Source organism: Apium graveolens, chromosome 6 (assembly GCF_009905375.1).
Source record: "Apium graveolens cultivar Ventura chromosome 6, ASM990537v1, whole genome shotgun sequence".
In the NCBI taxonomy this organism is placed as follows: domain Eukaryota; kingdom Viridiplantae; phylum Streptophyta; class Magnoliopsida; order Apiales; family Apiaceae; genus Apium; species Apium graveolens.
Window position 1 is genome coordinate 157,524,946 of NC_133652.1, and position 72,089 is coordinate 157,597,034.

A 72,089-nucleotide genomic window follows, 5' to 3' on the forward strand; every position below is an offset into this window, starting at 1 on the left:
TAGAGAGGTTTGGAAATCTTTTCAATCTTTTCGATCACGCTCCGGCTTCTGTTGAATCAATGAATTCTTCGAACTCTGATAGTCCTAGTAATTGAATGTATAGTTACTCCGTACGCTGATTATGCTATAAATTTTATCAAATAATACTTGCACCTTACTGTTAGGAATAATCAACTTCTTCATAATCGCAAGTTACTTCGTTCTTGGAATTAGCAATACTAGGTCTGAAACAGCATATTTCCAGGTAATCCAGGCTTTCTAACAAACAAGAAACTCAAGTAGTAACTCGACAACCAATGTTTAAAAATTATTTTATTCAAAAAGGCTTTTAGAAATTTGTAAAGGAAAATCTTTTTCGAATTTTTTTCTAAAAAGTTTGAAAAATCACAAACCTGGTTGTCCTTACTATATGAGTTGGTTGTTGTCCTTCCGACCTATAAGGAGGTACCATATTAAAGAAACAATCACATAAAAGTTCGTTCACTCCAATCTACCTTTTCTCCTTCATCGTGTCCACTTACCTTCCTTAATCGACGAAACTTCAATTGTTGTCGCACATTATCTTATTCGTAGTTTCACATCAAAGCTCCCATACTGGTGATACTCCCGACATTATCGTTACAGTAGTTAAATAGAACAGACTATCCAATAGTCCACAAGTCTATTTCATAGAACAAAGTTTACCCGTATCACATCACATCACTACTTTACATATCACAGTTATCATATCATCATCATTTAATTTCATAAAAATCCCAGGTTTATACTTTTCTCTCTTACTCCTTCAAAATTTATCTAGTTCATCCCATACTTATTCACGGGTGGCTTAGTTACTAAGGGCTTCTTTTAACCCGATAACAGCTATCCTCTGAAACACTTAAATCTCCTTTCTAAACTTCGTCTCACCTCTAATTATAACTCAAGCGCTCACCATTTACTGTAGCTCTCGAATCCATCCTTGTAGGTACAATTACCTCATAGGACAAGTTCTAAGCTGGGGGTATAGAACAGGATGTAGGGTAGATTAAAGAGATACGCTCACAGCCGAATGTCCAGTGAAACAAGAATAAACATATGGAGGTTCTTGGACACTGGCTTTATTTCAAGTGCTAAATCAGTCACGAACTCAATTTCTATATCCGAAGAAATGTTGATAACTCATCCAAAAACATATCTTAAAACTCCTTAATTATTATAAAATCTTCAAACTTTGTTTGCTTCCGACTTGTATTCCATAATCACCATAATGCTCATATCTTGATCACCGTAATTATCATTAACAAATTCGTTACCTTCTTTCATCTTCTGAACCTCCTCACTTTCTCATTTAGCATTCCCAGAATTATCTTTTCGTCACGACGGTCTGTCTGGACATCACGCTTTAGCAGTCAGTCCATTCCTTAAAAAAAAACAAATCCTCTTACCTTCCAGGATATCAATTCTACACAACTTATTGCCAGGAATCTCAATTTCACCATTGGTACTCACTTATTTAATAATTACACGTTCTTGACTTGCTAGTCCTTTAATCACAATCTTATCAATTCAACAGGATAATTCATCTTATCAACAAAACTTTGAAAGATAAACAATTAAGTTTCTACCACATCTTTTAATACTTTAACGCATAAGGTATTCATCTTGATCATCCATATCATCACGTCCGTATTCTGAATAACATATTTTACAGGAAAATAGCATATTCTCGTTCTCGAAAACGTATTCCTTATTGGAGTAGATTCCCTTGATTCTTAGTGGATTCTTCACTGGGACTAGTGATTTGCAATCCTCGCCAGGTGCCCCTATTTCCTTCCCATACATAAAATATAGATGGAACTTCGTCCACTTCATTCATGATACGTTAATTTCTGTTTGAAAACTTCTTACAAAGAACGACAATACAACGAAACGACTAGAAGGATTCAAAATTCAACAAAAATTAGAGTTGAAAAGAAAGAAGAAGTAAGGATTTGAATATGAATGAGACAACCACACTGGTACTTAAGATGGCCAGTCTTTCGTACCATATGGCATACAGCATATGATTAGGTGGCGTCCCACCCGACTCTTCGTCATTCTGACAAAGCGTCTCACCATAACACTGTTTGTCCCAATCAGAAAGCAAAAATTGGGGGAAACAATTAAATTTTAAAGGAATGCAATATCCTTCTTTTCTATATCATAGCAAGGAGTTTATTTAAGAAAAGAAATTCATATATTTTTAGAAATTGAGAAGGAATATACGCTGTAATATTAAAACTAGAACGATACCATTGGTCACCATCCATATTTCACTTGTATTCATCTCCCGAGCTTGTTCAATCATATCCCAATTGTGTCATATAACAACTTTAGAGAGTATGCTGAAATGCCTTCGTAAATTAAGCATTATGGTAGATTCCTACTTGTCACATCTTGCGTCTTTAATATCGCACCCACACGAATAATACTTTAACAATTCGATCATAATGGCGTTCCTACTAAGTAACTTCGAGATTCCTCTTTTAATTTAGAATAACCACGTGCCATTCGACATAACGATCCTTTTGTTATTAATATTCTATTTTTAGAGAGGTCTGGAAATCTTTCCAATCTTCTGCGATCACGCTCTGGCTTCTGTTAAATCAATGAATTTTTCGAACTCTGATAGTCCTAGTAATTGAATGTTTATAAGAAAGATGGAAGTATGTGATGATGCGTCAACTAGCGAAAGCTCAACAGGCTTACTATCAAGAGCAAGTATTTGTTATTTCGAACCAATGATTTGTTTGATCAAACGAAAGAAGCAAAGTACTTTTATAGGATTGATTTAAGGCTTGGTATTTCACCAATTGAAGATTAAATCTATGGACAAAATCTTTAAGGAATATCCGAGTAAGCTATAGTTGTGATACTTAAAGTTAACGGAGGACCAGGCAAAGCATTTAATGATAACTGGGAAGTTGGAGAAGAAAGAAGTTGTATGAAAAGTGTACAAGGTGAAAGTTTTGAGGGTAGAAAGCATAAATAGTTAATGAAAAGAAATTCAGCAGAAGTTAAAAATTACTATGAATGGAAAGAGACCAGAAACACCAACAAAAGTAAGAAGTTTTATCATGGATCGGTTACTATTGAAAACTTGTGCAAGTATTTCTGAACTTTGCTTCAAGATATATATTACCAATGTTTTCGAACAGTTTCATAACATGTCGCTATTATTCAAAATAACTCATATTTTATTTTGCAAGTGCTTTAAACTATTAAACCTTGAACCCTGATTTTCTTGATCTTGAGCCGTAAGCCTTGTTCTTTATAAACCATCCTTTGTTGAACCTCAGATACCAAATCACACAAATATGATACTACTCCCCAAATGTATAGCCACCAAACATCAAACACTGGAACAAAATTGTGTAAAAAAATACAGAAATTTCTATATCTCAACCATTCTTTATAACATCAAAGAACTATACCTTAAAAAATCAGTATTCATCCAATACCTGATCATTTTACAGACTGAAAACTGTTTCTTGTACATACCTTGGTATATCCTTGTGACATCCATGAGTTTCCTTATGTTTTATTCAAATGTTTATTCATCATTGATTATGATCTCGTGTTATCGAATTATATTGTTTATCGTATTGAACTACTTTAGAATTGGATAGTTTTTATATATGTGGACCAGATTCGTGGTCAGACCATACTAATGGTCAAGTTAGGCCAATGTGTGCCTTGGATCCAGTAAATAGAGCAGTGCTGTGTGCTTGCTCGGGGTTAGTGCGTGACTGATCAGCAGCCTAACCTTGGTTTTTAAAACTTAAAATAAATATCCAATTCTAATGATTAGTTAAGAAGAAACTTGATTCCATTGAATCATCTCATTTGATCATTGTTTAACCTCAGTTATCACTATTATGACTTGCTGAGCTAGTTAGCTCACCCTTGCGACTCTTTTATATGTTTTACAGTTGAAAAGAATATGGATAATAGTGAAGTTCCTCAGTCCAAAGTGCGGGCTAAGGTTCCAGTCGAGTTGGATCGAGCTAGCAGAAGTTTCACGCGGTAAAGAGATATTTAGATTGTAAGAATGATTTTATTATCAATTGTAAGTTAAATTAGTTGGGATTTGGTACGATGTAATAATTAAGGTTGTGGCTTGTTCTCATACTTTAACCTGTTGCGATCCGTGGTTATGTGAAACAGGGTCATTACAATTAATATTTTATGTACAGGTTTATATATTGTGAATGTGTTGTGGACCCCAAACTTCTGACCTGGGTTTGGAGGGCGCCACAGGTGGCTTAGTCACTAAGGGCTTCTTTTAACCCGATAACAGCTATCCTCTGAAACACTTAAATCTCCTTTCTAAACTTCGTCTCACCTCTAATTATAACTCAAGCGCTCACCATTTACTGTAGCTCTCGAATCCATCCTTGTAGGTACAATTACTTCATAGGACAAGTTCTAAGCTGGGGGTATAGAACAGGATGTAGGGTAGATTAAAGAGATACGCTCACAGCCGAATGTCCAGTGAAACAAAAATAAACATATGGAGGTTCTTTAATAGGTAGTCTCATATAAAGAGGTAGAAAAGTAGCGTAGAATAGCTTGAAGAAGTGCAATCGTTATAACGGAAGGTAATACCATTAATGCTGGTGGAGGAACAAGGTGCAAATCCAATCTGAGAGAAGATGACGATCCTCGAACGGGAAGCTCCAAACGATCAAATGACACCGGGAAATCAAGATCCGCCATTGCCGTTGTCTGGAAATTACATCGCAAGCTAAGAATCCCGAATCGCAACATGAACCGTGCCAGAGACCTACTATATAGTCGCACTCATCCTCACGACATCTTATCTTTCTATTTCCTATTCCTAATCCTAACCCTCTACCCAATCCTGACAATCCAGGCTTGTTTCAGTGACTTATAACCTGTAGCTCTGATACCAACCTGTGACGCCCTCCAAACCCGGGTCAGAAGTTTGGGGTCCACAACACAAACACAATATATCAACCTGTATAGGAAATATTATTTATAATGACCCTGCTTCACAAAACCACGGATCGCAATAGGTTAAAGTATGAAAACAAGCCACAACCTTAACTTTTATTACAACGTACCAAATCCCAACTAATTTAACTTACAATTGATAATAAAATCATTCTTACAATCTAACTATCTCTTTACCACATGAAACTTCTGCTAGCTCGATCCACTCACTGGAACCTTAGCCCGCACTTTGGACTGAGGAACTTCACTATCATCCATATTCTCTTCAACTGAAAATATATAAAAGAATCGCAAGGGTGAGCTAACTAGCTCAGCAAGTCACGATAACGATAACTGAAGTTAAACAATGATCAAATGAGAGGATTCAAAGGAATCAAGTTTCTTTTCAACTAATCATTAGAATTGGATATTCATTTTAAGTTTTAAAAACCAAGGTTAGGCTGCTGATCAGTCACGCACTAACCCCGAGCAAGCACACAGCACTGCTCTAATTACCGGATCCAAGGCACACATTGGCCTAACTTGACCATTGGTATGGTCTGACCATGAATCTGGTCCACATATACAAAAACTATCCAATCCTAAAGCAGTTCAATATGATAAGCGATATAATTCAATAAAACAAGTTCATACTCAACGATAGTTAAACACTTGAATAAAAGCATAAGGAGGCTTATGGATATCTCAAGGGAATTTCAGGGTATGTATAAGAAATGGTTTTCAATTTATACCAGCATCCGGTATTAGGTCAGAAATGATTTCTCAAAGTATAGTTCTTTGATGTTATAAAGAATGGTTGCAGTATAAAAGTTTCTGTGTTTTCAAACAATTTTGTTTCAGTGTTTGGTGTTTGGTAGTTATACCTTTAGGGAGTAGTATCATATTGGTGTGAATTAATATCTGGGGATCAACAAAGGATGGTTTACAAAGAATAAGGCTTACGGCTCAAGATCAAGAAATATTCAGGGTTTAAGGTAAGCAGTTTAAAACACTTGCATTACAAAACAGGAATTATGTTTAATAATAGCAACATGTTATGAAATAGTTCGAAAACATTGGTAATATATCTTGAAGAAAAGTTCAGAAATACTTGCCTTACAAGGTTTTACAACTATTACTGATCAATTCTGGACCAATTTTACCGCTTAGGCTTTTACGTCCAACCACTATATCATTCTGGATTCGACCTCAACAGTTAAGTCCTTTGATTGAGACCTTAATGAGCTTTTCGACTCACCACCAACTATCCTTCGTCCAATTCCAATTCTCAGGAATTCTGACTAGGACCTACAATGTCGAAATATCCTAACTTAGACATTCGATTATGTTTGACATATCCTCGCTAACAATCTACCCAAACGTTAACAAAATCTGACTCGTAACATATTTCATATAATAATACACGTATCACTTAGGGCTCACATTCTCGAAAATCAGTTTAGTGTTCGTTTTCGGAAAATACCCATACTCTTTATTTTATGAAATCAGGGTTATCGATTTAGAAAAATATTCCATCACATCGTACAATCAAGTTTCGTATAAAACACACGCACATATATATATAGTCATTCAACATCTCGATAATCGTCGAATACGTTCTCGTATTTACGTAGTTCAGTTTCCCGGAAATTGAGCAGCACTTCCTTTATTTATCGGACTAACCCGTCGAACAATTCGACGTCACTTCACCACAATAATTCACAACAACCAATATTCACAATTCCCCAAATCGTCAATTCAATACTATAATTATTCGCATTTTACATTAATTTGTTAAATTAGGACTCAGAATATAATCATCATAGTCCACCGTCCACTCGTAAAAGTCATCGCGGACGGCGACAAAATTTCGCGGGTACCCGATAAATTCTCGGATTTCCAACGCAAAATTCTATCGATTAGTTATAAAAAATAACTTTTGATACGAACAATTTAATATCACGAATGTAATCAATAAATTCCTGCGAGAAAAAGGGAATTTAAGTTAATAACAATTCTGCAAAAATCCAATCCAATGCACAATCGACCCAACAGGACAGGGCTCAACAGGAACAAAATGTAACCGCACAACAGACCAGAGAATCAACCACCAAAAAGCAAAGCAACAGGCCGAAAGTAAAAGAACAGGCCAAAAAAACAAGGCCAACCGGAGATAGATACAAGGACACAATCACAGAACACAATAATCAACAACAACCATACCCTCCACTACGATATACACACACGTGTGTGTATATATAACGGAACCACTAACCAGGCCGATACCAAGGCGGCAGAACCCACTGGACTACCGCCGGCAACGAGACCAAGAAACAGAGATGAAGGTCGCCGGAAAAGAAAGTACAACGCCGCCAGGACAAGAAAGAGAGAGGGAGAATTAAAAAAGGAATAAGAAGAGAGATTGATGTTTATTAGAAAACACAGGAGTCACCCCCTGGCTTTGTTTGTGTTGCCGCGTGTCTTTTAATAAGACACGTGTCAGTTTTTTTTTTATCCGGACCGCATAGAGTTTCTGATCAGTTTTAATCTTACAACGGGTACTTGCGGTAACTAATCACTTATCGAAATAGACCCATTATGATTTTAAAATTTATATAGATACCCCGAGAGTAATAGAATATAAATTTCAAAATTTTTAACACATTTTTAAAACACGCAACATATCCGCATTTCATAATTAACGAACCGAGTTGCACTTAGAACAAATTCAGAAAATCGCAAAAATAATCTTATAATATTATAAATATCCCGAAGTAAATAAAAATGAAATTTTCAGAATTTTAACATAATTTTTGAAATGTCACTTATACCCGCTTTTATCAATAAAACGAAACAACGAGCGCGTGAAACTAATCCTGAAAATTTTCAAAATAATTTTAAAATTCTCGGAATATTCCAAACTTAAATAAATATGAGTTTCATAATTTTTGAAGAATTTTAGAATTAAATATGGATTTTACAAATAAAAGTGATTAGAAAATCATTTAAAAATAAATAAATAATAAAATATTGATTTCTCAATTTTATAAAATCCTAAAAATAATTATTATAATTATAAAATCATAAAAACAATTTTAGAAACACTTCAAATATTTATACAAATAAATTTGCATTAAATCCACTTTTAAAATTGAAACAATTCCATATGATCGCATAATTAATCGCACGGACAATCCGATACACTATAAATCACATATGAATAATAATCAAATAACACATAGTGGTCAAAACCAACACACATATTTTATTTATTTAATAATTTCCATAGTTGCATAATTAAATAATTCAAAAAGGTTACACGAGTCGTTATACCTAGCTCTCGCACTTGATTGGGGATCCTCGCTACCAACTGGTTCCTTCTTAACTGGAAAAGAACATAAACAACATCGCACAAATGAGCTAACTAGCTCAGCAAGTCACAATGACAAGACTGAGAATAACGATCATCAAGTGAAAAGGATTAAGGTATCAAGTGAACAATGATTAATGATTTAGAATTGGATATTATATTTTTATTTAAAAAAAAACAAGGTTAGGCTGTTGATCAGTCACGCACTAACCCCGAGCAAGACGCACAGCTCTGCTCTAATTACTGGATCCAAGGCACACATTGGCCTAACTTGACCACCAATCTGGTCTGACCACGAATCTGGTCCACAATTTTATAAAACAATCCAATTCTAACATAATAACAGAATAAACAATTTAAAGCAATAAACAAAATCATAAGCAACATTGAATATTCAACAATGAAATGGTTTCAGTCTTCACAAAGGATCAGTATGTCAATTTCAAAGAATGGCTATTAGGTAATGAAAGAATTGGATAACAAAGGAGTCAAAGTTTCAAGGTTGCAAGGATTTGGTCTTTCAAAGCAAAAGGTACAATAGTTTGAGTATGTAAGCAATTTGAGTCAGTGTTTGGCATTTAGTTTGTATGTATTTGTGGAGTAGTAACGTATATCTGTGATTCGTATTCGGGTATACAACAATCAATGGTTCAGAAAGAATAAGGTTTACGGCTCAAAGATCAACAACTGGAATCAGGGTTTAGGGTCCAGTGCTTCAAAGCACTTACAATATAAAACAGGGCTATCAACCAACTACAATATATCTCGAGAAAGTTCAGAACACTTTCCTGGTACTAGCTTGCTATACTTCACTAAATTCCAATTACAATTGTCTTACTCCTCGACTATCTGTTTTCCTTTCCTAAGCCTTGCCTCTTCTGCTCACATATCATAAGCATCTATCAATACTCAACTCATACGATTCTATTTGATATACACTTCTATCTACCCTTCATTTTACCCAAATCCGACTAACGGATTGAAAGTTATGCTATAAACAAGTAAACACCGAACATATAGACCGACAGTCAAACAACAAGTTACATATAACATGTAACACGTCAAACAATCAATGATATATCATTTATAAAGGAGTCTCGGGTCATAAACAGGCTTTCAGGTATTTAATATGATTTTTAAAACATTTTTCGGAATTAAAACGGGTCGTTGGATCAATTTCAAAGCAATAAACAAGGTTCGGTTGGCCAAATATGGTTTCAAAATAATTTTCTAATAATTATCGAGCCTTGAAAACAATTTAAAATAATATTTTAAAGCTCAAAATAATTTTTCGGAATTTTAAAATCATTTTTAAATAATTAAATCTAATTAAATAATTAATTAAAATCAATTAATAATTAAATAAATCAATTAATCAATTAATTTCTGAATTAATTGACTAATTAATCAATTAATTATTAACTAAAATTAATTAACTAATTAATTCAGATTTATTTTTGAATTAAAAATAATTTTTGGAGTTAAAGTAATAATTTTTTGGGATTTTCAGAAATTAAAAAATAAATTTTTATAATTAAAATAAATAGAAAATATGATTTTTAAACATTTTTAAAATATGAATCCTATTTCTGCAATTTCCAGAAACTTCAGGGACTAAACTTCACCATCTTCAAAAGTATAGGGACTAAACTGCAATTATGCAGTTTAGTCGCCGGAAAATTACGGGGATGGTCGGAGAACACGTTCCCGCCATCCTCACACCACCAACTCCTCCAGATATGATCTATACATCACCAGGAATCTATTCATGCAATCAAAACACATCAATAACCCCTGAGTTGGCCGGAATTTGGACGGAAAGTTCACCGGTTTCCGGCGAGCTCGACGTAACTTTAAAAACACAACTCCCTTCAAACCATGAATCGTCTGTTAACGAGCTATACACCAGTCGATTGCAAATTTCATAGGGAATTAAACCCACTATATTTCAACAGCTAATAACTCCTAGAACAAAAAGCCCTAAATTTCAATTAAGAACATTCATACGGGTTATAAACCATAATTTTAAAATTCGAAGATTAAACTCAATTTTGAACATGTTATTGAACTTCAAATCAGTCATATGACATATGAAAATCATCAGGAAAACAAGCTCTACAACATGCAATCATCAAATCATTCAAACAATCATCCGAACAAAAATTCATATTTTTAATCAAAATAATTTGAAAATAAATAAAAATATAGAAAATAAACTTTTGATTCTGCAGTTCTGGAACTTGTATAATCTGATAGTACTCTTCAAACCCTTCATTTTGGTTACTCAAGCTTTCCAAACGGATTTTAATAACACCTCGAATTGTTGTTTGATTCTTGAAAGTTTATATGAATATTTAGATTTTCTCTGTAAAATTATATAATTACTGTTTGCAAATGATTTTCGGTACGAAATAAAGTACGGTAAAGGCTATTTATAATTATGGAAAATTAGTATCCCGTTGGATCATTTCCGGATATAAAATGGTACGTTTATTTATAAAAACAGATCCAAACGGTACCGATTTTCGGGATAATTATCCAAATCAGTACAATTTGTACTGCGGTCTTGGTCTCAGCGTCTGGTTACACGTATTACAAGGTGATAATTGTTATAGTTTAATAAAAAGATCCCGTTTATCGAAACTACGAGTTTTATTGATTTACCGAAACGAATAATGTATCGAAAATATTGCGCCGGGACCCGCGCAGGACAAACCGTACGCCGGATCGAAAAAAGTCAAAACATGGAAAATTCTCGGAATATTGCAATTAGGTTAGGAAAGAGTTCTCGGAAGAGTTTCGGGTTATAAAAACGTAAAAACGGGTGACGTCGGTTGGTTCCCGATTATATAAAATAGTTTATAGATACTCGGAAAAAGATTTTATAAGTTCCATAAATTTCCTATAAAATCATAAATCAACATAAAAATAAATAGGAAGATATGACAATTATCTATATTTTATTTTGGACATATAAAAATTAAAATACTCAATTGATATTATTTTTAAACATCCAAACACATATACCACTTAACAAATAATTTACAGAATAAATACTAGACATGCATAATATTTATTTATTAGCAAAAATAATTACACGATGTATCCCGGATATTACATTATTACCATGTAAACTTGGTGATATATAAACCAAGTGTAGCTAGTGAAACAAATAACTAAGCAAACACTTTTAGAAGAGAAATAGAAAAGGCTGTAACTGTTAAGAATTTCTCTGTAGTTTGTTTGTTCACTTGTAAAAGAAGCTGTGAGACAACTTGTTCTTCACAGAGTTCTTAAACTGATATATATATATATATATATATATATATATATATATCTGGTGGATACTTTCAAATCCACCAGAAAGTTTTAAAAGCTTGTATTTTTATTACTTTGTATTTTTGATTCACTTAACTTGTTATTCCGTACCTTGCAAATCAAAACATATACATATACATAGTTTGAGTTAGAACATTTTATAGTTCAAGAAAAAATTTACTATAATTACATTCAACCCCCCCCCCCATTCTGTAATTCTTGTTGCATTGTTAGGGACTAACAATTGGTATCAGAGCGAGCTCTTGAAGCACAAAGAGTTTAAAGATCACAACAAACAGCAAGATGAACAAGAAGGATGTTGGAGTCAAGATTCCTTTTCTGGACAAAGATAATTACCATCACTGGAAGGTAAAGATGCATCTTCATTTACTTTCTCAAGATGAGGCCTATGTGGATTGTATAGAGAGAGGTCCTCATGTACCAATGAGAGTTGCAACTGGAAATGAGCCATCAGTTCCCAAGCCAAGGCATGAATGGTCAGATCCTGATATTGAACAAGTCAGAAAAGACAAGAAGGCCATGAATATTTTATTCAATGGAGTTGATGGTGACATGTTTGACAACATCATCAATTGCAAGATAGCCAAGGAGGTTTGGGATACCATTCAAATAATTTGTGATGGCACTGAACAAGTCAGAGAAAAAAGATGCAGTTACTAATTTAGCAATATGAGCATTTCCACTGTGAAGAAGGTAATACTCTCACTGATATCTTTAGTATATTTCAAAAGCTACTAAATGCTCTGAAGCTGCATGGAAGAGTCTACCAAACCAAAGATTCTAACCTCAAATTCCTGAGATCCCTTCCAAAAGAATGGAAACCAATGACAGTCTCCTTGAGAAATTCACAAGAATACAAGGAGTTTATACTAGAGAGACTGTATGACATTCTAAAGACCTATGAGCTTGAGATGGAGCAAGATGAAAGAATGGAGAAAGGGAGAAAGAAAGGAGGGTCCATTGCACTAGTTGCAGAGTTAGAGAAAGAGAAGGAGATGAAGATAGAAGCTGTTGAGTCTACTTCAAAGGTCTGTGAAAATAAGGGCAAGGGGCTGGTAGCAGAAAATGAAGATTCTTTGAGCCAAGATGATATGGATGATATTGATGAACATCTTGCATTTCTTTCCAGAAGATTTGCCAAGCTCAAGTTCAAGAAGAACTTTGGAGCAGCTAAGCCAAATAGAAACATGGTGGATAAATCAAAATTCAAGTGTTTCAAATGTGGCTTGGCAGGGCACTTTGCCAGTGAGTGTAGAAAGTCAGATTCCAGAAAGAAGAAGTTTGAGCCTGTGGATTATAAACAGAAGTATATTGTCTGGATGAGGATGAAGATGTCAGCTATGTCAATCCAGCCCTAATGGCCAAGTCTGATGAAACAGAGACAAGTTCTTCAAGTAATCAGGTAATCACCATTAACCTTGCACATTTATCTAAAGCTGAGTGTAATGATGCAATAAATGACATGTCTACAGAATTATATCATTTGCATGTTACACTTAAGTCCCTTACTAAGGAAAATGCTAAAATCAAAGAAAATAATCAGCTTTTAAGTGAGAGGAATAATGTGCTAGAGTCTCCGTTTATTGAATTTGAAAAATTGAGAACAGAATGTAAGATTTCTAAGGAGGAATTAACTGAGTCCTTGAAAAAGAAGAAATTTTGAAGAAGCAGCTTGATTGTGAACAGTAGGTGATTAAGGCATGGAAATCATCTAGAGATGTCCATACTCAAATCACCAAAGTTCAAGGTATTGAGTCCTTCTGTGATGCATCCTGGAAAAAGAGTAAAGGGAAGCTGGAATCCAATTTGGTTGAAGGATTGCTAACAGATGTAGACTCGACGGATGATGAGAGTCATCCGTCGGATAATAAAAAAAGGTTATCCGTTGAGTGACATAAATCCTCATCCGTCGGCTGTGAGCAAACCTGTGAGTAAAGCCAAACTTGCCAAGTTAAATGAAAAATATGGATCAGTTTCCAAAAACTTTATTTCAGGAGAATCTAGTCAAGTGAAGAAGGAGAAGAAAGTGAATGTTGGTCATTTATCCATCAAGCAATTGAATGACAAACTAGAAAAGATTGAGGTTAAAACAGAGGCTAAAAAGAAAAACAATAAATTTGGGAAAGTAGGGATTAACAAACATAACAACTACACACCTGATAAGTATGCTCCAAGAAAAATCTGTGTTAAGTGTGGAAGTGTTAATCATCTATCTGTTAATTGCAAAATTGCCATGCCTACTTCCATGACTGTACCACTTTCTTTTCCCAACATGAGTGATATGCCTTCTATGCCTATGAATGTTATGTCTGCACACAATATGAATGCACAATTTTCTAACATGCCATCTGCACCTAATTATTATTATGCTACATTTAGTATGCCTCAAATGCCACTTAGCATGCCCTACTGGAATAACATGTTTGCAAATAGCATGCCATTTCCTGTTAATCAAAATGTGCATAATAATTCTATTTTAATGAATGGTTTCAAAGGTCCAACTCAGATTACTAAGGATGAATCTGATATCCCCAAGTTAAATGAGATCAAACCTAAGAAACAAAAGAAGAAAGCTAACAAGGCTGGACCCAAGGAAACTTGGGTACCAAAATTAACTTGATTTGATTTTAATGTGTGCAGGGAAATAGAAAGAATCTGTGGTACTTATATAGTGGATGTTCAAGACACATGACTGGAGATTCTACCCTGCTCACATAGTTCAAGGAAAGAGCTGGCCCAAGTATCACTTTTGGAGATGACAGCAAGGGTTATACTGTGGGATATGGCTTGATTTCAAAAGACAATGTCATCATTGAGGAGGTTGACTTAGTGGATGGTCTTCAGCATAATTTGTTGAGTATCAGCCAGCTTTGTGATAAAGGAAATTCAGTAACCTTCAATACAGAAGCATGTGTTGTAACAAACAAGAGGAGCAACAAAGTGGTTCTCACTGGAGTGAGAAAAGGAAATGTGTACTTAGCTGACTTCAACTCATCAAATGCAGAATATGTTACTTGTCTTCTCAGTAAAGCAAGTCAAGATGAAAGTTGGTTATGGCACAAGAAGCTATCCCATCTGAACTTCAAGACCATGAATGAGCTTGTAAAGAAAGAACTGGTTAGAGGTATTCCTCAAGTGGAGTTTTCTAAGTATGGACTGTGTGATGCTTGCCAAAAGGGAAAGCAAATCAAAGCATCATTCAGAAAGAAGCTTGATTCAACAATTGAAGAACCTTTGCAACTGCTACACATGGATTTGTTTGGACCAGTCAATGTGTTGTCCATCCCAAGGAAAAGATTTTGCCTAGTAATTGTATATGATTTCTCAAAGTTCTCTTGGACATATTTCCTAAAGTCTAAAGATGAGGCTAGTGAAATCATCATCAATCACATAAGGCAAGTCAACAATCATCCTGATTTCAAAGTTACAAGAATCAGGAGTGACAATGGAACTGAGTTCAAGAATTCTGTCATGAGAGCATTTTGTGAAGAGAATAGGATTATGTATGAGTTTTCAGCAGCAAGAACTCCACAAGAAAATGAAGTAGTGGAAAGAAAGAACAGATCACTTATTGAAGTTGCAAGGACAATGCTTGAAGAATCAAAGTTACCGACATACTTCTGGGCTGAAGCTGTAAATACTGCATGCTACACTCAGAATATTTCTTTGGTTAATCAAGCAAAATGCATGACTCCCTACCAATTGTTCAAGAACAAGAAGCCAACTCTAAATTTTCTTCATGTCTTTGGCTGCAAATGTTATATCCTGAGAAATCAAGACACATATATATACATAGTTTGAGTTAGAACATTTTATAGTTCAAGAAAAAGTTTACTAGAATTACATTCAACCCCCCCCCCTTCTGTAATTCTTGTTGCATTGTTAAGGACTAACACCAAATGATCCAATCCCCCATATGTAACCCTTTAGATTTTAATCTAACCACGCATTCATAGGAATCCCATACGATTGCAGCCAAACTATCCTTGGAACATTTAGATCATTTTCAATAAAATTTCTTAAAACACTAAACCATCTGTTGAATGTCTTACTTCCAAAATCCTCCGAACTCTTCTCACTCATATTTGCAAGAAAAAATTTCCTGAAGGTTAGACAGATCACATTGACCTTTAAAACTCCTTATGCCCTTATTTTACTCTGCAAAGATCTAGCCATTTCTTTAACTTTAGAATAAGCAACCTTAGTATCAAATAAGCCTTCCTCAACATCTTTGTCAATTACAGCTTCAATGTACTCAAACATCTTTGTCCCCAAGTCCTTACTTATATTCTCACTCTCTCTACCCTTCTTAGTTCTATAATCTTGCCTTTCCTTAACAACATTATGGTTTTCCAAAGTCACTTTGAGATTTTCCATCTACTATCTCCTGCATTTGGACTCTCGACACCTTGTCTTCCATTAAGACTCATTTTAATCTTTAATCCCAAACCCCTCTTCTCTTTTGCGTTTAAGATTATTGTCCCAGCCTCTAATTCTGAAGATGTCTTAACAAAACCAAATCTTCTTCCTTTCTTGTCTCTCTTCCTAGGTAAAATAATGTCTAGAATCTTTCCCGTGTTCTTAAAATATACCCAGATCTCCCAAGCTTATTCCTTATCTGGAATATTATATAAGAAGATCGTAAAACTTGAAGAGGGGCTAACCTTTTTCTTATTCTTCTTATGCTGAACCACTTGTCGCTCCCCTTCTTCACTCACAACCTTATCATTTTTTACACTGCTACCCCCATCCTTCAGAACCTGAGCATATGTTTTCGAAATCCCTAAACACTCACTTTCAACTTTTCCCTTCTCTCTCCAATTCAAACCACCCCTAGCCTTCAAACTTCGCCAATGAATCTGATTAAGAGCTTCAGTCACCGCTTATTTTTTACCTCTGAAGAAGCTGACACTTATCTCTTTGTCCAACAAATCCTTGTAAGCCCAAACAAAATATTTGAGAATCTGCTATCCAACCTCACCTCTATTCTTCCCAACTATATTTGCCTGAAAAACCTTACTTCCCAACTTAGATCCATTTTCCTTGGCTTGATCATTTTGAATCTTCTTCCCGTTGCTAGCACTCAAAGAGCCGTTACCTTGGGAGAGAGAAACCGTTGCCATAACCGTGTTTGTGTATAAGAAGATCATTTAATAAGAATTGGAAATTATGTATTTGAAGGAAGGACTATAAAGTTTCGTATTTAAATAATAATATAGATAGATAAAAAATTCGACTTCAAAAATCAAATATTTTTTATTTTGTTTATATAATTGAATTGTAAGATAATTCTTTCTTAAGTATTTTTGTCTTTACATTAATAGTAAAAATTATATAAAAAAATACTTTTTACCATGGACCCGTACAAAACATATCCGCGACAGGTACTGGTTAGAGATGCGGATGGTTTTGAATTTTGCATTGATTTAAGAATATTGGGTTTTGCATTGTCTTGAACGATAAGATCTACGATGAGATGAGATCATTGTTGTTGTCGAGAAACAAGGATGATGATGCTAAGTTATTTTTATAAAGAAGTTAAGAATTTATGGGTTGCTAAAGTCAAGGATCTTAACAAAGTCTTTAAATAAAACAATAATTAAAAAAAAATTAAGTAGCTGAAAAAGGTAATTCATTTGTTATTAGTGCTTAATATTATTATTTTATTTTATTAAATAAACTTGTATGTGATATTTAGAGAAGTTATTTTAATTGAAATAAATAAAAAAAGATACCGTGTTATAGTTAAAAATGATTTTTATTTCTTTTTTCTATTATAATTCGACTACTAAGGTTAATAAATTTTTTTAGTAAAATAAACGTAATTGAGTAAATTCAGCGTGTACCAAAAAATAGATACCATACCAAAACTTTCAATATTTCATTTTTTATATATTAGTAATGGATTCTTCTACAACTAGTGTATTGCACAAATTTTTAATAATATTAAATTATTTTCAATTTAATTTGAATTACAAATTTAATATAATTTAACATCAATTGATGATGTATTTTAACTAAAAATGATAATTAGTTGATTATTAATAATTATAAATTATAATATTATATAATTACATATTTTTGGGAAAAAGGTTTTGTTAGAAAAAATGGAAAAAATAATATACTTTAGCTGAAAAAGTTAATTTGTTAAGTACTAATAAATATAATATTGTCAAACTATCTTATCAAATAAAATTGCTCATGTAATATTTGGAGTTTGGTAAAATTGAAAAGATAATATCTTTTGGTAAAAAAAGTAATTTGTATTTTAGTTGAAAAAGATAATTGGTTACTTATTAGTAATAATAAAATTTTGAGGTTGTTTGAATAGTACTTTTTTAATTTGTTTTTGCAAAAATACATCTTTTTTTAGTTTTTATTTGCAAAAATGCACTTTTCATTTTTTTTTACAAAAAGAGGTTTTTACAACCCAATTCAACACCCTGTGAATCCTCAAATGAAACAAAAAAATTGTCATTTTGCATGAAACATAATATTTTTCAAAAAATGATAAAAAATTATGGTGACACGAGTATTTTTCAAACCGTATTTTTGGAAAAAAATTAAATATAGTAAAATTGTAAACAAAAATAGAAAATGTAGTATGTCTGGTAAATTCTTTATTATTTTTAAATAAGTGGACCGAAAATCTTTAAATCAAATTTTTAAAGTTTCGGCTATTGATAGATAGTAGATATGGATAGTATAGATATGTGATATGATCCCTAAATTTTAAAAGTCAATATATATGATATAATGATATTTTAAAATAATATTTTAACTATCTAAAATTTGTATATGTCAATAACGTAATATAAATCATATTATATCAAGAATTTCAATTATAGATATTCAATACAATATATTATTTTTTATAATGGTATCTTTTATAATAAAAAATAATAGATTATTTAATTATGGTATAAAGAATTAAATTACAAATGTTATAATAGCACGGGTTATAGGTGCACGGGTTATAGGCTAGTATATATAATTACTAAATGGGGAATTTTAATATATGTCTCTAGTCTTTCAAATTTTAATATAGTCATTCCTGCTAAATTACACCGTTCTACTTAAAATGGTTGAAAATAGTGAATTGTGGAAAAAATAGAGCATGAATTTTCCGATTTTTCTTCCATTTACTTCTTAGTCGTCTTTTTTCTTATTAGAGCATCTCCGATGAGATAAGCTAAAATGGTTGGCTAAAATGATATAAAATACTAATTATTTTTAATTTAATGAAGCCGTAAGAGATTGTACTTCTACGGAGGTGGCTATAATGGTTAACTATATTTTATAAATGGTATGTTAATATTAATTCAAGTTGTTATAATAGAATATTTAATTTCGATAAGGTAATAATGATTTGAAGTTACGTTATAGGTCTACACTACTGTAACAAATTTGGCCAATACGATTAACTTGGCTAAAATTTTAACTAATGGGAATGTTCTATTGGAGAGCAATCTATTTTTACACAATCTTCATAATTATATATATGGAATGCCGCCTAAATTTTTAACTAAGAGATTTTGAACATTGAAGATGCTCTTAACAAGGCTTATAGATTGTATATATTTGAATAAAATGAAAATGAGTAGCTGTATATATTTGAATAGAATGAAAATGAGTAAGAGTCATGTCAAAAAAATGAGTAAGAACAAGTCATAGGCTAAAGCTAAAGGTTATAATTAAATATTGTTATAATTTGAAATAAAAAGATTAGCATTTTTCTTAAATTACAACTCCAATACATGGTTCTAAAATAGGACCAACTAGCAATTCTAAGTGTATTTAAATAGTTTTTATGATGAATAAATATCATTTTTCCTCTATACTCTAGTTGGCTGGATGATATAATAATGATGGTTTATCAGTAGCAATGACTTGAATGAGATACATTTGGTTAATTTAAAATTCACTTGGTATAGTCCTGGAAATAAAAAAAAACAGGTTAGACAGAGCTTTTATAAGAATTGAGGATTCTAATTCGGGGGATTGGGTCCTAACAGCCTTGAGAAGGAAAAACTCTGACCATAGATCCATTGTTATGTGTAGATGTAGAGAGGATTGGGGTCCCAGGCCTTTCAAATTTTTAACTGTTGGCTGGAATCTGATGAGCTCATGAAAAGATTGAAAGGGGATTGGTTTGCTGATACAGGGTCTTTGCTAGTTGGAAAGATTAGGAAGCTCAGAATGGGTGCGAAATATTCGAATAATTCTAAATTTGACAACAATTTTGAAAGAAATCTTCATGCTGAGCTCATGCTGAGAAGGAGCAAGAGGAAGCTGATAATTTGAACTTCGGGACCTACACTAAACTTTTGATAAAAGAAAACCTGGACTCACTATATAGAATCAAGTCCTCTATGTTATGTCAAAAGGCAAGGGTGAACTGGAGTCTAAAGGGGGAAAATAATACTAGGTTCTTCCATAAAGCCATTCAGAAAAGGAATTGCTCTAATAGAATCTTATGTTTAGAGGAGGATGATATAAAGGTGGTAGATCCTACAAAGATCAAAAATCTGATGTAAAATCATTTCAACAAGGTGATTGGGAACTCAAATAAGGAGTTGGTTTTTAATCTAGGACCTTCCTTACTGAAAATATTATCTGATGCCCACAGTCTTGATATGGTAAATGAATTTCAGATCGAGGAGGTTGAGTTAGCACTTTAGAGTACATAGTCTACTAAAGCCCCTATGCTGGATGAAATTAATGTAGGTGTCCTCAAAAGAATGTGGTATATTATTAAAGGAGATGTAATGGCTTTCTTTCCTGAGTTCTGGTACAATGGATCAATCCCCAAAGGTATGAAAGCGTCTTTCATTACTCTTGTTTCTAAATCCTCTGATGCGTCTAAGCCATCAGATTTCAGACCTATCAGCCTCATGAATGCTGCCATGAAACTTTTGACTAAAGTACTAGCCCTAAGACTTAAACCCCATATGAATTGGTTAGTATCGTATAACCAGTCTTCTTTCATACAAGGTCGACTTTAATCTCTACGTTAAAGTTGAAGAAATGCAAGGGTTTAGTTTTTAAGGTCGACTTTGTAAAGGCTTTGATAATATCAACCGGAACTTCTTGCTCAACACTCCGGAAGCCATGAACTTTGATCATACATGGATAAACCGGATCAAATCTATTCTTGAATCTACATTCATCTCTATCCTTATTAATGGTAGTCCAACTGATGAGTTCATCCCTAAGACTGAAATTCGACAAGCTGGCCCTCTTTCCCCTCTCCTCTTCAACTTAGTTGGAGAAGTCTTGTCTAAACTTCTAGAGGTGGGAAACTTGAAAGGAATTTTTCAAGGAATAAATTGATCAGTAAATCTTGGTAAGCGGATGATGTTATATTATTCATGGATAATACAAATGACTCGGTGAGGGGAGTTAGGAAGATGCTACAATGTGTTTCTACTATCAAGCCTTTGGGTCAACTACCACAAGAGCAGTCTTTTTGGGTTCAATGAGGCCAATTAGAATCTCTCGAATTGGGCTTCAATTCTAAGGTGCAAAGTTGGAGAAGGAGATATAAATTACCTGGGTACCATGTTGGGAATGTCCCATAATTCTATTCGGTATTGGGACCCCTTGGTGTTGAAGGTTCAAAACAAGTTACATTCATGGGATAATGAATCTATTCCTATGGCTGGACGCTTTATTCTCATCAAGGCAACTCTGGACAGTCTATCCACATATTGGTTTAATCTGTTTCTAATACCTATAATAGTTATTAATGTCTTGGAGCACATTCACAGGAATTTCCAATGGGGTCATAATCATAATTCTAGGAAACTACATCTTGTTGGTTGGGATAAGGTATGTGCAAGTAAAAATGCTGATGGATTGGGAATCACGTCGTTAGTATTCAAGAATCTCTCTTTGCTCTCGAAATGGTGGTGGAGATGCTATGAGGAAAAAGATAGGTTGTTGGTTACAAGGCCTCGATGTTATGTACTTATGTTTGTGTTAAGACACTAGGCTATCCCAACAACAAGGGGACAGCTGGGCCCCATTGCCCATATGGACCATCCAATTATCCACCCACCAAGATTCACCAACGAACATGATGAAAAGGTACAAACCCCCAAAATCCTAAATTGGGAGCCTATAAAAGGCCCCAAAAAAGGGGTTTTAGGGGTTACTTCTTCTTTCCCCACACACATACACACACCACAGATGTATAATTGAATAACTCTTATTTTATTCTCACTCTTCTTCACAAAATCCTTTTCTTATCCTCACGCAGGAGGTGCCGCGGGGGCGCCACCCCCCTTCGGTCCTGTTTTGCAGGAACCCATCCAACAACCTAACCTCACACACCCTCATTTTTGCACAAACGGGGTTCGAGCTTGGATAGGAAAGGGAGAAGAGCCCGGGGAAGAAATGGAGTTATCATCTATGAATCTGAAAAGCTAAGAGAGGCCATATAAGAATATCGGGGGCTAACAAATACAAAATAAATTCATATTATATTAGAGAAAAATACTCATAAGTACGTAATTATGAAAAATAAATTTTTATTATATTAAAGATTAATACTCATTACTACGTATTTATGGCTGTTAAATGAATATGCAGTGTATTTTATTTATAAAGTTGTAAGTTTTTAATCAAGTTATGCAATTACATATGTACCCTCTTATATTTACATTAAAAAATATTTGTATCTCATTTTAGGTTAATTAAGTATGTACTTTGGAGCATCAAATTTCATTAAATAATTCAAGAAAAAACTTAAGTATATAATAATAAAAAAAGAAATTATATTTAAAAAACTGTTATTATCAAAATTTTCTTAATATAATACAAAATACTGAACGGGAAAAAATATTTTGGATTCCCCGGCCTTGATCCCTACCCGGATCTCCCACTACATAGATAAACACATGCAAGCAGTACATACTATGTACACAGTCATACATATATGAAATACACATCCCACAATCATCCCACAATCAGCATTACATACCCCAGAAAAATATATTTGTTTAAAAATACATACAGCACTCGATGAAAGATAGCTACGCAGTTTACATGCACACACAAACTCGGAAAAATAATGAGAAAAAATGACAGCAGAAATGGTTGTGCACCTGATGAAAGATTTGTAATCTGGTCACAAATAGAAACAAGAAGCCGAAAAGCATCAGCTAATTGTGTCGCGTTGTTCCCTTTTCTTAAAATTTTGGTATAAGTTCTTGAAAAAATGGGTAGTGAAAGGAAAAGGACAACACTTCGTTATTTTATATAATTTTCCTATTTATAAATTTACAGTTATTTTTCACATAAGCACATCAATATTAAATTATATATATGCACAAATAAACCAATCCTTCTAAAAGTTAAAATCCACGGTTTTACAAATACCACAATCGTAGGGGATGATCCCGATAATTTTTCAAATAAAATTTTTTGTTTAATCTTTGTTCACATTTTACAACAGCATTTTGATAGTCAGTTACATTATTTTATACAATTTTATAAATTTTCATTCATTCCCACGATTTTGTAGTACAATTATTATACTTATTACTAGTCATTACATCTTGCAATCATCCCCCGTTAAGATTCAAAAATCTCGAGAGCTTGTCAACTCCTGCTATAATATATAGTACATCACTTCACCTTTCACCTACTAACCACAAACAATAACCATACCTCTCGAACACACTTACATATTTATCATTACTATTTTTGTACCTTTACTATTATATCTATCGATCTATCTATCTATCTATCTATCTATCTATCTAATATATGTCAACATGGTCTTTCCAGTTATTTAATAAATTACTCATTTACCCTTATTTCATATCAATGTTTAAAATAGATGTTTATCATGAGATGTCTATTTTTATACCTTTACTATTATATCCATCTAATTACCCATTTACCCTTACTTCATATCAATATCAAAAATATATGTTTGTCATGAAAATTGAACCCATAATCATAAAATTATAAAAGAATTACACTCACATCTCCTACCACTACACCAAAAAAATTTATGATACTTTTTTGAAAATCATCAACTACATACACAAACAACTCACTAACTGCTTTTAATTTTTTATTTTTTCAAGATTTAGTAAATGTAAAAGTATTAGAACATTCTTCCCCACTTAAAATTAAAAATCTTTTTAAAAGAATTATTTTGCCTAGATATTATATTTAGTATAGACCAACATGTTTTTTATGAATTATGAAATACTAATATACAACTTCTACTAATTTAAAACTTGATTTTTTGACCCATTACAAAATATTAATGGAGACAAATTTGTTGTAAGTAATTGTTGGAATGGTGAATTGGTGGTCGATTCAATGATACGAAGGAATGGGCGAGGGAAGATGGTGTACACACAATATACATAAAGAATGATGTAAGACGTGGATGATGCGTAAGGATGGAGTTGAAGTGTATATTAGAATTAATTGCGTTCTTATTATTAATTTTTTGTATTAGGAATAGGAATATATGAATTAGTTCGTAACTCTATTTGAGCACTTAAACACACCCCCACACGCCATTCTACTAACTCAAGAATATATTTTCAAAAAATATATTTTATTTTGTCTTTTTGCGTTACATTTTTTTAATTAAATAGAAAATTTTCTACAAATTCTTAAATTAGAATATATTGTTATGATTACATCTGAAATTCAGATAAGAAGCACTTAAGTTGGTATCAGTTTTTATAAATTAATATTTTGTCAAATATATCACACTAATAATGAATAAAAATAATAATATTTCAAAATTTACACGTTATTTATTTCAAAAATTAAAACCGTCAAATTAAACGATTTAAATAGTGTCCATGCTCCGCTAGTTTGATATATTATTGTGTCCGAATAAAATCAGCTATTGAGAAGAGTCCCAATAAGGACATAAATCCTTGTAGATTGGCCTCCAAGGAACCTCATAAGATAAGGAATCAGCTTCCTACTTCCTAGGACTCCGAAGTCCATTCTAATTCAGAGATTTGACCACCAAGTCTCCTATGCCAAGTCCAATTCAAGGACTCCCAACATCTATATAAGGGGCCTCACCCCACATATCAGAACTACGTTTTTTGACTTGATCATTGGCAATCAGCAAGGTACGTAGGCATCTTGTTAAGGCAGATTGAGTCACGAAACACAAGAGCAGTCAAACCGAGCCTCGAAGCTCACGTTTCTTAATAATAAATACATCGATCATATACCTTAGTTTTTAATCCATAACATTTGGCGCTGTCTGTGGGAAACACAACAACAACCATGGCAAAAATACGGAGAACAATTAGAGCTCTTGAGGAAGGAACACCATCGGGGATAACCCAAGTGATTTCGCCAACCGTAGAGATACCTCCTCATTCTACTTATGCAGCTACCCAAGGAGAAGCCCAGATAGGGGCAACTCAACCTCAGCCACAAGGGACGATTCCCTCGGCTATTCAAGGTACGAATCCCCAAGTTCAACAACTACATGCACCTGTGAGTTCTCGACCTATCGGGTACGAATATTCAACTGTTGTAACTACTAACCCCCCTTATGGGATGCCCCTTTACCCCGAGGTTGGAGGAAGTGGACATGCTGGACGGAGTGAAGCGCGAGGGCGATCGGCCCCATACATACGAGGTTTGGCTCATATCCCTGAGGATCAAGAATTTTCTGATCTTTACACTGAGAGAGACTACGAATCTTCGAATGATGAAGTAGCCCCGAGAAGGAGATGTGCTGGCAAAGAGCCAATGGCTGATGGTAGCCAATATCCTCAAAGCACCCATGGGACGAATTCCCGAGAAGCGCAGGAAAGGATCAGGGCTCATGAGGCTGAGATTCAAAGGCTGAGGCGTGACTTGGAGGTGCACCAGACCACCAGACCCCCAGTACCTCCTAGGGGGAGGAATCCTCCTCCTATCATAGACCTGGATGGTCCAATACAAAGAAGTGTTGTTGTCCCAAGGGCTGATCCAAACAATCTTCTTCCCCTTGGAGATCCTGATGATCCAACTCCACCATTTACTGAGGAGATAATGAATGCCCATATCTCAAGGAAGTTTAAGATGCCCACTATCAAAGCTTATGATGGCACGAGAGATCCTGCTAATCATGTCAGGACATTCTTTAATGCACTGTTGTTACAACCCGTGAATGACGCTATTAAGTGTCGGGCCTTTCCTCAAACCCTGTCGGGTATGGCTCAAAGATGGTATAGTCGTTTGCCCCTGAACTCTATCGGGTCATTCAGAGAGTTAAGTCAGGCTTTTATTAAGCAATTTATCAGCAGGAGAGTGCATGAGAAAAGTTCAGCATCTCTCATGAGTATTGTACAGGGAGCAAAGGAATCCTTAAGAGAATACCTGAATCATTTCACAAGGGAGGCTTTGAAAGTCCCGGACCTTGATGCTAAGGTAGCCATGATAGCACTGCAACAAGGAACTAGGGATGAATTCTTCAAGATGTCTTTAGCGAAGAAGACCCCTGAAAGCATGTTGCAGCTCCAAGATAGAGCCGAGAAGTACATCAAGGTGGAAGAGAGCACGAGGAAGACTGTAGTGAGTAATGAGCCCGGTGGAGGCAAGAAGCGAAAAACTGACCTGGAATATATCGCTAAGGACAAGTATCCTAGAACCGAGCAAAACTCCGATTCAACCCCCAAAAAGGGAGGACCTGGGCAAACGTTCACTGAATACGGTAAGCTGAATGCCTCTAGGAGCCAGATCTTGATGGAAATCGAGAAAGATCGAGATATACGTTGGCCTAAGCCTTTGAAGGCTGATCCTGCCAAACTAGATAAGAGCAAGTATTGCAGATTTCATAAAGATGTTGGCCATGACACCGATGAGTGTAGACAACTAAAAGATGAAATTGAGTTCCTCATTCAAAAAGGAAGATTGAACAAATACACTGGAGAAGGAGGGGATAGAGGCAACAACGTGAGAAGAAACTTTGATGACCGAAGGAGAGATCAAGAAGATCAGGGGCGAAATCCCCAACCTAGAGGACCGGTGATAAATACAATCTTTAGAGGACCGCACCCCCGAGGGCCTGTGATCAACACAATTTTTGGAGGACCAACTGCTGCTGGGTTATCCAAGAACTCCAGGAAAGCGTATGCTCGAGAAGTTATGCATATTGTTGGGGAAGCCCCGAAGAGGGCCAGTACAGGAGTAACAATGTCTTTTGACGATTCTGATCTGGAGGGTGTGAAATTTCCCCATGACGACCCGTTGGTCATAACCCCGATAATAGGGAACAACCCGGTAAGAAGGGTCCTTGTGGATAATGGTGCTTTAGTGGATATTTTGCTCAATGACACCTTTTTAAGGATGGGATATAATGACTCCCAATTGACCCCAACCGACATGTCGATATATGGATTTGCGGGAGTGGAATGCCCCGTAGAAGGAATAATCAAGTTGCCAACAACCATAGGACAAGAACCAAGGCAAGCAACTCAGATGTTGGATTTTGTGGTGGTGAAGGCTAGTTCGACTTACAACGCTATCATGGGAAGAACAGGGATACACGCCTTCAAAGCAGTCCCTTCTTCCTATCATTCAGTTATGAAGTTTCCAACCCGAGATGGGATTGGAGAAGAGAGAGGAGATCAAAAAATGGCTAGAAGTTGTTATGTGGCCTCTTTAAGGACAGACGGAGTTGGGGGGCAGGTTCTCCCTATTGAAGACCTGGATATCCGTGAGAATGATGAGAAAAGAGGAAAGCCAGCAGAAGACTTGGTTTCAATTCCTTTAGCCCCCGAAGATCCTGAAAAGGTGACTTTTATTGGAGCCAAGCTCGAGGAGCCCTTTAGAGGGAAGTTGGTGAAATTTTTGCAAGAAAATAGCGATGTGTTCGCTTGGTCGGCAGCTGATATGCCAGGAATAGATCTGGAACTGATCACTCACAAGCTGAATGTGGATCCAAGTCGGAAGACAGTGAAGCAAAAGAAAAGAAGTTTCGCTCCAGAAAGACAAGAAGCTATAAAACAGGAAGTGGAGAAGCTCTTAGAGGCTGGTTTCATAGAGGAGATTCAATTTCCCGAGTGGTTAGCAAACCTTGTAATGGTGAAGAAGGCCAATGGAAATGGAGGATGTGTGTGGATTTCACTGATCTAAATGATGCCTGTCCTAAGGACTGTTTCCCGTTACCAAGGATCGATACTTTGATAGATGCCACAGCTGGGCACGAGATGCTGAGTTTTATGGATGGATTTAGTGGATACAATCAGATCAAGATGTACACGGACAACATTCTGAAGGTATCATTCATCACTGATTTTGGTGTTTATTGTTATCTTGTTATGACATTTGGTCTCAAGAATGCAGGAGCCACCTATCAAAGGTTGGTAAATAAATTTTTTAAGGATCTTATTGGCAAGACTATGGAAGTCTATGTTGATGACATGTTAGTCAAGAGTCTAGTAAAGACTGATCATATAACCCATTTGAGGGAAGCTTTTGAGGTCCTGAGGTACCACAAAATGATGTTAAATCCTACGAAATGTGTTTTCGGAGTAGGAGCTGGAAAATTTTTGGGATTGATGGTCTCCAAGAGAGGAATCGAGGCCAACCCCGATAAAATAAAAGCAATCCTGGATATGGAACCACCAAAAACTGTCAAAGATGTTTAGAAACTCACAGGAAGGGTTGCTGCCCTGGGACGATTCATCTCCAAGTCAGGGGACAAGTGCTTGTCGTTTTTCAAGTCCTTAAAGAAGGTCAAATTTTTTTAATGGAGTGAGGAAAGCCAGAAGGCATTTGAGGAATTAAACAAATATATGGCTCAGGCCCCGTTGTTGGCCAAGCCAACTTTGAACGAGGTTCTATACTTGTATTTGGCCGTTTCAGAAAATGCCTTGAGCGATGTGTTGGTTAAGGAGGAACTGAGAATCCAGAAACCCGTATACTATGCCAGCAAAATTCTGCACGGAGCTGAGTTGGGTTATTCAACCATTGAGAAGTTTGCTTTAGCTCTAGTAATGGCTTCAAGAAAGTTACGTCCTTACTTTCAGGCTCATCAAATTGAGGTTCTAATAAATCAACCCTTGAGAAACATAATCCACAGTCCTAAGGCTAGTGGGAGACTGATCAAATGGGCAATAGAGCTGGGAGAATTCGACATTAAGTATAAGCCACGAATGGCAATAAAAGCCCAAGCATTAGCTGACTTCGTGGTGGAATGTACCATACCCAACCAAGAAGTCGGGGGGCGGGAAGATACCATACCTCAAGACAAGGAAGTTGATAAGGGGGGTAAAAAAAGGATGATAATGAGAAAGAATATTGGGTTCTCTATTTTGATGGACCATCAAAAACAAATTCAAGTGGAGCAGGTTTGGTGTTATAAAGCCCCGATGGGTTCTTGATTGAGTATGCCATGAAGTTAGACTTCCCGACCACAAATAATGAGGTAGAATATGAAGCTCTGATAGCTGGCCTCGGCTTAGCAGGGACACTTAGAGTCAAGAACTTAAAAGTCTTGATCGACAAAGAAAAGAGTCCTGATCGATGTTTCATTCGATCAAAAGGGTAGAAATTCCCTTAGTTCGATCAGAGTCCTAATCGACAAAAAGAAGAATCCTTATCGAAGATACCATCGATTAGAGTGGTGTATTGTGAGCTAGTTCGATCAGAATCCTGATCGAAATCGATCAGGAATCCTGATCGATTCTGCATGAATCCTGATAAAAAATACCATCGAGTAGAGTGGTGTATTGAGAGCTAGTTTGATCAGAATCCTGATCGAAATCGATCAGGAATCCTGATCGATTCTGCTTAAATCCTGATCGAAGATTCCGTCGATTAGAGTGTTATTTTCTGAGCTAGTTCGATCAGGATCCTGATCGAAATCGATCAGGAATCCTGATCGAAGATTCAATCGACCAGAATGACAATATCACAGTAAGATCGATCAGGATCCTGGTCGATTTCGACCAGGATTCCTGATCGATTTCGACCAGGATTCCTGATCGATTTGGTATGAATCCTGATCGATTTTAAGCCAAGAAATTAAGGAAAAATCCCAGAATAAAGGGAAAAATTTCAGAAAATTAAGGAAAAATCCCAGAATTAAGGGAAAAATTCCAGAAAATTAAGAAAAATTCCAGAATAAAGGGAAAAATTCTTGGAAATTAAGATAATTTCTAAATAAAAAGGGATGAAAGTAAATCGTTATAAATGTGTAGGTCGCTCCATACTTTACGCAAAAACGATACCCTATAAGTGAACAAATGAACTTAACTTCTGTGAAAGCTAGTCACTGTTTCCCAAAAGTTGGGGGGCAAATGATATGGAATAAATAAATCCTGATTACGTGGTTAATATTGTATTAATTACACATGATTTGGGCTGCATGGCCCAATAAGAAGATGTATGATATTCAGACCAAAAATGTTAACACATTGATCAGGCCTGATGGACCAGATCAGGCCTGATGGAACAAAGAAGGCCCAAAACCCTGATTATTAATTAATTTCGTAATTAATTAATAAGGGAAAAATCAGCTATTGAGAAGAGTCCCAATAAGGACATAAATCCTTGTAGATTGGCCTCCAAGGTACCTCGTAAGATAAGGAATCAGCTTCCTACTTCCTAGGACTCCAAAGTCCATTCTAATTCAGAGATTTGAGCACCAAGTCTCCTATGCCAAGTCCAATTCAAGGACTCCCGGCATCTATATAAGGGGCCTCACCCCACATATCAGAACTACATTTTTTGACTTGATCCTTGACAATCAGCAATGTACGTAGGCATCTTATTAAGGCAGATTGAGTCACGAAACACAAGAGCAGTCAAACCGACTCTCGAAATTCACGTTCCTTAATAATAAATACAGGGATCATATACCTTAGTTTTTAATCCATAACAATGGTGTACACACAATATACATGAAGAATGATGTAAGACGTGGATGATGCGTAAGGATGGAGTTGAAGTGTATATTAGAATTAATTGCGTTTTTATTATTAAATTTTTGTATTAGGAATAGGAATATATGATTAGTTCGTAACTCTATTTGAGCACTTAAACACACCCCCACACGCCATTCTAATAACTCAAGAATATATTTTCAAAAAATATGTTTTATTTTGTCTTTTTGCGTTACATTTTTTTAATTAAATAGAAATTTTCCTACAAATTCTTAAATTAGAATATATTGTTATGATTACATCTGAAATTCAGATAAGAAGCACTTAAGTTGGTATCAGTTTTTATAAATTAATATTTTGTCAAATATATCACACTAATAATGAATAAAAATAATAATATATATTATTGTGTCCGAATAAAACAACACAAAAGGCACAAACTATTTGAAATTTGAAAAGAAGCAGGGGACCTAATAATTTGAATTTGAAAAAACGGCATTAAGCAACTAAAAAACAGTCGGACCTCCGAATTCAAACGGATGACCCGAAATTGAATCAGAAATCCGCCGGCATATGAATTACACCACTATACATATACATATTACATATACATACAGATCCCCGTCTCCATACATTCATACATACACTAGCTGTGAATTAAAACCTCCGATCTGAATGGAGAATCTGATATCACTAGTGAACAGATTACAAAGAGCTTGTACTGCTCTTGGCGATTACGGAGAAGAAAGCGCGTTGCCTACTCTCTGGGACGCGTTACCTTCAATCGCCGTCGTCGGTGGTCAGGTTTACTCCTCTTTGCAACTTGTCTTTTTAGCCTCATAACTTAAAATATAATGTTGTTTTTGCTTTATTTTTTGGTAATTTGAGTTAGTGATTGTTAGTTGATTGGATTGGATTGGATTGGTGTATGTGAGGTGCAATTGTTGTTTGATTGTTTCCATTTTCGATTTTTAGCTGTGATTATTTTGTGCACTGACATTATGAGTTGTTAGTGCGTTTTCAATATTGTTAAGTTGTTTCTGGACGGTATAATGTGCCAACTTTAGATATAAGTAATTGCAAAATTAAATAAATAATGGAATTCGTAATTTGAAAAAAATTTACGTGAAGAGCCAGTGTAAGTATGGGCTTGGTGATAGAAAACATAATTGAATTGGGTAATAATTGTATGGGTAGACAAATATTATCATAATTGAGTTGGGTAATAATTTTATGGGTAGACTTATAATGGGATTAGGTTATTAGTCTTGGTGGTCAAGTTTGTGATGGCTATATATACATAGTCATGTTATTATTTTGATGTATGCTTGATTATTGTTGGACTTAAGTATCGCTTGAGTGAATACCGTTTGGTGAGATTGATTGTATTACAAGTTGGGACGTGGGTTTTACGCGTCATATATTGAGTGTGTGTTTTGTATTGTTTGTTTGGTTCTATATTTGTGTGTATTCCCCCTAACAACCACTTGGTAGCTAATTAGGATTTATAGGCCATTTCTAACACTGGATTCATTTTTTCTCGTGAATGTTATTTTTGGATTTTTAAACATAGCCTTTACTATTTAGTTAGATAGTCTGTTCTGCTCCTCATGATGCAGAATTGTTTTTCGTAGACGAGGCCTTCTCTAATTTGCTTGTTTATGGAAAATCCGTGGTTTTCTCTGTGCTTTGAATGATTTTTGAAAACATACAACACTTTAATGCTTTCAGAGTTCTGGAAAGTCTTCTGTTCTGGAGAGTGTTGTTGGAAAGGACTTTCTTCCTCGTGGATCTGGTAACTAACTTCTATTTTTTTTATTCGTAAAAATTTAATGCATTCTGAAATTGAAAATATATCTCAATTGCATGAGCATCCTGTGAACTAGAAACTTGACTGTTCTCATGCAGGAATTGTCACACGGCGTCCTCTTGTGCTACAGCTTCATAGACTTGAAGAAGGAAGAGAGTATGCAGAATTCGCACACCAGCCCAAAAGAAAATACACTGATTTTGGTAAGTGGATATTTTGAATAAATAGTAGCGCTACCTTATATGTAATTATGTACACACACTGCTTCTTGTAAATATGATCTATCTAGATCCTTGGCAAATTTGCTCAGTTTCTGCTGTATCTTGTGCAGCTGCCGTTAGGAAGGAAATTTCTGATGAGACTGATCGAGAGACTGGAAGATCTAAAGCTATATCCACTGTACCGATATATCTTAGCATCTATTCACCAAATGGTAGTATAGTTTTTCTTTTTATGTATCACATAAATTCCTCAAGCCCTTATAATCTGTACGTTCCTTAAATGTTCAAGATCAATCTATTGTAGTATGTAGTAGGTTGCTACTTTCTAGGGTCTAGGATAGAATGTTTAGATGCTAGAGGTTTGTTGACATGCTAGCCGAGTATGTGCATCAAATTTTTTTATTACTAATAGTTATCAAATTGTCACATAGCTGTACAAACACAAGTCTACTGGTAATACTTTTGGTGGGATCCAGTCGGACATCATTGCTTAAGTGGGAACCATAGGCACGTTCAGTATTGTCCTCGAATTAATTTAGTGGCTTTCATTATTGTACAATTTTGGTGAAGACTAAAGAGCTCAGTAAAATGGTTTACAGCTTTAAGCAAAGTTAGCTCTCTCTCTCTCTCTCGCTCTCTCTCTCTCTCTCACTCTCTCACTCTCTCTCTCTCTCTAATTAATTTCAGTGGAAGAAAATAGCTAACAACGAGTATAATAAACTGTTTTCCAACCAATGCTTCTTATTTGTTCTTTGGAGTAATCTTTAATAAATGAATAGTCCATTCTTCTTAAATTTCCTTCTGCCATACATGTAAAGGCATCTATACTCCGTAATTATTCATGAAAGAGGAATTTTGTACATGTCAACGTCTTTAGATAAATATTTTCTAGACTTGTACATATTAGTCGGTTAACCGAAACCGATTTTTTTCGGTTAACCGAAACCGATTTTTTTCGGTTAACCGAAACCGAAATAGTAAAAAAAGCCTACCGAAAACCGAACTGAAATGTATTCCATGTTGATTATTACCGAAAGCCGAATTTTAAGAAAATGGTCAGAATTACAACATTCAGAATCTATAAGTGGACCACGGTTATACTTTCAGTTTCAGATCTCCCATTCAATAGCTGCTTCCTACAGCAATGTTAATTAAAGTCTTCATGTTTAAGTAAAGTTGATTTTCACTTTGTTACAAGAATTCTTAACTTACCGACTTTGTCACTTATACTAGCTAAGATGTAAATATCTACAGGCAGGATCAATTCATTAGCATAGCTTTAGATTTATCAACAAATATCTACATCCTGCTCTCCTTCTACAACACAAGGGATTAGAATGAACCTAAACAAACAATTTTTTAACTGTAAAAGCTAGTGTTCAGTGTACCATGTATCGAGACGAGAGTGACTGAGTGAGAGGCGAATCAGTATCGATGCTCGAAGGTCTGGTCTCCGGTAGTTAGACTATATGTATGTAGCTGTGTGTATATAATTGTCGGTGTATATTAATAATAACAATAGATATTTATATTTTTTAAACAATTCGGTTATTAATTCAGTTTTTCGGTTAACTGTGGTTAATAACCGAATTACCGAATTTCACAAATTTTACTACCGAAAACCGAAATATAAAGTTTGGTTAACCGAACCGAAATTATTTCGGTTATTCGGTATGGTTATCGGTGAACCGAACCGAATGCACGCCCCTACTTATCTCTCTCTATATATGTAAATTGCATGCACAAGTAATAACTGCAGTATCTTACCCGTGTGTTTTGGTGATAACAGTTGTAAATTTGACACTGATTGATCTTCCTGGCCTTACAAAAGTAGCTATTGGTGAGTTTAAGCATCCCGTAGCTCTTGTATCATATTTAAAAGTCTTCTCTTTCTGACTGATTCACTTGTACCTAATTTCATGTTCCACTTACTTTTTCCCTTTCTCGTCTAGAAACTGAATTTTTTTAATTTTGTTAATTTGTCTCTGTAGATGGACAGGCTGAGAGTATTGTTCAGGACATCGAGAACATGGTTCGCTCATATATCGAGAAGGTAAGTTAGTAGTTACTAATGGTTATGGAATTAGAAGTTATTTTGTTGTCTTATATTGCAAAATTATGCACCTCAAGTGCTACGCTTTAGCAGTCGGTGTACAAAACCAGAACCTTCAAGATGATTGTTAATTACGTAATATTTTGATCTTTCTTCCCTCTCCATACACGTGCCTATGTGCAAGAATTCGGGGCTGCAATGTCAGACTTATAATAGGCTTCTATAGAGATTATTTCATTTGTGTATTTGTGGCATCACGCTTACTAATTTTTTAAATAAAATATTAACAGTTAAACATTTTCTATTATGCAGCCCAACTGTATCATCCTAGCAGTTTCTCCTGCTAACCAAGATCTTGCTACCTCTGATGCAATCAAAATGTCTCGTGAAGTAGATCCCAAAGGCAAGGAGCTTCATAGCTTTACTACATGCATATATTTATTAACTGATGAAGCCAAAAAATAATTAAGAGGCTACAACTTATATTAATATCTAGACACCACTACTTTATTTCTCAAAAGCACATGCCCATATGATAGGATCGGGTGGCTTTGACATTGAAGAATACTTATAGGTTATATATCTGATTCTCCCTGAGTAATGCACTTTTTATGTGCTCCATGAAGTAAATATTGTAGAATAGGAGCTCAAGATATTAGCTACTGCCAATCTACTTTTATAAGAAAGATTTAAGCAAATGATGGCTTCCGTAATACTTGTTAAGGAGTGAAGGCGGGCCAAATGCGCCTGCCTAGGCATTCAGCGATATATGTATATGTATATGTATATGTATATGTATATGTATATGTATATGTATATGTATATGTATATGTATATGTATATGTATATGTATATGTATATGTATATGTATATGTATAGGCTAAGGTTCAAACAGGAACCATTTATTAATTGGGGCCCAGTTTAATTATTAATTGGGGCCCAGTTTAATCTCAAACGATTAATTTCTCGACACGGCCAGAATGTTCTCACAACCAGAGATGAAATTGAGATTAGGTTTGGAACCTCATAACAATAAGGACAATGTTAGTGAATAGTGGTGATTGGGAAACAACTTCTGAAGAACTATAGCGGAGAACATATGTTTAAGGATATAGTTGAAAACATATTACATAAAATATACTAACTAGATGTTCCCGAGTAACCCATAGAATTAGACCCATATAATATTGTTTATTATGTAGAAATAGTTTGATTAGCTTTAAATATTTTGATAATATAAGATTGCATTATATAGGAAATTAATAAATAGATTTTCTCTTTTTTATCTAAAAAAAATGAGACTTATTTGTATTAATTTATAGGCGTTGTATTATAGTGGCTTAACTTTATGAATGAACCTCCTCAAAGAAACATTGTAAGCAAAAATATGCAACATCAAATCATATATCAGGACCTTCATCTATATAGTTAATTGAATGCCCAATGGATTAAGCCCAAAATCCATAACGTTACAGTGGCAAGCTGGACGCCTCTCCACAACTAATCGTTTTTAATGCAAGGATTCGACAAGTATGGCTTGTATAACAAATCACTGCATTTTGATGATTATTTCTTTCGGTTGGCTCTAATAGCTAGATGGAATATGTTTAACCTTTATCAGGGGAGAGGACATTTGGTGTTTTGACAAAGGTGGATCTAATGGACAAGGGTACTGATGCAGTAGAGGTAAGCTGCTTCAAAATTTTATCAACCAATGAGATCTTTTGGTGATATAATGCTCCATCTGCCCCAATTTTTTAGGCTTGATTTGCTTTCTCTAGTCAAATAGGCCAATTTTGTGATGCTAATCATATAGCATTATACAATCAATGTAAATTTTTATAAAATATTTTATTAGAGAATAATTTTGATGATCTATTACAAATTCAATTTCCATATTTATAAAATATGGAAGAACAATTTTCAATTAGAAGTTTAGAACTCATAGTCAATATGATCAAAAAATACAATTTTCAACAAATTTTACGGGACAGGAGTATTTACTTAATGAAGTGAATGTTCTTGCTAATAGTGTGTATACATATTAAACTCAAAAATGTTTGTGTTCATCCTATTACTATCTCCTCTAAATTTATAGAATGACTAGATTATAATGTATCTACTATGTTTCAACTGGTAGCTAAGATTCATGCTAAGTGGAAGTTCTTCTGATGTCATTCATTCTATAATGATCGCCTATATTATGTGCTTTCTTTCCTCTGCAAAGTACTAGTCTTCTGAATATGACCCTCATTAAGGTTTAAAAAAATTATTTTTGGGGAACCAGAATGTTAAGCTCCATCTAACATTTATACACATATCGATGGCCTTAAATTATAAACTTATGTTCAAATTATCTGTCTCTAACTATTGACTGGTTTTGTCAGATCTTGGAAGGAAAATCATATAAGCTACAGTTTCCTTGGATTGGTGTTGTAAACCGATCTCAAGCTGATATTAATAAAAGTGTAGACATGATTGCTGCTCGGCGGAAAGAGCGTGAGTATTTTGCTAATTCCCCAGAGTACAAACATCTTGCGCACAGGATGGGCTCTGAACATCTAGGGAAAGTGCTTTCTAAAGTGAGCAATTTGTCTTATCATCTGTATATATATATAGAGAGAGATTTTTCTAGTATTATGATGCTATCGATGAAGTTGGGTATGTTTAAATGTTTGATTTTATGAAGTTGAGTTTCTGTTTTCTTTGTTCAACTTAGTCTTGATGGCTGATGATATACAATGATGCATCTGTTTAGTAATGTATTTACACACTGTTTCAGCATTTGGAAGCTGTGATCAAGTCTCGAATACCAGCTCTCCAGTCTTTGATTAACAAAACCATAATCGAACTTGAAACAGAATTAAGCCGTCTTGGAAAGCCCGTTGCTACGGATGCTGGAGTAAGTATACCTCTTAGCCCAAGGGAGAAAATTACGTATTTAACAATTAAGTGGTTATTTAACAATTAAGTGGCGGAGTTATCTACTTCAGATTATGTGTTTGAGAACTATAGCAATGTGCTTTAAGTTATATAAATTAATGAGGAGATCAAGTACTTTGGTGAATGACTTCGGGTTCATAGGGTTTTAGAATACATATACACACTTCTTGCAAAATCAAATTTGCATATTCGAAGTATTAATGATTTATATGTCATTAATACTATAGCAATGTGATTTAAGTTTTTTAATTCGATGAGATCAAGTACTTTGGTGAATGACTTCGGGTTCATAGGGTTTTAGAATATAGACACACACACACACACACTTTTTGCAGTATAAAATTTGCATATTCGAAGGATTAATGATTTATTTGTCCTTCACTACCAATTGCAGGGAAAATTATACATGATCATGGAAATATGCCGAAGTTTTGATCAAATATTTAAAGAACATCTTGATGGCATGTATGTTTGGTGATGTAGTACATACACTAACATTCCAAGATTTTTGGTTAATATGTCACATGCAAATTAAGATATTATTAATCGATGCAGTCGACCAGGTGGTGATAAAGTATATAATGTGTTTGATAATCAACTTCCAGCTGCTTTGAAAAGGTTACAATTTGACAAGCAGCTTGCTATGGAAAATGTACGAAAACTAATAACTGAGGCTGATGGATATCAACCTCATTTAATTGCTCCTGAACAAGGGTACCGCCGTCTCATTGAATCTACCTTAATTACTATTAAAGGTCCTGCAGAGGCAGCTGTCGATGCGGTGAGAATCAATGTTTTCTCGATACTCTGCTTTACGAAGTATGATATTGATGTCATGTTATTAGATTATAGTTTCATAATTAATTATCTGTTGCTACGGAACTTGATTCTTGCCAAATCCAAGCTATAACAACACAATTATAATAATGTTGATCATGGCATTGCGTTTCCTAGTACATTCCGTAGTGAATGCATTCGTTATACACAGATTGTTGAGGTTATCAATTTAATGTTTCTTGTGTTTCCTAACTGAGAGCTTGTCATAGATTGCCCTTATCCTTTCATAATTATACACTCTTCATTTCACAAAAGGGCCCTAAAATACACTAAAGATTATGAACTAATTTTCTTCATTTATCCCCCAAAATTGATGAATCGAGCAGAATTCTGGATTAAGTGTCCTTTTTCTAAAATTTTCACTATAACTATTTTGGTATATAAATACAGAAGCTCATCTCCAAACAAAGGGACGCGTAATCTTAGCATAAATGGTCTGTAAGGTCTCATAGCTTACTTGGCTGTTGCATGTTCATGCACTGATCTCAAGCTGAGTATGAGTTCATGCATAGTTTAATAGTCTGAGGTTGTTATATCTTATAATTTAATGTCAAACAAGTTTGCACTGGTCACTTTCAAGACTCAAGAATGACCTATGCTAATTCCCAAGTACTAAGCAAGACACATGTCATGACACTGACAATATTCTTGCCAGTTCCTTATATTATTTTGTTATTATGTTTTCAGGTTCATGCTATTCTGAAAGACCTGGTTCACAAGTCGATAAATGAAACAATGGTTAGTATCAAGACCCTTGAACTTTGTGTTTGGACCAAAAGCTTATCTTTCACTAGTTTGTACTGACACTAAAGTTGGACAGAGAGTCTGCTTTTCATCCTTTATTCTGAACTAAAACTGCAATTGTACTCATATTCTTATCTATCCGCCTTACTATTTGCATTAGCTGTGGGATTCTACGTCAACAGGAATATGTGGCTGCATATTATTTAGATAGTACATTCCCCATTTAATTTACCGTGCCTGACACACTACTGTTTTATCTACTTCCTCGCAATCATAGTGTATAGCAATATATTTAGCATTCCTATGCCCACAGTACCGTGTTCTGAATCTCAGTGATGCTACTTGTTCTATTATGCAGGAACTAAAGCAGTATCCCTCTCTTAGAGTGGAGGTATCAAATGCTGCAATTGAATCGCTGGATAAGATGAAGTTAGATAGCAAGAAAGCTACTCTTCAGCTAGTCGAAATGGAGTGTAGCTACCTGACAGTTGATTTCTTCAGGAAGCTTCCGCAGGATGTCGAAAAGGGTGGAAATCCAACACATTCTATATTTGATAGATATAACGATTCATATCTTCGTCGCATTGGTAAGTATGACGTCTTTGCAGTAAATTATTATGTGTTTTGAGCCTTGTTTAATAATTGATCTTTGTTTTATTTTCCTTCAGGGTAATCAGTGTGATATTTACTCTGTTAATCTTCTTTTCTTTTTGCTAAACTTTTATACCTGTTTTTCAAACATAGGATCCAACGTTTTGTCATATGTCCATATGGTGGTTGGAAGTTTAAGAAACTCCATCCCAAAGTCTGTTGTTTATTGTCAAGTACGCGAGGCCAAGCGTGGTTTACTTGACCATTTCTTTGCTGAATTGGGGAAAAAGGAGGTAAACTTAATTGTCTTTCACCCTTTACTCACCTCGGAAGTGAAGCATGATGAGATACGCCAAGTTGCTTATCTATATACAATATGTATTTTGCAGGCCAAGCAGTTGGGAAAATTGTTGGATGAGGATCCAGCAATAATGCAGCGGCGTATCTCTCTTGCTAAGAGGTTGGAATTGTACAGAGGTGCCCAAGCAGAGATTGAAACTGTTGCTTGGTCCAAGTAGATTGAGATTCTGTATTTTATGTTGTAAACTTTTCATTTTCTATTTTTTGTGATTTTTCTTAATTAACGATGATGAAGATCTGTTTGCGTCATATAATCTTTTAATAGGTGGGTTGATCTGATTAAGTCCTCTGTAATCAAGTTCTATATTAAGATTGTATGACATTATTATTAGACTTAATTGCACGATGATGGCCTCAATTCTAATAATTTTGCACAAAAATGACCAATGTATAATAATAGGCATCCGCATGCTTTAAGTTTAATATTTTTAATACCAGATTGTATTCCGCTAATTTTCTTTAATAGACAGTTTTGCAGGGGTAATTTTGAAAATGACTAGTTTAACAGCTAATTTTATTCATTTTGAGCTGTGTATGTCTTCTAACACTTCTATAACTAAATCCTAACATATAAGAACGAAACTGGGCATTTCTAATCATACAAAGAAGCAGAAATGACTGCTCGAACACATTTAACAGCTACATATAATTATAAAATTAGTTTCCTCAGCCCCTCTTTTAACTTATGTTTAAGCATGCAATTGTACTTCCCACAAAAAAAACAAAAGATAACAATGTTTTGATACATGCAGTTCATTAAATTTGACATTAACATTACTATAATACCCACATATTTGATTAAATTTTTGTAGTAATAAAATGGAGATGGACTGAGGAGACCTGAAACAAACAAATTACACAGGGATAAACAATCTAGATGTATATCACGGTATTCAAGGAGAAAATAATGAAATCATATACTATATTACATATATAAACAACAAAGACGCGCGTGACGGGGGAATCCTGGATAATAGCCATAGGTTGAGAGTATGTCATAACAACTACTAACACGTATACACCCACATCTTGAGCTTCAATTTTGCAAATAACTACTACAAATATATTTGCATGATGAGTTTAAGTTGGCATTCAGTATAATTTATGACAACCTCACATGACACGCAATCTAATTAACTGACATTTTTCAAAAACCATATACTGTGAAAAGGACAAAATTTAGCACAAGTTTGTGTCACTGCCACTATATTTCTCTTAATCTCCATATTTATGAATTTTTAGTTGTACTTTGGCAAACACTAAGAAGATGAGGTACACTATTCTAAAGTGAAAAACAATTATAAAGAAGCCTGAACACTACAATTACATACCATATGGGCATCTAAAAGAAATATCAATTGAAACGAAATAGGAGTGTCTAACAAAGCAAACACTCCTCTCAAAACCCAATACCCACAATAGCATTGTATAACACGATTTTAGTATTTTGAGCTCATTTATATGATTAGAAGTGTCTAACTTTGTTGTTTGATGTTTGGATTTGGTTATATATATGTCTGAATACATATACATATCAGATTATATCAAATTAGCTTTTGAATAATTCAATTCCAAAATTACCCCTGTAATAGTAACGTATGTTAAAAAGGATTAACAAAATATAATCAGGTGTTGAAAACATTAAACTTAAGTCGTGCCGGTGTCTATTATTATACATTAACCATTTTCATATAAAATTATTATAATTCAGGCCATCATCCCGCAATTAAGTTTTATTATTATTGATTTAACTATGTAATGTATGTGTCTGAGTTCTCATCATAAATACCATGTGTTCATTTTTCCTATGTTCTGTAACTACTATAACTTCTATATCATATATAAGAATTGGAATAGTGCGTTGTTACCTCGAGAAGTTGCCCGAATAAACAATGGAAGAGATAGATGTGTCATAAAGGAAAGGTAAATGATGATATTAGTTTTAACTTCTAATGTAATCTTAAAATCAAACAATAATTTCCAGAGCAATTAGTATACATCATAATTCATAAATAACTAAGAGCTAAATAATGTAATGTATAATGAGAAAAGTAAATATTTTATTCTACAATGCACGTTCATCTCTTGTATCTATTTCTGCATCCTTTTGGGATTAGATGTTTGTATTAGTTTGTCATTTTTTGTTGGTGACATTTTCAACCTAAAGCATAGATAATTAATTATAATAATACACTGCAAGTACTAAAAATAAACTAATTAATTATAATAATAGACTTCATGTAAGTACTAATTAATTATATATACACACATCCGTCTGCATGGTATACAATTCTTGTTGAAATTAGTACCAAAATACACTTATTTGCATATTTAATTCCAACTGAGTACAATAATTTAATCCTAATTTTAATTAAAAAGACGTGTACATGCACATGTAGCCTAAGCACGTCTTAAAATAGGGTGCCCGAGATCGTGGGCGTCCAAGTAGACGTGACAACACTGTTATACGAGACGTGAACACGGTATGAAACGATATGAATAATTAGTGTTTGGATTCGAAAATTTGGTACACGAATACGAAGAACATGAATATAATTAGTGTCGGTTTTGAATTTTCAATATAGGTACACGACACGGAATGAAAATACACGGAATAAATAAATAACTATATTTTTAAAAATATATAATATACATATATATACTAAATACCAAATGTGAATTTTACCTATTCTAAATAACATATAAATAATTGTAAATATTAAAATATATTGTATTATTCCTTAACTACGTGACTGAGCATTTCACCATTTAATAATCTATTGCATTTTTTAACAATTAATTTTTTTCGTATATAATCCGTGTACTTTAGTGTACTAAAACGGGTAAACATGAATATATTAGTTCCCGGTTAGTGTCACTAAATTGGTACACGAATGCAAATCCGGGCCGGGTTCCGCTTGAAAGTTTGGTACACGAAAACATGAAAATACACGAAATTTTTGTATACGACACGGAACGTTGCACAAGCCCTTATGCTATATGGATTGGGGTTAAATACTTAGGGGATGATTACTTATAGAAAAATTTTCAAGTGTTTTTTAAATTTTCTAAAATTTTTCATTCTTCTATTTCTAAGAAAATTATTGAAAAATGAGAAAATATGTTCCAAATTACCTTAAACTAAAAAGTAGAATATATATATGAACACTTCTCAATTTAGAATATATAATTATTTTATGTAACCAATGAACAATTATAAATAATGTTATTGTCAACAAATATTATATTATGAAAACTTGTTTTTAAATTATTTAATTATGTTTATATAGTTTTCAATATTTGTATTATATATCATCTTTTATGTATTATTATGTTAACAATTTATTTGTTACTATTTCATTAATATAAAATTTTTAAATTTTATGCGAGTTTATTTTGTCTTTATTATAAAATAAATGTATTAGTATTAATTATATTAATTGTATTACTATTAATAATATACATGTATTCATGTATGATTGTTGTGAATATGTTGTGTACTTGATGATCACTTAAACAAAATGTCTAAGTAGATTTTACTTAGTGAAATTATGTAGCTCTCGACGGATAAGAATTATAGTCCCGACGGATAACTCATTATAGTCCCGACCGATGATTAACTTATTATCCATCGAGTGAGTAGCTTATGTAATAATAAGTTTGTCGCACAGTGATGTATGCACCTTTGTATAGAATTTGTAGTAGCATATAAGTCATGTTGACTTTAACTAGATATGCAGAATAGGTTGATTAATTGTACATAAGCAATGTCTTGTAATTCTGTATAAGTGAAATGAAGTCAAGTGCCAAAATAGCTACCAACGGATGATTAATAAAGCCTTCGACGGATGATCAAATGACTATCAACGGATGTTTAACATAGCAGTCGACGGATGATCAATCATGTCATCGACGGATGATCTGAAAGTCGACTGATGATCATATCAAGAATTCAAACATCAGTTGAACAGTGAAAGCTAACACACAGCCGTCGAGTTGGATACAAACACACTGTGGAAGCCCATTAACTGGGTAATAGAGGACGAAAAGTAACAAAGATCAAGACTGTTAGATTTTATATTTTGTTAGATATATTTGATAATGTCATGGCTAATATAATTTATGTTTAGATTTCAGATCTTACTTAACAGGACAAATCAGTACTTAACTGTTGATCAGTACTTATACTGGAAGTCAGGACTTAAGGATATCAGTACTTATATTATCAGGAGATAATCATCAGAAGTTAGATATCAGAACTTAAGTGCTGAAGGACGATCAGATAAGGACAGTAGTTGATTAAAGGAAAGAAGATCAAGATAAACATAAGAAGAGATATGCATGAAGAAGGAGTTCCGTGAAGAATGGAATACTTGGAAGAAAAGATATCTGATTGATATGTTTTAGGAAGCAGAATTATATTCCATATCAATTAGCGATTATCTTGTAACTGTGTAGTATATAAACACAGACATAGGGTTTACACTATAAGTGTTATCATATTCGAGAAGATTATTCATTGTAACCCTAGCAGCTCTCGTGATATTTGTTCATCACTGAGAGGTAACAGTTCCATACTGTAACAGAGTTTATTGTTTCAATAAAGTTTGTTATCTGTTACTTAATATATTAAAGTTCGATTTGATTGTATTATACACTGTATTCACCCCCCTCTACAGTGTGTGTGACCTAACAAGTGGTATCAGAGCTAATCTGTTAACACACATACAGTTAAAGATCCAAACACAATCATGTCTGACACAGAAACTCCAACTAAGCCTACCAAAACTGAAGAACCTCCAAAGACACAAATTCAAAGTCGGTATGAGACTATCAGAGTTCTCATACTGAGACCATCTGAATATCCCATATGGAAGGTAAGGATGACCATGTTCCTGGAAGCAACAGATCCAGAATACCTTGATAGAATCAAGGAAGGGCCTCACAAACCAACCAAGCTCGCAGTTGCAGTTGCAGGTGAAGCAGCAAAGACCGTACCAAAGGAGAAGAGTGATTATACTGCTAAAGATATAGCATCAATTGCTAAGGATGCTAAGGTACGACACTTACTGCATAGTGCCATTGATAATGTAATATCAAACAGGGTAATCAACTGCAAGACTGCTAAGGAGATATGGGATGCTCTGGAAACAAGGTGTCAGGGAACTGACACAATTAAGAAGAACAGGAAGACAATACTCACTCAAGAGTATGAACATTTTGACTCAAAGACTAATGAGTCATTGAATGATTTATATGATAGATTTGTCAAACTTTTGAATGATTTGTCATTGGTTGATAAAGAGTATGATCTTGAAGATTCAAACCTTAAATTCCTGTTAGCTCTCCCTGAATGCTGGGATTTGAAGGCAACGACAATAAGAGACAACTACAATCTTGATGAAACAACTCTTGATGAAATCTATGGAATGCTCAAGACTCATGAACTTGAGATGGAACAAAGAAGCAAGAGGAAAGGAGGAAAATCAAGGATAGTTGCTCTTAAGGCTGAAGTAGAATCCCCCAAAGCAGCTTCCTCAAGGAAAGACAAGGGTAAAGCTCTTTTCATAAAGTCTGAAACTGAGTCATCAAGTTCTGAAAATGATGATGACTCAGATTCTGAAAGCTTGCCTGAGACTGATGCTGATGAGGAGATGATGAAGCTGTGTGCTCTTATGGTGAAAGGAATCACAAAGATTGCATACAGTAAGTTCAGGAAGGGAAAGAAGTTTTCCAGGAAAGACATAAGTTCTGATAAGAAGAATTTTAGAAGATCTGAAGGCAGAGGAGGAAAGTCTGACAGAGGAGATTATACAAATGTTAAATGCTATAACTGTGGTGAGAAAGGCCACATATCTCCTGATTGCAAGAAGGCAAAGGGTGACAAAGGCAAGGCTCTTGTCATAAAGCAGAAAAGCTGGACAGACACCTCAGACTCTGAAAGTGAGGAGAACTATGCATTGATGGCAAATGCTGATAAAGAAAGTGCTGAGAGCAGTTCTGAAGCTGCTGAGACAAAGGTACCTCAGACTACTTATGCTTTTCATACTGATGATATTAATGAGTTGAGAAGATATCTTAAAACCATGTTTGTTAGTTATAGAGATCAAACTTTAACATGTGAAAGATTAACTTCTGAAAATCTTGCTTTTAAGAAAAGAAATGATTTCTTAGAAAAAGAGTTAGTCATGTTCCATCAAACTCAGAAGGATAGAGATGATGCTTTTTATGTTAGGGATGAAGTGCTAAAACTGAATGAATCTCTAAAAACTGAGTTAGAAAAGGAAAGAGAGATTATCAGGACTTGGACTAACTCTGGCAAAACAACTCAAAATTTGCTAAGTAGTGGAAACTGGAAAGAGAGCTTAGGTTATGGAGAAGATAAGAATGATAAAGGAACTGAAGAAATTAAGCCTGTTGTTAAACAAAAGCCAAAGTTAAAACCTGTTAAGTTTGTAACTGTAAAGTCTGAAAATGAGAAATCAGAAGTTAAAGAGGAATTAACTTCTGACAAACTAAAACAGGAAAAGACAGCTGAAGTGAACATAGGCTTAATGACAAAGAAGCAGCTTAAGCATAAGCTGAAAGATGTTAAGAATGCAAACAAGGTAAAATCACCTAGGAAAAATAGGAATGGAAAGGAAGGTGTGAATAAAAGCAATGATTATTAACATGTTACTGATGTTCCTAGGAAAACATGTCATAACTGTGGAAGTTCTAACCATCTGGCTTCTTTTTGCAGGAAGAATAAGAATATTAACTCCTTACCTTCAAAATCAGGAGTTAAGAGTCAGTCTGTTAGATACAAACCATAAAATCCTTGTTTTCATTGTGGTAGTTTATGGCATTCCATTTATACTTGTAAGGAATATCATAGTTTGTACTATGATTATTATCAAATAAAACCTTCTTTGAAGAAAGTTTCCATTGTTCCTTCTAGTGTAAATTCTGATTCAAAGTCTGATAGTGTAAGTTCTGATAAGAAAAATGTTAACATAAATTCTGATGCTAAATCCGCTGCAAATGTTAACAAACTTAATAAGGCCAAAGGATCCAAGCAAGTCTGGGTCCTTAAAACTAATAATTAGTGGTCTTTGTGATTGCAGGGCAACAGGAAAAATATTCTAGTTCTGGATAGTGGATGTTCAGGACATATGACTGGAAATAAGGCCCTGCTATCAGACTTTGTGGAGAAAGCTGGCCCAAGTGTTTCTTATGGAGATGGCAACATTGGAAAAACATTAGGATATGGCAATATCAATTTTGGAAATGTCATAATTAAAGAAGTAGCTCTGGTCTCAGGACTTAAACACAATCTGCTGAGTATAAGTCAAATCTGTGACAGAGGTTATCATGTTGATTTCTTTGAAGAACACTGTGAAATTGTGAGTAAATCTAAAGGCAAAGTTGTTCTGAAAGGATACAGGCGTGGTAACATTTATGAAGCTAAGCTTTCAACAAGTACTGATGGTTCTGCAATTTGTCTGATGAGTAGAGCATCAATTGAAGAAAGCTGGAATTGGCACAAGAAACTCTCTCATTTAAATTTTAACAATATAAATGAACTGGTCAAGAAAAATCTTGTGAGAGGACTGCCAAAGTCAGTATTTGCTCCTTATGGCCTTTGTGATTCCTGTCAGAAAGCCAAACAAAGAAAATCTTCTTTTAAGAGCAAGACTGAATCATCAATTCTTGATCCTTATCATCTACTACATGTTGATCTATTTGGTCCAGTGAATGTCATGTCTATTGCAAAGAAGAAATATGCGTTGGTCATAGTGGATGAGTTCACCAGATACACATGGGTGTACTTCTTGCACACAAAAAGCGAAACTACATCTATCTTGATTGATCATGTCAAACATCTGGATAAATTGATCAAAGATTCTGTGAAAATTTTAAGGAGTGATAATGGCACTGAGTTCAAGAATTTGATAATGGAAGATTTCTGCAAAAACCATGGAATAAAGCAGGAATTTTCTGCTCCTGAAACTCCACAGCAAAATGGAGTTGTTGAAAGGAAGAATAGAACTCTCATTGAAGCTGCACGTACAATGCTTGAAGAAGCAAAGCTTCCAACCTATTTCTGGGCTGAAGCTGTGCAGACTGCTTGTTTTACTCAAAATGCAACACTCATTAACAAGCATGGAAAAACACCATATGAGATGGTGAAGAAAAAGAAGCCAAATCTGAAATACTTTCATGTATTTGGATGCAAGTGTTTTGTTCTCAAGACTCATCCTGAACAGCTATCCAAGTTTGATCTAAAAGCTGATGAAGGAATCTTTGTTGGATATCCACTTTCCACAAAAGCCTTCAGAGTCTATAATTTAAGAACAAAAGTGGTCATGGAATCTATCAATGTCTCTTTTGATGACAAGAAGATTACTGGTCTTGAAGATTTCATTGACCATGATCAGCTGAGATTTGAAAATGAAGACTCAAATTCTGATACTGAAAATCCTGACAGTCTAAGTCCTGATACTGTAAACTCTGATGGATTAGACTCTGATGTTATTGAAACTGTGGTGACTACGTCAAAGGAAGATGCACCTATGCAGGGGGAGCATACTCAAGATCCTATCACATCTCAAGAAACATCAGAACATACATCTGGCTCTTCAAGTTCTGATTCGTCAAGTTCTGATAAGCCAAATTCAGATAGTGCTGAAAATCTAAATTCTGAAGAATCCAACTCAGAGAGCATAGTTTCAGGGGGAGCATCAGAAAATGAAAATGAAGACAGCATGGATCATGGGGGAGCATCTAGTTCTAGAGAAAACCTTCCATCTGCAAGGAAGTGGACAAAGTCACATACACCTGATTTGATAATTGGAAATCCTGATGCAGGTGTCAGAACTAGAACAGGTACTTCAAATGAATGTCTTTACAATTCTTTTCTTTCTCAAACTGAGCCAAAGAAAGTGGAAGAAGCTCTTCAAGATGCTGATTGGGTGCAAGCAATGCAGGAAGAGTTAAATGAATTTGAAAGAAACAAAGTCTGGACCTTAGTGCCAAGACCAAAGAATAGATCTGTTGTTGGTACAAAGTGGGTATTCAGAAACAAAACTGACAGTGATGGCATAATTACAAGGAATAAGGCAAGGCTGGTTGCAAAAGGATATTCTCAACAGGAGGGAATTGATTATGTTGAAACATTTGCACCAGTTACTAGGTTAGAAGCCATAAGGATATTTTTGGCTTATGCTGCTCACAAAAAGTTTACTGTCTTTCAAATGGATGTGAAAAGTGCTTTTCTCAATGGAGAATTGGAGGAGGAGGTATATGTTGAACAACCTCCAGGCTTTGTAGATTCCAAACATCCAGATTATGTCTACAGGCTTGATAAAGCACTTTATGGACTTAAGCAAGCTCCTAGGGCATGGTATGAGACTTTAGCTCAGTTTCTTCTGGAAAGTGGATTCAACAGAGGAACAATAGACAAAACACTGTTCTACCTCAACCATGGAAAGGACTTACTTCTGGTCCAGATTTATGTTGATGATATCATTTTTGGGTCTACAAATGACAGACTTTGCAAGAAGTTTTCCAAACTGATGCAGTCAAGATATCAGATGAGTATGATGGGGGAACTTAGCTATTTTCTGGGCCTTCAAGTCAAGCAGAATGAAGAAGGCACTTTTATTTGTCAAACTAAGTACACCAGAAACTTGCTAAAGAAATTCGGAATGCAAGATTGTTCAAGTACATCCACTCCCATGGCCACTGCAATAAAACTGGATAAGGATACTGGTAAATCAGTAGATATTACTGATTATAGAGGTATGATTGGCTCTCTACTCTATCTAACTGCTAGTAGACCTGATATCATGTATGCTACCTGTCTTTGTGCAAGATTTCAAGCAGATCCAAGAGAACCTCACTTTACAGCTGTAAAAAGAATCTTTAAGTATCTTAAAGGAACAACTGATCTGGGATTGTGGTATCCTAGAGAATCAGATTTTAAACTAATAGGTTACTCAGATGCAGATTTTGCAGGTTGCAAAATTGACAGGAAAAGCACAAGTGGAAGCTGCCAATTTCTTGGAGGCAGATTGGTTTCTTGGTTCAGCAAGAAACAAAAGTCAATTTCCACATCAACTGCAGAAGCAGAGTATATTGCTGCAGAAAGCTGTTGTGCACAGATTCTTTGGATGAAGAATCAGTTACTGGATTATGGGTTAACATATTTCAAAATCCCTATTTACTGTGATAATCAAAGTGCTATTGCTATGACAGGTAATCCAGTTCAACACTCTATGACAAAGCACATCAGCATCAGGTACCACTTCATAAGGGAACATGTGGATGAAGGTACAGTGGAATTGCACTTTGTTCCAACAGATCAACAACTAACAGATATCTTCACAAAACCACTGTGTGAAGCCACTTTTACAAGATTGGTAAATGAACTTGGAATGATTTTAGGTTCTTTCTCTAAATCTGCTTAGTCTTGTTCTGTATTATCAGACTTTATGATCAGTATTTACAGAATTTAATCTCTTTGTGTATTCTGTGATTAATTGATAAATGTTTTTAAGTACTGACCGTTGTCTGATATATGTTTCTAAACTCTAATAAGTGATATGTCTGTCTAAGTAACCATTCAATCCTATGAGGATAACTGTGCTAGATACTGACCTAGTAGTCTTTAATAAACAAATGATCCCATATAAGAAGTAATTATTTCTGTGGAAATTTTATGACACAAGCAAATTCTGATAATTGAGCTTAGTTGAGTTTACTTTGTTTATCTTATTACTAAGTCACAAATTAGAATAATGCTACTCATCTGTTAAGTTCTGATACTAGTAAAACTGCTGAATGTACTAAGTGCTGATAAACCTCACTTATAAAAAGAAAAATCAAAAGGATCAAAGAATAAAATCAGGTACTCCTTTGAGATCTAGAGTAAAAATGTGGAAGGGAAGACCCAAGTGCATTGCTGGTATTAAGTAAATATGCATTAGAAAAGCAAAATATTTTCTTGGTGACTTTTCACACTCTATGATTACTGGAGAAATACTCTGATAATAGCATAAATTCTGATAAGCAGTCGTGACTCACTTACACTGAGAAGCCACTGCAAAATAGAATTTAAAAAGATGCATAAAATTAGCACAAAACAGTTGAGGTGGACTCAAGCATGAACTCATTCATCAGTAGGTTTCAGGATAATGACAGCTCTTTAGCAAAATTTTAGTTATGCCTTATTTCTAAGATGTACTGAAGTGAATCAAACTTTACTCCTTGTCTGAAATTTAGCTTAATGCACACACTAATCACTCCATCTGAATGATGAAAATTACTGTGGTGGTCTATATTGTTTTAGATAAACAGTCATTGTGTCACCTTGCACTAATTCCGAGGACAAGTTCTGGTTGCATATTCTGAAGATTAAGTTCTGAAGAGTATAACTCAGAACTTGTATGAGGATTTACTCAGATAAGCATTTTTTTTTCGAGTTAAGAAATTATGTTCTGATGACTGTTAAGTTCTGAAATAAGTCTAAGTTCTGATATTACATTCTAAATTCTTTACTTGACTTATTTGTGGATAAAATTTGCTAACAGTCTCGGTACAAACTAGAACATGTGAAGTGGAAGATTAATAGTCACTATGGTTATGATTAATGGCAAATTTGGGGTATGAAAAGAGTTTGGCAAAACTTGGGCAGTTGAAATGGGCTCATATCAGAAAAGAATGGAGCTTCTTCTTCGACTGCATCACCAAAGCTTTTGGGAACAAATGTTTGAATTTTGATGCTATCCCAATTCTGAGTCAGCATATCGGGTATGCTATTATCAATCAAACTCATTTTGATTTTGCAACTGGTATAATTGGTTTTATTGGGGATAGGATGACAGAGGAAAGGAATGTTGTCTATTTTGCTAGATTCTGTCAACTTATTTATACTTTTTGTACTGATGAACCTCAATTAGTCAGTTCCTCAACCCCACCTTTTAAAGTTGCAAAACGCTACTTTAATGACCTGGTAAATGCTGACACTAAGAAATTAGTGGTTAGACCATTACAGATTCCTCAGTCTGTAAAACAGATTCTAGTAAATGCTGATCCTGATACTTATAGATCTGTTTACTCTGATGTCCAACCAACAACAAACACCCAAAAACTATCATCCTCAGCACCTACCACTCATTCTACTCAACCTACCCTCAGGACATATCTCAAATCCTATCTCTCCACTTTACAGACTGATCAACCCTCATCCTCAGCACCTACTGTGAAGCCTTCATCCTCCAAGCCAAAGAGGACAAAGACTGTTCCTCAAACACCTCAAAAGAGAAGGAGGATTGCCTTGAGAGATGAATCTGATACTGAGGAACAGGTTCCTTCTTCAGAACCTGTTATAGGTGAAGCTGAGAAAGAGACTTCTCAGAAGGATTCTGGAATTGGGGGATCTAGGCTTCTCAAAAGGCTTAGAAGAATGACAGTTCCTGAAACTCCCAAGGAATCCAAATCAAAAAAGAGATACAAGAAACAGAGGGCAAAAAGGCCAGTTTCAGATGATGAAGAGGAAGCAGCTAAGGAAGGGGATCAGGAATCTCTGATCTCACAAGACAAGGAATTTGCTCCAGTCACTTCTTCTCCATCAACTCCATCTCAGGAAGCTGTTTCTGAAAAGGCTAACACACCATCTGTGTCTCCTGTTGATCCAGGCATAAGTGCTGATATTGATGTTCAAAACTTGGTTGTGCCTGAAGTAAATCTCTTAGAAGCTCCAACAACAACTAATCCTTCTACAACACCTGTTACTGATGCTGTTCAAACTCCAGAATTATCAACAACACCTTCTCTGCATCATGATGCTGATGATCAGACTTTAGGTGAGCATCAGGATTTGGCTGCTGATCAGAACTTAGAACAAGATCAGTAATTAGAGGATGCTGAAGCCTCCATTACTACTCACACTGTTATTTTAATTAGAGGATGCTGAAGCCTCCATTACTACTCACACTGTTATTTTATCAGAGGATACTGATTCTGTAGGTTCTGATGCTGCAAATGCTGGAGATACTGGTGATGCTGCTCCAACTGCAGATGCTGATACAGCAGGTCCTTCAGGACATGCTCCTCAATAGACTATTCTAAAGTCTGAACTGGTTAAGAAGTTTGTTACCAGAGAAGCACCAGTACCTTGGAGTGAAACTCCTGCAGGTCAGGAGTGGACTAAGGAATGGAACTCAGTTTCATGTGTTCCAACTGAAAAGCATCTTGCTGAGCACTTGACTAAAGCTGATGAAATGTTAAATTCTGATGATTTCAAAACCCAGTTTAGAGTCACTGCATTGAGTACTAAACATCTACAAGGTCTTCACTCAACTACTCATGCAGAGCTACACAAGATTCAGGAAAACTTTATCAAACAGGAACAAGTTTGGAAAATTGATAAGAAAAAGTTCTTCCAACCTACCATTGACAGGATTGCTTATATTGAGAAGACTCAAGATCATCAACAAGCTCAGATTGATGATATTCTGAAAAATCAAGCTTCTCAGCAATCACAACTGACTGAAATCCAATCCTCAATGGAATTGCTTATCTCTCTTCTACTACCTGCTGATGCCAAAAAGGGGGAGAAAGTAATTAAGTCCAAATGCAAGACTGACAAGACACTGACAGGAAAGGATGATGAAAAAGATGATCAAGGAAACCCTGGAATGGGTAGAGGTCATAGTCAAGGTAGAGGATTCACATCAAGACAAGCTAGTCACAGGACAAGTTCTGATACTGGGAAAAGAATAAGTTCTGCTACTGGTAAAAGGATAAGTTCTGATGAACTTTTAGATCTTGATGAGGAAATGTCAAGACAGTTATTTCTTCAGGAAAATCCAGGAATGGACTTGGAGAGTTTAATGAAAGAAGAAGCCGGGCTTAAATCAGAGAAAGTCACATCTAAATCTGAAGCTTCTGGTAAAAAGCCACTTCCAAAACTCAAAGGCATTGTGATCAAAGAAAGGACACATACTGAAGCAACATTGGCTAGATCACAACCGCAGATAGATCCAAGATCCAAGGGTAAAGAAAAGATTGGTGAACCTATCAAGGTTTATGTGCCTCCTGAGGATGAAGAAATTACTGATGAAAAAGATGATCTTGCTCTGACTTCAAGAAAAGTTCTTAAAACAACCTCTGACATGGCTCAAGTTGTTCAGAGTCAAGAAATTGTAAGTTCTGATATTCAGAAGAAGCAAGTAACCTCTGACATAGCTCAAGTTAACTTGATATCAGAAGATAGACCAAAGACACTCCTACCAGGATTCACTAAAGCAAAACAGACTCAACCTTTGAAGACTACTGCAAGTGGTTTTGAAGCAAGAGTAGTTACTGGAAAGGAAGCAAGAGATAAAACTGGATTGGGAAGTGCTGATGAAAGAATAATACATAACACTACCAATGATCCAACTTCCTTGAGTGAACCAGGTATTGGAGCAACTCCTGAGAGATTGAATCAACTGGAATCTGTACAAATGGTTTACCATACCTACTTGAAAGAATACATCTTGTTGTACTTCATGACAGATGGTAGGGTTTATCATATAAGACAAAATGCCATTCCATTGAAGTATTTTGAAGAATTGGAGCATGTACTATTCTTACTTCAAGTGGATGACAGAATAACAGGAACTGCTGCAAACTATTTGAAAGAATAGATTCAGAGACAGAAAAGGCTTTATTCTGTTAAGTCTGACAGCACATACGTTCCAAAGTACAGAGATCACAATGGTGATATAGTTGAAATGAAGCCCAACACTGTTAAGATTATAACTACCTTTCTGGGGTACAGGGCTGTTGAATTCAATCTTGAGTCTGATAAAGCTTATTTGATCAGACTGGATCAGGATATAAGAAAAGCAATGATCAATGATCTCAGAGCTGCAATCTTTCAAATTGGTGAAGATACTGCAGAGCTTAAAGATGCCAAAAGGAGAATGATTGATAAACTCAGATATGCTGAGAAATGTTTGTTGAAGAACTATCTCAGAACAACTCCTAACATCAGAGAGATCAGATGATGAAGCCAAGTCGAAGATCTACAACTGCTTAAATTCTGATATTTGTACAGACTGAAGTTGTTATCAGAAGTTGAATATTGGTAAAGCTTTAAGGACTGTAAGTTGTAGTTATCTAGTCTAATTCTCATGCATTTGTACTTAATGTTTTTGACATCATCAAATATCTGTTAAACTTGTATATTATGCTAATTTACAAGTTGGGGGAGATTGTTAGATATATTTGATAATGTCATGGCTAATATAATTTATGTTTAGATTTCAGATCTTACTTAACAGGACAAATCAGTACTTAACTGTTGATCAGTACTTATACTGGAAGTCAGGACTTAAGGGTATCAGTACTTATATTATCAGGAGATAATCATCAGAAGTTAGATATCAGAACTTAAGTGCTGAAGGACGATCAGATAAGGACAGTAGCTGATTAAAGGAAAGAAGATCAAGATAAACATAAGAAAAGATATGTATGAAGAAGGAGTTCCGTGAAGAATGGAATACTTGGAAGAAAAGATATCTGATTGATATGTTTTAGGAAGCAGAATTATATTCCATATCAATTAGCGATTATCTTGTAACTGTGTAGTATATAAACACAGACATAGGGTTTACACTATAAGTGTTATCATATTCGAGAAGATTATTCATTGTAACCCTAGCAGCTCTCGTGATATTTGTTCATCACTGAGAGGTAACAGTTCCATACTGTAACAGAGTTTATTGTTTCAATAAAGTTTGTTTTCTGTTACTTAATATATTAAAGTTCGATTTGATTGTATTATACACTGTATTCACCCCCCTCTACAGTGTGTGTGACCTAACATATTTGTTTAGTCTTTTTGACTTTGTAATCTTGGTAATATATAAACCAAGAGAGTAGTAAATAGAAAAATAACTGAGATAGCTGAGAAACATAAAAATAGAGAAATCTTTGTAAGTATAATCTTTAGTATTTCCTGTATTCTCAGTAGTTCCATTTTGTAAGCAGCTGTGAGCATTTCTGCACACAGAGTCCTCTCGATATATTATATATATATATCTCTGGTGGAATTGTTTAAATCCACCAGAAAGTTTTTAAAGACTCTTATTTTTAATTACTTATGTTTTGATTCATTCAAGTTTACATTCCGCATTGTGCTAATCAAAACAAATTTATCTATAATCGAGTTGAACTTTTTATTTCAAGAAAAAGGTTCAAGAATTCCATTCAACCCTCCTTCTGTAATTGGAAGGTAAAGATGCATCTTCATATGCTTTCTCAAGATGAGGCCTATGTGGACTGCATAGAAAGAGGCCCTCATGTTCCAATGAGAGCTGCAATAGGAAATGAGCCATCTGTTCCAAATCCAAGGCATGAATGGTCTGATCCTGACATTGAACAAGTCAGGAAAGATAAAAAGGCCATGAACATTCTGTTCAATGGTGTGGATGCAGACATGTTTGATAACATAATCAACTGCAAGACTGCCAAGGAAGTTTGGGACACAATACAGATAATCTGTGATGGTACTGAGCAAGTAAGAGAAAATAAAATGCAGCTCCTGATTCAGCAATATGAGCATTTTCACAATGAGGAAAGTGAATCACTCACTGACATTTTTAGTAGATTCCAAAAACTACTAAATGCTCTTAAGTTGCATGGAAGAGTCTATCAGACTAAAGACTCCAATCTGAAATTTCTCAGATCTCTTCCAAAGGAATGGAAACCAATGACAGTCTTATTGAGAAACTCACAAGATTATAAGGAGTTTACTTTGGAAAGACTATATGGCATTCTGAAGACCTATGAGCTTGAGATAGAGCATGATGAAAGAATGGAGAGAGGAAAGAAGAAAGGAGGATCCATTGCACTAGTTGCTGATCTGGAAAAGGAGAAGGAAGTGAAGATGGAAGTTGTGGAATCAACTTCAAAGGTCTGTGAAAGCAAGGGTAAGGGGCTAGCTGCAGAAAATGAAGATTCATTGAGCCAAGATGACATGGAGGACATTGATGAGCACCTAGCATTCCTTTCAAGAAGATTTGCCAAGCTCAAGTTCAAGAAGAACTTTGGAGCTGCCAAGCCAAATAGAAACATGGTGGATAAATCAAAATTCAAGTGTTTCAAATGTGGCTTGGCAGGGCATTTTGCAAATGAGTGTAGAAAGTCAGATTCCAGTAAGAAAAGATTTGAGTCTGTAAATTACAAGCAAAAATACTTTGATCTACTCAAACAAAAGGAAAGGGCTTTTATTACACAAGAGAATGACTGGGCAGTTGATGGCTTGGATGAAGATGAAGATGTCAGCTATGTCAATCTAGCCCTAATGGCCAAGTCTGATGAAACATAGACAAGTTCCTCAAGCAATCAGGTAATTACTACAAACCTTGCACATTTATCTAAAGCTGAGTGTAATGATACCATAAATGACATGTCTACAGAATTGTATCATTTGCGTGTTACACTTAAGTCCCTCACTAAAGAAAATGCTAAAATCAAAGAAAATAACTTATTTTAGAGTGAGAGGAATAATGTGCTTGATTCTCAGTTTGTTGAGTTTGAGAAACTAAAAATTGAGTGTAGGATTGCCAAGGAGGAATTAACTGAGTCCTTGAAAAAGGAAGAAATTTTAAAGAAGCAGCTCGATCGTGAACAAGAGGTGATTAAAGCATGGAAAACATCGAGAGATGTTCATGCTCAAATCACCAAGGTTCAAGGAATTGAGTCCTTTTATAATGAAACCTGGAAAAAGAATAAGGAGAAACTAGAACCTATTTTGGTAGATGGGTTGCTAACAGATGTAGACTCGACGGATGATGAGGACTATCCGTCGGATAACAAAAAGTGTTATCCGTCGAATGATAAAAATCCTCATCCGTCGGCTGTAAGCAAACCCATCAACAAAGCCAAATTAACAAGCTAAATGATAAGTATGGGTCTGTTTCCAAGAACTTTGTTTCAGGAGAATCAAGTCAAGCTAAGAAAGGGAAAAATGGTAATATCGATCACATGACTGTCAAACAGTTAAGTGACAGACTTGAGAAAATAGAGGTAAAAACAGAGACTAAAAAGAAAAATAATAGGAATGGTAAAGTAGGGATTAACAAACACAATAACTACACACCTGATAAATATGCTCCTAGAAAGATCTGTGTCAAGTGTGGTAGTGTAAATCATTTGTCTGTTAATTACAAATCTCCCATGTCTGTTCAACCTCAATTTCCTAACATAAATGCCATGCCTCCCATGCCTGTTAATGCTATGCCTACACAGAATATGAATGCACAGTTTGCTAATATGCCATTTGCACCTAATCCATATTATACTGCATACAATATGCCTCAAATGCCATTTAGCATGCCTTACTGGAATAACATGTTTACACCAAGCATGCCATTTCCTGTTAGCCATAACATGCATGATAATTCTGTTGCATCTAGTGGTTTCAAAGGCCCAACCCAAATGACTAAGGAAGAATCTGAAATTCCTAAGTCAAATGAGTTAAAACCTAAAAAACAGAAGAAGAAAGCTAACAAAGCAGGACCCAAGGAAACTTAGGTACCAAAATCAACTTGATTTGATTTTGATGTGTGCAGGGAAATAGAAAGAATCTTTGGTACTTGGATAATGGCCGTTCAAGACACATGACTGGTGATTCTACCCTGCTCACAGAGTTTGAAGAGAGAGCTGGCCCAAGTATCACTTTTGGAGATGACAGCAAAAGTTACACTGTGGGATATGGCTTGATTTCAAAGGACAATGTCATCATTGAAGAGGTTGCCTTAGTGGATGGTCTCAGACACAATCTGTTGAGTATCAGCCAGTTTTGTGACAAAGGTAACTCAGTAACCTTCAACAAAGAAGCCTGTGTTGTGTCCAATAATCAAAACAACAAAGTGGTTCTCACTGATGTGAGAAGAGGAAATGTGTATCTAGCTGACTTCAACTCAACTAAAGCAGAATCTGTAACTTGTCTTCTCAGCAAAGCAAGTCAAGATGAAAGTTGGCTATGGCATAAGAAGCTATCTCATTTAAACTTCAAGACTATGAATGAGCTGGTAAGGAAAGAGCTAGTTAGAGGCATTCCTCTAGTGGAGTTTACAAAGGATGGACTGTGTGATGCCTGCCAAAAAGGGAAGCAGATTAAAGCATCATTCAGGAAGAAACTTGATTCAGCAATTGAAGAGCCTCTGCAACTGCTTCACATGGATTTGTTTGGACCAGTCAATGTATTGTCAATTTCTAAGAAAAGATTTTGCCTAGTAATTGTAGATGATTTCTCAAAGTTCTCTTGGACATATTTCCTAAAGTCTAAAGATGAAGCTAGTGAAATCATCATCAATCACATAAGGCAAGTTAACAATCATCCTGATTTCAAAGTTAGAAGAATCAGGAGTGACAATGGAACTGAGTTCAAGAACTATGTCATGAGAGCATTTTGTGAGGAAAATAGGATCTTGCATGAGTTTTCAGCAGCAAGGACTCCACAACAGAATGGAGTAGTGGAAAGAAAGAATAGATCTCTTATTGAAGCTGCAAGGACAATGCTTGAAGAATCAAAATTACCAACATATTTCTGGGCTGAAGCTGTAAACACTGCATGCTACACTCAGAACATCTCTCTGATTAATCAAGCAAGATGCATGACACCTTACCAATTGTTCAAGAACAAGAAGCCAACTCTAAACTTTCTTCATGTCTTTGGTTGTAAATGCTATATTCTAAGAAATCAAACTGATCAAAATGGGAAGTTTGATGCTAAAGCAGATGAAGGAATTTTTGTTGGATATGTTGTTGGTAAAACATATAGAGTCTACAATCTAAGAACCAACATTGTTGTTGAATCTATACCTGTTGTGTTTGATGATAAAAAGATTGAAGGACTAAAAGATGGAGATTACCATGAGAGCCTCAAATTCGACAATGTTGAGATGGTCAGTGACGAAAGTGATGATGAGAGTGATCAAGAAACAGTGTCCAAGGATAATGCAGACAAATCTACCACAAATAAAGCACAAGACTCAACATCCGTCGAGTTACATAATGCTTCATCCGTCGGAAGGCAATCTGTATTATCCGTCGGAAGACAACCTGCCTCATCCGTCGGTACTCAAAATTCACCATCCGTCGGGTTATCAAAAGGAGCAGGAAGTCAAGGCAGATCACCCATAAAAAGTACCCCTATCTCAAATCAAAGATCCACAAACTCAGGGGGAGTTTCTAGCAATCAAAACTCAATCACACATCAAGATAACATTGAGGTCTCTTCATCTAGGGCTAATCTACCTCAACCAAGGAAATGGACAAAAGATCACCCCTTTGAACTGATTATTGGTGATGTTTCTTCCACAGTTCAAACCAGGAGAGCAACTCAAGAAGAATGTTTATACAGCAGCTTTCTGTCAAAGGAAGAACCAAAGAAGGTAGAAGAAGCCTTGTTAGATCCTGATTGGATTTTAGCTATGCAGGAGGAGCTAAACCAATTTGAAAGGAATAACGTATGGAAGCTGGTACCCAAGCCTAAAGGAAAGAATCCAACAGACACCAAATGGGTATTCAGAAACAAGATGGATGAAAATGGCATAGTAGTAAGGAACAAAGCAAGATTGGTTGCTAAAGGCTATTGCCAGCAAGAAGGAATAGATTTTGATGAAACATTTGCTCCTGTTGCAAGACTTGAAGCCATCAGAATCTTCTTAGCCTATGCAGCCCATGCCAATTTCAAGGTCTATCAAAAATGGATGTCAAAAGTGCCTTTCTGAATGGAGATTTGGAGAAAGAAGTGTATGTTAGTCAACCTCCTGGATTTGAAGATCCAAATTTTCCAGAGTATGTCTATTATCTACTGAAAGCACTTTATGGACTGAAGCAAGCACCTAGAGCCTGGTATGATACTTTATCAAAGTTCCTTTTGGAAAATCACTTCACAAGAGGTACTGTAGATAAAACTTTATTTTTCAGAAATGTTAATGGCTCTAGCATACTTGTTCAAATTTATGTAGATGATATTATTTTTGGATCTACAGATGAGAAACTTTGTAAAAAGTTTGCCAAACTGATGCAAAGTAAGTATGAAATGAGTATGATGGGAGAACTAACTTACTTTCTTGGTTTACAAGTTAAGCAAGTCAGTGATGGAATATTCATTAGTCAAACTAAATATATTTTTGACCTTTTAAAGAAGTTTGATCTAATGGATTGCACATCTGCGAAAACTCCCATGGCTACTGCAACTAAGCTTGAACTAAACACTACTGAAAAGTCTGTGGATATTTCAAGCTATAGAGGCATGGTTGGCTCACTTCTATACTTAACAGCTAGTAGGCCAGATATAATGTTTGCTACATGTTTGTGTGCTAGATTTCAGGCTGATCCTAGAGAGTCTCACTTGATAGCTATTAAGAGAATTTTCAGATATCTCAAAGGAACACCAAAAATTGGCATTTGGTATCCTAGAGATTCTGGTTTTGATCTAACTGGTTATTCAGATGCAGATTATGCAGGTTGCAGAATTGATAGAAAAACCACAACAGGAACCTGTCAATTTTTATGAGACAAGCTTGTGTCCTGGTTCAGTAAAATGCAAAATTCAGTTTCTACCTCTACAGCTAAAGCTGAATATATTGCTGCTGGCAGTTGCTGTGCACAGATTTTATGGATGAAAAATCAATTGCTAGACTATGGTTTGCAAGTTGAAAGGATTCCTATTTTCTGTGACAATACAAGTGCAATTGCCATCACTGAAAATCCAGTGCAACATTCAAGGACAAAGCACATAGACATCAAGTACCATTTCATAAGGGAACATGTAATGAATGGTACTGTAGAGTTATATTTTATTCCAAGTGAGAAGCAACTTGTAGATATTTTTACCAAGCCACTGGATGAATCCACCTTTTCCAAGGTTGGTAAGTGAGTTAGGTATGCTTAATTACTCTTGAATTTATCTGAATTATTTTGCAAGTTGAAAAGTAGCCAGAAATTTAGCTGATTTTTAGTCTTGAATGAAATTTTGGCTAAGTCAAAATTTGCATTTCGACGGATGACCATTATCCATCGGGTTGAGTCATCCGTCGATATACAAATTGTAAATAATAAAATCAATTATTTTTCTGGAATCTTTTAAAACTCGACGGATAACAGTTTATCCTCATCCGTCGAAGTGTCTAAATCTTAAATGTTAATTCCCTGAATATTATCCATCGAGTATACTTACAGTTTGTAAGCATTACACGACGGATAATGGGTGGAATTTTTACAGTTTATTTTAAAACGGCTAATTTAGGCAATTTCTATTGGATAATTTACTTCTCTTTATTATTTTTATCCGTTGTTTTTGTGCAAAGTATAAAAGTTTATTTCATTCTAATCATTTTCTTTTATCATTCTCAAATTCAACTGTGTTTATTTCATTCTCTCTCAAGCAAAAATCCTCTTTCTTTTCAAGCTTTTCTTTTCTAACAATGGCACCCGTAGTAAAGATCATGTCACAGACTGGGTTCATCTATGAGAAGAACAACTTCACTGCTTTGGTCAATAAGGGTATTCAACAATCAGAGGACTATCACAAGATGATGGACTTCGTGAAGAACTGCAAGTTAAGTTTTGCCATACTGGAATCACCCACAATTTATTGTGAAGTTGTTGAGGAGATGTGAACAACAGCAATCTACAACTCTACTGACAAAACCATCACTCTGACCATCAAAGGTAATGAATTCTGTATCAATAGTGATGTGATAAAAGCATATTTCAAGACTCCTGATGATAATGTAACTTCACCACACACTAACACTGATTTGATCAATATGCTTAATTCCATGTATTATGCACTTCCTACTAATAAGCTAAGTGAGATTAGAAGACTAGGTCTTAGGAAGGAATGGAGTTATTTGTGTGATGTTGTAACTAAAGTCTTTTCTGGAAAAATCAGTAATTTTGATTCTGTGAACATTTCCATGCTTAACATGCTATACATGCTAGTTACAGACAAATTTTACAATTTCAGTGACCTTGTGGTGTATGAGTTAGGTTTTAAACTAGGTGACTTAGCCAAAAGAGGAAAGAATGTTTACTATGCTAGATTTTTTATGCTTTTGGCTAACCATCTTTGTCAAGAGATTGTACTTGAGAACCCAGACAACAAATTGGCTTGTTAGGTTCAAGAGAGAAGAATCATTACAGACTTGAACAGAGCCAACCATCACAGGGATGTGCCAATGTTCTATTTTCCTGTAATGCTGACACCTCAGGTAAGTGAGGTAAGTTCATCCATACCCTCAACTATTCCAATCTCCTCTATTTCTTTGACTTCAGGCATAGCTATGGCAACTTGACAATGACCAAACAGTTGCCTACCAAAGCTGCCAAAATAACTGCAATTTCCAAATCCAAATCAAAGAAAACCCCCTCTGGTATCTCTCAAAAGGTACCAGTTGAAAAATCTACCAAAGCCAAAGAGGGGAGTGTGAAGGAGGGTAAGATAGGTGAGGGAAGGGGTAACATCAAAGAAACCCCAAGGATAAGGTTGGAGAGTTGAGTGAATCCCAGCCTAGCCACACTGCAGTTTCCCAACAAACTGCAGTGCTTAAAAAGGACAAAAGCTCTCTTCTAGCTGCATCCTCCCAAAAGGATGTAGCTATTGAACAAAGCTCTCATCCAAGAGCACAGGCCAAGAGGGTTAGGGACACAAGCTCAACCCAAACTTACACTAGAAAGAAGAAATCCAAAACAACTGGGGATGCACAGGGCACACACTCAGTGCAAATTGGTGCTAAAGACACAGTCCCTGCACCTTCTCAAATTCAGTTTGATGTGGCTCCAATAAATGTGGAGTCACAGCCAAAATCTCTCATTATAGAAGCCACTGAAACACTATACTCACCAACTAACTCACTGGAAGTGGACATGATAAACACTTCAATTCCTTATTCCCCTTCTTTAACTCTGTTGGGGAAGTCAAAATCTAGTGCAAGTGAGCATCATCTTTTAGATGATCTGTTGGCTCACTTGCCAATTCTTTCAGATTCTATTGTGACATCTGTGCCTCAAATAACTTCAATCAACACAGAGTCTACAATAGTTTCTCTTCCCACCTCATTCACTTCTACTCTCTCGATGGATATTTCTCATTCGTCGAGTAGTGATTGTATCCCGACGGATAAGCTTAACAACTGTTATACGTCGGATAGCTTTACCACTCACCCGACGGATATCACTTATCCGTTGAGTGTCTCTGCACAACTTCAAACTTCAATAATTTCAAGTGCAGAAGACTTAGTGGTAATACAATCACTCTTAGGACTGAGAGAGGAGAGTGCATTGAGTGAGAGGCTGGGTTGCTCCCAGGCAAAAGGAGAGGAAAAGAGTGAATCTCAGTAATCCATTCATTCAGGATTGGCAAAAATGAGTGAGAAGAGTCCCACCTTAGTAGGTGAAGGTGAGGGTGTGAGGGTGGGGAGCCAGGGTGAGACCCTGATGCAACAAAAGAGAGAATATGAGAGAAAGGCAGGTACAGGAGAAATAAGGATGAAACCAGCCATTGCTAGTGAGTCAATGATTGTGGATGATGCTGAAAATGAAAGACAATTTCAGCAACATTACAAAGCTGTAATTGATAACATTTCCTTGGATGCTGACACTTTTACTCACCCTGTTTCATCCTATCAATTGTTGGCTGCTCAGGGCAATGTGGAGGCATAGCAGACTTTGAATTTAGTGCACACCACAAAATCTCTTCAAAGAGATAAAGCTGCTGTTAACAGGATGCCTTCTCAAGCTGGAGAGCCATCTGAAGAATTTGGAGTAAATTCTGATGATGATGACTCTGGTTCCTTGGATGGAAGCATGAACTTAGGGGGAGCTGAAGGCCCAAGTTCTGCTTTAAGTTTACCTGAATGGGTATGGGCAAAGGAATCTACACCAGGACAATTTGAGGTGTCCTTGGTCAAGCAAGTAATAGCTATTCAACAGGCTCTTCAGGAAACTTCAGATGCTGGTACCAAGGCTGTTCTTCAAGCTCACCTGGACTCTCTACATCTAATGAAGATCCATCACTTAAGACAGAATCTCAGTGTGGATGAATTGAAAAGGGATATAGCTGACTTGAAGACCTATAACTCTGAGAAGCTGGATTCAGTAATGCCATATGGTACCATGCAAGATCTATTACTGAGATTAAGGAGAGAATCAGATTCTGACAAGAAGATAGCCAAGCTGGAGAATAGAGTTCAAGTTATTGAGAATTCAGTGGCTCTACTTCTTCAAAATCAACAGACTCAGACAAATCTTCTTATGCAACTGGCTAAAGCACAAGGCCTAACTCCTCCACTTGATGATAACAAAAAGGGGGAGAGAGAATCAAGTAAGGGGGAGAAAGGACCAACTGAGGGGGAGACACTTCTAGTTCAAATCAGCAAAGTAATTGTACCTTCAATTACTATCTCCAAGCCACCAGTTGCAGATGGTATAGATCTTATCAATGCAGCAGCAGAAAATTTGAAAGATGCTGATAAAGGAAAGTTGACTCTGATCAACTGGAAAAAGATTGATGAGGAAATACAAAAAAAGTTTGAATTAGTCAAGGAACCAGTTCAGTCAGCCATCCATCACTCTCATGTCAAGCCAATCAGTGTGAATGAGATGAGCATGAACTATCTGGAGAAAGGACAATCTTCCTGCATCAAGACTACAAAGGCTGAGATAATTCTTAAACCAAAGGCAAACTATCCAAAGTCATCTTTGAAGAACCCTATGGATACTGTGTATGAGACACCCAAGCCTGATGAAAAGAAGCTTCTGTCAAGATCTATTGTCTTCTAAAAAGATCCAGCTGATTCAGCCTCAAGAAAGAGAATTGCAAAGATATTTAGAAATGGAAAGGAAATTTGTGTGGTAGCTGGACATCCACAATTTGCTCATGCAAAGAAAGAAGAAAAAGCCAGATTGAAGCAGGAAAAGAGGCAAGCTGCTCTAGATGCAAAGAAGTCTAAACAAAAGAAAGAACAGTTTGCTATCTTGGCCAAGCTACAGGCTGTAAATTCTTCTCAACAAATTCCCTCTCAACCATCTCAAGCTGCTGAATCAAAGAAGAAGATTGAAGAACAGAAGAAATCCCCAAGAAAGAAAGAACTGGCTAGAAGAACAAAAAGGAAACTGGATGTTGTTGACAAGGAATCGGAAGATCAATTTCCTAAGGAATCCACTCAAGCTAAAACTCAAGCATCAAAGCCCTCTGTGGTATTTGAAGACATAAGGGTGGTGGACCCCTACAGGAACATACATGGAGAGCCTATTATGCCAACGGATGAGCCAATAGAGTGGGATAAATTACCAATTCCTGGTTTCAACTTGCCAATCCTTACTAAGCAAAAGAGGACAAAATCAAGGGCAGTCAAGAAAGTGAAGCTGTCACCTCTCAAATCCAAGTTAGTAGTCAAAGCTCAACCCAAGGTCAACAGGGGAGACTACTTGTACTTGTGTGACATCAAAGAATTCTCAGATCTAAACCTTTATCTGGAGGAGCTGGATGAAGTAAGGGCAATTGATGTATACAGAAACCTACCTGAAAGGTTGGTGTTCAAGTACAAAGGAGGAAGGGAGATTCAGTGGCCTCTTCACAGGATACTTCAAGAAAGCCAAGCTGTGTTGATCAAAGTCTATTCATCCTTCAAGAAAAACTTTGGGTTCAATGTAACTGCAAGAAGATTAGTATTGAAGAAGATTGAAGAGCTAAGGAGTGTTAGAGCCAAAGATGCACTTCCCAAGACTCTTATCATCCCATACACAGGGAGAAGAGTGCATCTAAGGCCCTACTGGCTGATGGAATTCATGGATGACAAGGGTGTGAGAAGATTCTTGAGAGTAGAAGACCAATTGAGTATCTCTAGTAATGAGACTCTCTTGGAGATGCAAGAAATGCTAGATCTCTCAGAATCTGATGAATTAGAATTCCACAGGCAGCTCCAGAATCAAATTGAAGAAAACAACAGAAAGCTTGGAAGAAGATCCAGACCTTCAAGAAACTAGAAAAATCTGCTCAGGCTAGAGGAGCATCTTGAACTGACTGTGAGCCAAACCTTGTACATTTTGTTTAAATTGAAGCACTTTCAGTTTTATCTACTTATCTTTAAAGATATATGTTTAGGATGTTTTGTAATCATCAAGTGTCTCTTAATTTATGGCTACAATTCCAGTAGACATAAATTGGGGGAGATTGTTGTGAATATGTTGTGTACTTGATGATCACTTAAACAAAATGTCTAAGTAGATTTTACTTAGTGAAATTATGTAGCTCTCGACGGATAAGAATTATAGTCCCGACGGATAACTCATTATAGTCCCGACGGATGATTAACTTATTATCCATCGAGTGAGTAGCTTATGTAATAATAAGTTTGTAACACAGTGATGTATGCACCTTTGTATAGAATTTGTAGTAGCATATAAGTCATGTTGACTTTAACTAGATATGCAGAATAGGTTGATTAATTGTACATAAGCAATGTCTTGTAATTCTGTATAAGTGAAATGAAGTCAAGTGCCAAAATAGCTACCGACGGATGATTAATAAAGCCTTCGACGGATGATTAAATGACTATCAACGAATGTTTAACATAGCAGTCGACGGATGATCAATCATGTCATCGACGGATGATCTGAAAGTCGACGGATGATCATATGAAGAATTCAAACATCAGTTGAACAGTGAAAGTTGACACCCAGCCGTCGAGTTGGATACAAACACACTGCGGAAGCCCATTAACTGGGTAATAGAGGATGAAAAACAGCAAAGATCAAGACTGTTAGATTTTATATTTGTTCAGTCTTTTTGACTTTGTAATCTTGGTAATATATAAACCAAGAGAGTAGCAAATAGAAAAATAACTGAGATAGCTGAGAAACACAAAAATAGAGAAATCTTTGTAAGCATAATCTTTAGCATTTCCTGTATTCTCAGTAGTTCCATTTTGTAAGCAGCTGTGAGAATTTCTGCACACAGAGTCCTCTCGATATATTATATATATATCTCTGGTGGAATTGTTTAAATCCACCAGAAAGTTTTTAAAGACTCTTGTTTTTAATTACTTATGTTTTGATTCATTCAAGTTTACATTCCGCATTGTGCTAATCAAAACAAATATATCTATAATCGAGTTGAACTTTTTATTTTAAGAAAAAGGTTCAAGAATTCCATTCAACCCCCTTCTGTAATTCTTGCTATATTGTTAAGGGACTAACAATGATTCATAAAAAATATATTAATATATTATGTATTAAAAGGTAGTGAACCTGTGTATATTAGGGTTAGAACGTGGGTGGGTGAACAGTGAGTTTAAGTTTAAGGTGTTTTCGCCGGCTAATGGTTGGCCTGGGGGATAATTATTCTCTTGGCCACATGTTCGAATCCCACGAGAGGAAAATTTATGATTATGCCTCCTGAACCAGAGCATGTCGTTTAAGTACGGTTTATCTTGGTTTACATGATTTGCAAGCTATTGTGTGAGCCCGTGGGGTTTACCCAGTGTGCACCTGAAGGGTAATGGCGGCGGGTTCCCTACGATAAAAAAAGCTTAGATTAGAAAATAATAAAAAACTGATTTCCACAGTTTTCTCATTCTTAATTATAAATAAAATAAACAGTGTTTTCTATTTTTCTATTTTTTATTATAAAAATATGTAAGTTAACATATATTCAAAATTTTCTATTTTCTAAGAAAAGTTCTGGAAAACCGGTGAAGTAAATTTCCACTTATTTTCTCATCTTTTTTTCTCTTATCTCTCTAATCTTTTATGTTTAATCTCTCTATCAAGTTCAATATATATCATATTATTCCTAAAGGTTGTTTAATCTTTAACATTTGTAACAGAGCATCTCAATTCCTAACTACAGTATATACGACCACAATACATACGTTTATCCATACACCAACTAGAACACGAAAAGCCTCATCCTTGGACAATCAAGTCAAAACGATGGAGAAGAAATTGGATATTCACAATCAGAAATAAGATTTGCTGTTCAGAACCAGCTAAGAACCAACTAAAATCAACCATGTAAGTTGTAAAAACCCCAAAATTTTAAACTTTTTGTAACCCTTATGAATAATGTTTTTGCTGATATTGCTGAATAAGAAAACTGTTCATGCCACACTATGTAGGGGTTCTTTTATGGATATTCTGAAATTTTATTGGTACTCTATATGATATATAAGTGTATGTAAAGATCGTCAGAATCCAAATTTGAACCTTTTGATTTTTCCCGAAAATCCACCAGATATCGAAAGAATTGAGTATAAGGTAACAGGATAAAAAGGATTTAAATTCAAGGATTTTAATAGAGGATCATAAAAAGGAATATAATGTATTGAGAAAGGTTAAGGGAACCTAAGTAATAAGATCCCGGGTATGATCCCTCAAACGATAAACGAAAACGAAAGTTAAGCGAACCGTATAACAGATCAGCGGTCATTAGCCAAATAATTAAAAGCTAATCAAAGAGATTAGTGGGGATGATGTCATCAAACCAATGAGAAGAGGACAAAGGAGGGAGGGTGACATCACATGGTGACATAAGCATGACCAAGCAAGTGTGTTGTTGGTTGAATTAGAACCACACAAAAATTATCATGGTAAAAAGGTAACAAAACAAAACAAATCAAAAATTAACCAACCAAAACAAATCAAAACAAAACACAAAAACACAAAAGCTCTTCCCTTTCTTCAAAGAAAAGCTCTCGGCTTTTTTTCTCATTTCAAGAAAAGAATTTTCAAAAATCAAGTTCCAAGCTTTGTTAAATTGCAAGGTAATTATCTAAGACTCCTTATGCATAGTTATGGATATCCTATAAGTTTGAGCTCCTAAATCATACATAATCTCTTCCTAAAAATCATGGAAGAAGATGGTGAATAGTGTTTTTCAAGAACTAAATTTTTTGTTCTTGAAGTTTTGTTTAGATTAAGCTTGGATAAGGACTTTAAGGGTGATTCCAAGCTATTCACTTGATTCTCCACTCTCCAAGGAAGGTATAACCCCTCCAAACCCTAACTTTATTTGAGTAATTAGGTTTAGTTTTGTTGTTATAATTCATGAGAGGCTTGCTAGTTGTAAATGTAGAGATTAGTTGATGTTGTGAAGTTTTTGGAGTGGTAGTTCTTGGATTGTTGATTAATGAACTTAAGTGTAGTTTAAATTCAAGTTTAAGAATAGTATAAATTGATAATATGGAGTTGTTGGGGCTTTTATGGTGAGTTATGGATGTAATTTTGATTGGGTTGTGATTGTGGATTGATTGTGGGTTGATTTGGAGTGGTTTAAATTTGGATAATCGCGTAAACATAGCCGTCGTAATGTCCGATTTACTTTAGGCTGTTTTTGTTCTTAACATTATGACCCGTGAACTCACTGCTAGGTTTTGACCATTGCCATGATTAGATAGTTCATGTTACGAGCTTCGTTTTGATATGTAGTTCGTTTGATTCCGATGTACGGTTTAGGAGAAACGGCCGTTTTAAGTAACGACATTTCGCGAACGAATCATTACCCCTCGCCTTACTTTGAAACATTGGTCAAAGATCTAAAAGGACTAACTGGAGTATGAAACATTTATGTAAAGTGTGTTAGGCAGTTGGTAAGACACTCGCGAAAGAATCTCCTTAAAACTCGTAATGGTTAATTTATTAAAAATGGTGGAGCCGAGGGTACTCGAGCGACTTAAGAGAATCATTAAGCGCAAAGCGAGCGTTAGAGTCTAAATTGGTTAAAGTATAGGTTTATAAGTGACTTTGGTTTAATTCCAACTTATATGTTGTTTATAGGTTACCAGACTCGTCCCAAGCCATTTATAACCCCCAGTCGCTCAGGCAAGTTTTCTACCCGCTATACTGTTGTTGTGATGTATATATGTACATGCATTATCTTGTGATAGATGCATAATGGTTATTTAGCAAATTCTTGCGATATATTGTAGCATATGATATGGTATATATGCATGCCTGTTTCATATTCTTGATACATATATCTATTGATTCAGTTGATAATACCTATGCTAGAGATAAGCGGTAATTGGCATATACCCTTAGTATAGGGGACCCACATGTGAACTTTTTCTAAAACCAGGAGTCGAGGCTCCCGAGTATAATATATATATTTATATATATATATGAATAGTTTTCAAAACTATGAATCGAATAAGGTTTATTCGATAACTTTATTTTATTATTGAATATTATCTTTAATATTCATTCGAGGGCTTATGACCCCGTTTAATTATTATTGAATATTATTTTGAATATTCATTTGAGGGTTTATGACTCCGTTTATTTTATTAATGAATATTATTTTGAATATTCCTTCGTGGACTTATGACTCCGATTATTTACTAAATAATATTCTTTATTTTATTAAAGAATAATGTGTCGATAATCAAACTTACTTTTGATTATTCAAATAAAGATATTACTTTCGTATAAGTACATCTTTGATTATTTAAGATTCATTTCAAGTATAAGTTTTACAACTTCTACTTCAATTATTTTTATAAAGATTATTCTTTATGGGAATATTATTTAATTAATAATATTCAGATATTTTCTAATATATTGGGACTGATTTATTTTATTAAATCAGCATTACTCCAAACATTCTTAAAAATGTTTTGTGAATCTTCAAAATGATTTTAAAAGTTAGAGTGGATCCCAAAACTCATTTTATATTTAAGATCCTCCTTTCGAAGGGGATTTAAATAATCGCTCAAAACCTGAGGGATCCGGCTCTGTGGTGTGTTTTATATTCGCAACAAGGTTGCTGTCTTGATAAAAGAGTTTTTGATTACTTACCCAATACTCGGGAAGTAAAATTCTTGGAACAAGTTAATCCATTAACAGGCATCGCCTGGGAAATATCGGTGAGTTTTCCTTTCCAACTAGATACGACTTCTTGGTGGAGCCGTATCAACAAGTT

At 35.2% G+C, this 72,089-nt stretch overlaps 1 protein-coding gene across 1 annotated transcript; it reads left to right on the top strand.

The window, feature by feature from the left end:
• The first annotated feature begins 31,041 nt into the window (after positions 1-31,041).
• On the top strand, positions 31,042-40,549 carry LOC141667245 (phragmoplastin DRP1A). Its single transcript, XM_074473655.1, has 16 exons — positions 31,042-31,362; positions 32,290-32,353; positions 32,467-32,571; positions 32,700-32,801; positions 34,379-34,429; positions 34,581-34,642; positions 34,955-35,045; positions 36,264-36,328; positions 37,030-37,224; positions 37,425-37,544; positions 37,980-38,050; positions 38,141-38,366; positions 39,110-39,160; positions 39,525-39,753; positions 39,911-40,050; positions 40,147-40,549. The coding sequence occupies exons 1-16, from the start codon at positions 31,234-31,236 to the stop codon at positions 40,273-40,275; spliced, it is 1,830 nt and encodes a 609-aa protein (XP_074329756.1). The 5' UTR covers positions 31,042-31,233; the 3' UTR covers positions 40,276-40,549.
• The last annotated feature ends 31,540 nt before the right edge of the window (positions 40,550-72,089 follow it).

Coding starts and splice junctions, on each gene's coding strand:
- LOC141667245 (XM_074473655.1), top strand. CDS start 31,234: ATGGAGAATCTGATATCACTAGTGAACAGATTACAAAGAGCTTGTACT. Junction 32,354..32,466: donor CTTTCTTCCTCGTGGATCTG/GTAACTAACTTC, acceptor GTTCTCATGCAG/GAATTGTCACACGGCGTCCT. Junction 35,046..36,263: donor TCGTGAAGTAGATCCCAAAG/GCAAGGAGCTTC, acceptor AACCTTTATCAG/GGGAGAGGACATTTGGTGTT.